The sequence below is a fragment of the Erpetoichthys calabaricus genome, chromosome 10 (genome assembly GCF_900747795.2).
Source record: "Erpetoichthys calabaricus chromosome 10, fErpCal1.3, whole genome shotgun sequence".
NCBI lineage: Eukaryota > Metazoa > Chordata > Cladistia > Polypteriformes > Polypteridae > Erpetoichthys > Erpetoichthys calabaricus.
Window position 1 is genome coordinate 168,780,284 of NC_041403.2, and position 72,089 is coordinate 168,852,372.

Consider the following 72,089-nt stretch of genomic DNA (forward strand, 5'->3'; position numbering starts at 1 on the left):
AATAAATCTGACTCTGCCGTTGCATGAATAAAAGGTAAAGTACCACTTCCAGTTGGCAGAAATAGCCTAAAAGTTGATAGAAATTCACATTTTGTACCTAATAGTTTTATACAAAATTTGGTTGACCTAAGTGAAGGCGTACCCAAGTTATTGTGTTTACACACACACAATTCCAAAAATGGCATTTTTGGACTTGGATGTCTAAAACATTGAGATTTATCAAAATCTTGAAATGGAAATTTTGGAGGATTCCAATACTTCATGTACAAGAAAGTAAAAGCAGAACACGTTTTTAAGGAATGATTCACTCTTAATAAAGTATATTTACATAAAATTCAAAAACTGTGGCTGACAGAGAAACTCTGTGGACATTTCCCAAATCAGCACTAAGCCCACCTTTTCTAAGCAGCTCTTGGGCAAAATCTTTGTTGACTCGCGTCATTTATTTTGGTTATGAGGTACCTAAAACGTACTCATTATGCCACAGCAGATCACACCCAACATTGCGAGTTTGCTGTGCCAGCTGACCGCCTGAAACATGGAAGAGAAGGATTGGGGACCTTCAGTGTGTTAACAATCCCCCCCCCCCTTCAGAACGGTTAGCAGACGACAGTTCATGTGAATTTATGGTGTGGTAGGTCAAGAGCAGGGAGAAGCTGTGGCCCCAGTCATAAGCAAGGCGTCTCTGTAATGTAATCTTAATGGGGGACATCACTTCAAAACCTGGGGGACACACCAACTACCCCACCCCAGGCCAGACATTACTTAGATGGTCTTGAAACCAAGCCGCATGTCTTTGGACAGTGGGAGGAAAATGGAACACCAAGGAGAAACCCATGCAGACATGTGGAGAACATGCAGACTCCATGCAGGTCACCATGCCACCCACAAATATTTGTGGTAATGTAGTATATTATTACAACTGTTTGTGATGCACCATCTGTTGGAATGACAAACACAATCAATAACATGCATTACAACATACAATCCAGTAGCTGGTGCACTGCTAATATTAACACTGAGGTCCACATTGATTATTTAGATTCAGGGGGCCCACCCACCTTGCAATTTCTGGCTTCACCACTTGTCAAGAGTCACTTTTTATTGCAGAAAGGAAAGAAAAGGACTGCCATAGGGTATGGGCTCATCGGATTTACACCCAAAACAGAAACACGAAAGTCAGCTGGACACTGGTGAAGTATGTACAGTACAACAACGAGGGCTGAGAAAACTTGAACAGAACATTCTGAAAGTCACTTAATTCAATTCAGGGTCTCGGAGGGCTAGAGGGTCCCAGCAATATGGAACAGAATGCAAGGAATCATCCTGCCATCTTAACATTGAAAGGTGCCAAAGTCATTCTTCAGAGCTAAGCTATGGGGGGGGAACCATCCACAGGAAAATTACCAGAAGAATGCTAATTTACTTACATCAATGATGGGTTTCCTAACTAACCGTGGATAGATGACAGCAGGTTTGTGAAATCCCAGTGTGAAGTGCTGGTTGAAGCCCATACCGTGCCCTAGGTGGCTGCCCTTTGAGTTATTAAAGTGAAGCTCCTCAGTGCCCATAGCATGGGTTCAAAAAGGTCCAGAGCATATGCCACTTGAGTGTCATTAATGGCATCCATAGTGCACATTCAGCATTATTAAAAATAGAGTATATGAAGTGGGCCCCCACCCCCCCCTCGGTGCCCAGCCAGGTGATCGTACCCTTGGTGGCTGCCTGTGTCGCCTACTGCTTTGCCAATGTATTCCTGATGTTAAAAGGACTTGCGCTGCCTACAATCACATTTCAGGCTCAGTTCAGATCTTCTTGATCTCTCAGGTCCTGCTACTGTAAGTCGCCTACTAGACATCAAAGATTTTGGATTTGACCACATTTTAGGAGCCCTTTCAAAGCCCACAGGACCAGCTGCACATGCAACGATCAAGCGAATGACACAACCCAGTAATGAGCCAGTTTAAACTTCACATTTATTTCAAAGAGTGTAAACGGGGCCCCAGTACACCACAGGAGGCACAACTGGTGTGGGTTTCAAAATAAGGATAGAGGGAAAAAAAGTTGCTTTATAATAAAATGTTAATAAAGATATTCATTTATTGTCCTTTATTTCTGCAGAATGACTTATCAATGAGTATTTATAAAACACAACAAAATGCTGACCAAAGTGCCAAAGACACAAAAACATATTTATATACGAGACTATGAAAACTGAACAAATCACGACAAAACCATTAAAGAAAATACAACAAAAACAACAAAGGAGCAATAGGTGCTTGAGTCTTTGCAGAGGAGAACCAGCAAGTGCATCTCAACGCTTGAGGACATGTCCTACTGTGAGAATGACATCGGTTTAGTCTGAGCAGAGGAGGCTGCATAGGCACCTCATCCAGGGCTTCAAAATCCTCAAAGGCTTTGATGACGCTCATCCAGCAGAATCCTTTCAGGTTAATGATGAATCAGGTCCTCGTGGATATCGGTGGAAATGAAGAACTGAAGACAAAAAGCACTTCTTTTTTATTCAAAGAGTTGTGAGAAATTGGAGCAAACTGCCAAGTCAAGGAGTTGAAGTAGACATCCTGATAACCTTCAATAAGGATCTGGATGAGATATTGGGACAGCTAAATAAATGAGCAATACATGAACTGACTGGTCTCCTCTCCTTTGTCCAGTTTTTTATGAACTTCTTCCATTAAGCATCCTCATATGTCATGGAGAAGAGAAAAGATTTCAACTGAGATTTAAAAATGTCAATAGAGATGAAGGACCTGATGTAAGAGAAAGCCAATCACCCTTAAGGCTTCAGAGACCTCTGGACAGAAAGGGAATTTTGATTAGATGGCTTCAAAAGGCCAAGTGGTGTAGTAGGCGTGAAGAAAGTCTGAGACGTAAAGTGCTGCCAAACCATCAAGTGTAGTAGCTTTAAACTGGTCTTCTATATTTCACTGGCAGCCAGTGAAGAGAGGCCAGCAATGGAGTTATGTATACCAAGTGGATAATATCAAATGCCAGGGGAAGGATTTGGATACTACAGGCAGTGTCATCAAGTTCGCCGTTCAGCTGGGTACCCACACACTGGATAAATGAAGTTCTATTATGACAACACTAAATTGTTCAAAAAGTCGTTTTGCATTATTTCTTTATTCCTGAAGATCTTTTTGATGGACAGGGTTGGGCATGTTGACTTCCCGAGGCTCAACTCCCTAATTCAAGATGTGTTCAGGAGGCTTTGGCACTTGGTAGACATTCAGTGGCAGGGTGAGGACACAAGGAACTCCTCACAGAGCAGAAACCCTGCCAAAAGTGGTTCTGCTGTGGTCGTCTATATCTTCAAGTTCAGCTCATTCCTTAATATCCTCAGTTCCTCAAACAAGCACCCACATCAAAATTTTCATTTTCTGCATGAGCCCCCAGTGGTGGACGGACCTCCCATCCCAGAATAGTTCCTGGCTTGAGTCCGATGTGGTTAGGATGATAGACATTTAATCTGGATCACCATGTCAAGTAAACAGGTAGAGGTTTTAATCAAACAAAGAATCAAAAAGAACAAAAAAAAAAATCAATTCTAGACATCGGTGTTTCATGGAAAGAAAAGAAAATGAATTTGTTGGTGGGCCATCCAAAGAAAAGCTTCTAAAAATTGTAACTAAATGAACTTTTTGTAGAACTTAAAACAGGCGCATAAGTGCATATTACTGTACAGACAGATATATAATGTATATATTATATATAATATACGTAATGGATATGTAATATACAAAGACTGAAAGTTTTTATAATAGGAAATATTATGCACATTACAAAAACAACCTGCTGCCAAATACATCTGCTTCTACCACACTGTAAAAATGCTGATTATTGGAATATTTCAATTAATTTTTTTAATTTAATTTTTTTTAATTAGTTTTAATTTTTTTTTATTATTTATAAATAAAAATTGAATATTTGAATTATTAAAAGATATTTAACAAAGAGGGCGGCACAGTGGCGCAGTGGTTAGCGCTGCTGCCTTGCAGTTAGGAGACCCGGGTTCGCTTCCCGGGTCCTCCCTGCGTGGAGTTTGCATGTTCTCCCCGTGTCTGCGTGGGTTTCCTCCCAAAGTCCAAAGACTTGCAGGTTAGGTGGACTGGCGATTCTAAATTGTCCCTAGTGTGTGCTTGGTGTGTGTGTGCACGTGTGCCCTGCGGTGGGCTGGCGCCCTGCCCTGGGTTTGTTTCCTGCCTTGCGCCCTGTGTTGGCTGGAATTGGCTCCAGCAGACCCCCATGACCCTGTGTTAGGATATAGTGGGTTGGATAATGGATAGATGGATGGATGGATGGATATTTAACAAAGACTAAGAACAAAAAATGAAAGAGTAACAGATCATTTAAATGCATTTTAATGAAATGCAGAACATAGGATTATTTTGTGCGGTTTCACCGTTTTCCCTCCATTTTCTATCCAGAGCAGGTTGTTGGGAAGAGGGGGCCAAACCAAACTGGCATCCTGTACCAGGCAGGAGTGTCAACTTCTAAATGACAGAGTAAATATTCCTCATTTGGTTACATTTCATTTCTTTTAGTGATTTTCTTTTTTGCGGTGACATCCAAGTTAATAACAGTCCCATATATCATTTTTATCAATGGAGCTTCAACAGAAGACTTGCTCCTTCTATGTTGTTCCCCCTGTGAATTGATAAAGAATTCTAACAGCGTTCTTAAGGTGACGTGACAACAAGTCCAAACAAATCGAAACCTTAACAGCTGCATCAGTTCATAGGTTCTTCTTCAATCTGGAGTGGGCGCTACACCCACCAGATCTTATTGTGTGAGAGAATCCCTGCTTAACAGGTGACGCAGTGGTGCTGCTGCTGCTGCTTTGGAGTAAGGAGACTGTGGAAGATTGTGGGTTTGCTTCCCGGTTCCTCCCTGTGTGGACAGCGCTTTGAGTATTGAGAAAAGCACTATATAAATGTAATGAATTATTATTATTAAATATCTAAAGGTGAAGCCGTTCTTGGGAATTCCAGATGAGAAGTTTTAGAAGCTCAGAGGTAGTTGCACAGACTCTGAAAACCTACCGAATCCCGGAGCTCCATCAGGCCCACTAGTTTTAGTGTTTTTTTTTTTTTTTTGCCCCCTAAGCCATCATCCACACACACACTCCACTATTCAGAAAACTCCCTTGCTGTAATCTTGACAATCGCCATGTACTTCACACCTAAACTCATGGTGTTGTACATTTAAGACTTTGTGCAGGCCAAACCCCTTGAAGGAAACGTCACTGGCCAGTCCAGCGTATGGCATATCATTTTAGAACCAGAAGGCACTTACTTGAGCTCCCAGTTTGATGAATGAGTCTCAGCACTTCATTTCAGCCAAGTCGCTATTTCAAACCTCATCATCAAAATGTTTAACTTCTTACACAAGTGGACATTTTAAACCCCTTTGACATTCACCTCCTTTTGTTGAGTTTCCACATTTTACTTTTGGACTGTCAGCCTGTCTGCTGAGGAGGCCAGCGCTCAATACTGCCAGGCTTGGTTCCAGCACCCCACTACACTCTTTAAAATGCTGGTGGCATTTGTGTGTGGCTCTTTGATGAACTATTGGTTGACAAAGCACCTGCTTTGAAGAACTTCATAATATGTTGGAAAAACTGAAATCTTTAAATGTATGGCAGGCTACCAACTGAACTTCGGCTGTGGTATTGCATGCAGAAAGAGTCCTTTTACAATCGGGCCATTAGAACTTCACAAATCTGTGGTTATTTACTATATTGAGCCTGTTATGGATCTAAATCTAAAAACACATTACTGTACTTTAACATGGCTTTCTCATAACTTCATTTTTTTTTAATCCTGATGCTCTGCAAATTCAATTAAATTACTATTCATGGTGACTCCAAAATCCGTACTAACCCCTACTCTCTCTTCTGTTCTTTTCCCAGTTTTCTGTGGTGGCAACCTGAGCCACCACCACCTAATCGAAGCACTGTGATGTTCCTACATTGATGGATTAAAGGCCAGAAGTCCATGTGACCGTCGTCATCATGTCCTTCCATGAAAACTCTGAATACAAGGAGGACTGATCATTGATGTTAGGTAGAATGCCTAGAGGGGGCTGGCCAGGTAGACTCGTGGACTGGAACCCCTGCAGATTTTATTTTTTCTCCAGCCTTCTGGAGTTTTGTTTGTTTGTTTTTTCGGTCCTCCCTGGCCATCGGACCTCACTTTTATTGTATATTAATTAGTGTTCTATTTTAATTCTTACTTTGTCTTTTTTTCCTCTTTCTTCATCATGTAAAGCACTTTGAGCTATATTATTTGTATAAAAATGTGCTATATAAATAAATGTTGTAAATAAATCAAAGTTTATTTCTGGAACCTTCATGTAGATGGGTCTTTTGGCGACCAAAAATGGTTCACTTAAGGGCATCGCTCTGGCACCTTCCCTTTTAAAGGGTGGACGGGCTGCAGACAAAATGACAGGACGGATGATTGACGTGCGACTGCGCTGCACGTAAAACTCGCCACCTGAACTCCTCACTCGGCGATTGGCTGGCGGTGTGTGAGCGAGCATTGAACAGGATTGGCGCTCCGGCCAGGGGTGGGCGTGTCGCCCGGTTTGGGAAAGACGCGACTGCGAGAAAGCGAAGGAAGAGCGGGAAAACAGAATATCTGCTTGCAACTCCCAGCGGCGAACGGAGAACATTGAGTTTATATGGAATTAAAACACGAAAGACATTCGTGTCGTTTTGAGGCGGCTTGTAACATTAAGCAGATATCGCTCTTGAAATTAAAAACGTGTCAAAGTGGTTCTACAGAGCGATGCCATACGGTTCGGTTGTTTGGTTTCCAAAAGAACGATCCACATGAGGGTTCGAGAGAACTTTTATTTACATCCATAACGGTAGTACACTAGGCTTAGTTCAGGTTTTCTTGATCCGTGGATCTGCTGTACATTCAAGAGTTCGGCTTTGTCCACGTAGTTGGACTTTTAAAACCAAAAGTCCAAGTTTAATAAGCAAAATAGCCTACCAGGAACGCGAAACCGACCTCGTTCCTCCATTGCTTGACACACAACTGGGCCATTTAAAGGTGCGTGCAGTGCGATGGAACTCGGAGCTGATTTGTCATGTTCAGCAGAACTGAAGTCTGAAGTAGAACAGCAAACACAAACGTGGCTTATCAAAGCAAAACTCTAAACCTCACCTGTACGTCCTTTAGTTTAGAATTACTGTACATTGCAGGCGACGTCGGCGCTGTTCAGCTTCACCCGACACGCGCGCTTTTCAGCGTTTAACATGTCAATACATTTTAAGGGTCTCAAGGTGAAGGCGAACAAAACATTTTACTGATTTTTTTAGACCAAATTTCAACCATAGCGGTGGTATGCATCGTCTGTTGCATGCAGGGAAAAAAAGTTCCTTAACCCTGCGACTTTGAACAGAAGCGATCGGAACTGTGAAATGTTACGGAGCTTGGGTTAGAATTTTATAAATGGCGCTATAAAAGACTAAAGATACATTGATCCCATTCTGAAATGTGCAATAAAAATGTATTAAAAATGAAAAATCTTAAAATGAGTGACAGTACGAAAGTTGCGGGTTTGCGTTTTGTTGAATGTTAAAAGTATTTGGAAGCGTTTACATCACTGTGAAGTGCGCTATTTAAATCACGTCATTTATATCAACCAGAATAGTATTACATTACTCAGCAGAGTAAGTCGCCGAGAAGGAAGTAACAAAATTAAAGGACACATTAGAAGTTTGACTTACTTGTCTGGAACTTGAGGTGGGAGGGGGGGGGGGGGAGGGGGGGGGGGGGGGGGGGGGAGCTTCTTAAAAAAATCGGAATTCATTACAGTATTATAATTTGGATGAAAACAAACCCACTATTAAAAGTAAAGGGGCTACTAAAGGGAGCGACGCCGTAGACTGGGGTACTCCGTTTCATAATTGGAAGGCAAGCCTGAGGAATGAAGACTTTGGGTTATTTCGTTGTATGGCTTGCTGATCCTTTCATTCTTCCACGACAAATCTTTAACACATTGTGGAGGTTTCGTTTTCTGAGAACATCGTCCGTATGTTTTGTGGTCCTTCCCGTCTCTGTCATTCATTTCAAAACATTGCGGACACTTCAGGATGCCAGCACGCAGGTTTCAATGGATCTTTTGTCATTTGGTTCCTTTAAAGTTTGCGCCCCATTATTAACTGATGGCTGGTTAAGAAAACAGGCAGCAATTCAAATCGCAGTGCAGTTGTTTCAGTCTAAAACTAGGCCATTAAGGGTTATACATCATGACGAACGACTGAACTAGATAGATAGATAGAGATACTTTATTAATCCCAAGGGGAAATTCACATACTAAAATATTAAAACATATTGCTTTAGCAGTTCAAAAAATGGCTCGAATTAAAAATGTAGGTAAACCTACAGCCACTGCGGACCTCCAGGACCCCGGCCAATGGCATTTGGTTTCCCAAAGAACTGTCCACAGGAATGTTCCAGGAAAACCCTTTAATTTCGTTCACTAACAGGTTCTGTAAATAACCTTAAATATAGGAGAACAGTTTTGAAATCCTAGTGTCTCCCGATTTTTAAAGATTGCTCACCACCACTCAGGCTTCAGGTTCAGGTTTTGATCGACCGCCTATAAAAATTTCTGCTTTCTCCATGTTAGGAACCTTGTCAAAGCCCAAGGAACCAACTTCGTATGCAGAGAACCCTCCCGTGAAAGAAGTGGTTCTTTGTCCAGCAATGAGGAGCCACACAACCCATAAAGAGCCACGGATTATAGAATCAAAGCAGTTTTTTTTTTTTATTAAAAATATACTCCTAAAGATCTCGTTTTCCACAAAGAACAGATCATTTGTGCAGTTTGACGCCGACTCCGGAAACGTTAGTCGTTGGTTAGTTGGTTTAGAGTGTCCTGGGGGAAGTTTGAGAGCCCGGCCCCTCATTCTTTAGACATAACAGCAATGGCATTTTGATAAATTTTGTTTGAAGCGCCACTCCATTTTTGCTTCCACTTTAATTGTTCTAATTTAACCGCAGTACGTGACGTGTACGCCGCCTAGCATCATTAAGTAAGAGGCGTGGCCTAAAGGCCTAAAATTGTGCAGGAAGTTTACAAAAGTTTCATAATGGAGGCGGGGATTGAACCCGCACCAATCATGTGCGATTTCGCTTACACTAATCCGTTTTTAGACACTAATTTTACAATCAATAATTTGGGGGTCTTTGGCATGGCGACTGAAGCAAATGTTTGAAACTACACAGAAAAAATGCTCTTATGGTTTTCTTTTTGTTTGTTTGTTTTTTTTTAACTGGTACGAAACGATAGAAGAAAATTCATACGTGATATGCCAGAACATTATGTCGCATAAAAGCAATGAGGGCGTGAAACAAACTCAAGGCGCTATATGAAATGTTTAATTAATTATTAGTCTACCACAAAACGACCGAGGAGCTTTACAGGTGAAAGATGATTTAAACTCAGGATGAAAAAAAAAAAAAATGTTGCAGTATTAGCAAAAACATTGAAAAAAAAGGAATTGAACAGCAGGTGCAAAGGTGACTGGAGGGCAGATAACTACAAATATAATTCGACTGATTCAGGAATCGTTCGATTGAAGAAAGAAAGAAAAAGAAAGAAATCTGGCTGCCGACACTCCAGCAGGACTCGTACATCTGCAGGAGGTTCATTAAAGATTTATTATGAAACGGAATATCTAAACAGACACTCGCGGAGAGGAGGATTACTCCGAGCAGCTGGCCTGATGACACGGAGGATTTGATTTCTATTTCTGTAGCGGAACTCAAACTTGGAACCAATGGCTGGCTATCGACTTACAGTTCTAAGGCTGATCATTCTCCGGAGATCGCACTGTCAATTCATTTTTATTGTATATAGTGCCTCACATTGAGCATACAATCAGAACACAATCATTTAGAATGTTTTAGTAATGTGGACTTGTTGAGTTTAAACTGCATTTCAATCCTCAATTAGGCTTAATTTTCCAGTAATGCCCACATAAACCTTAATCGTTTGTTTTAGCCAATTTCTGCGGGCGCAGTCCCTCACTTGTTAAGTACGTAAGTAAAAGTACCGATTAAGTTACGGGGTCTCCACATTTGGTTGTCCGAAAAGATTACAGAAAAGCGAAGAAAAAAAAAAACCCACCATCAGCCAAATGTATTATAGAGGGCAGCCAGTCAAGGCCCCGAGCGGCGGGGTCCGCGTCTCGTCTACAAACAGGAGCTCGCAAATCACAGCAAGTGACCGAAGCCCGAGCCGAGGCTCCTCTCAAGAACCACGCAGATTCCTACTTGAATTAGGAAAAAACAATTACGAGTCCAAGTACGGCATGGCTGAGAAAACTAATCACAACGCTCAGCGGCTGCCCTCAGTGAAAGGCGCTGAATTTATAAAGAAACGAATTATAATGACACGTTTAACCTCGATATAAATTTATACATACATACATAGACACATTTGAAAGTACATCATTGGAAACCAAGTCGCACCTCCCATATAGCGCCACTCAAATTGCAATAATAGTTCCACGAAATACAGAATAAGCGTTGGGGTTTGGGGGGGGGGGGACTGAAACTGCAAGACAATCAAATAGTGACAGAACCTGGAAATGGACGGCATCCGGAATTAAAAATGAAGAAAAGCAGTTATACATATTGGAGGAGTACATGGACAGTAAAACTGAAACCGCAAATGCCAATGCAGCCCGTGATGAAGGACAGCAAAAAGGCACAAAGTGGAGACTTTAACCCTTTTAAAACGATTACAACCTTGATAGCCGGGGAATTTGGATCGTGCGCAGACCCGTGTACGCTTCGATTTCTCTTCTATTTATTGTAGCTCTGCAGAGGATGGCTCACAAGTTCAAAGTAAACGCCATAGTTTAATATAGCGCAGACTCGGAGGAAGAGGAGCAAACAAACGGAAAAAACAAAAAAAAGTTTAACATCGGTGTTTGACGGACACCCGCGATTTCTCGCACAAAACATAACCAAACAAAAAATTTCGATCATCTGCATTTCTTGTCCAAATAGATACATAGATACAGTATATATAAAAAAAAATAATGTGAATATTATATACACACACACAGTGTGTGTGTGTGTGAGAGAGAGAGAGAGAGAGAGAGAGAGATAACTACTGAAATATACATAGACCGAAAATGCAACATATTTACATACATATATAGTAGCTTGTAGATCTAGAAGCTGCTATACAGTATATGTATGTAAATATATTGCCTTTTCTGTTAGTAATTATCTCTCTCTAAAATTAATCAGCACGTTCCGACTCTACGATGGCGCTTTCGCCCTCATCAGCGATATTATTATTATTATTAAGTCGTCAAGGCCAATTGGATGTTTAACAGGCACACGTCGGCTCTTCTGGTTCAAGGTGGTCGCCCACTGTAGTTGCATTAATATTTCAAAGTCTAACACCAATAAGTGGACAGAAACTGTAGGCCGCTATCTGACCCACCAGTTACCTATTCGTTTTTTTCTGTTAAAACGATACTTCAAAAATCACATCTTAAAAGCTTTCCCAAAGAGACCAAAGTTTCCCTTTCACGTCCGTTTAATGTGATTAACAAATTCGCTTTTTCTTTAAACAGTTTCTGTATAATTTGCTAAATTTCCCGACAATACGGCCGCGAGCAGCAGACCAGCCAGGTGGACAACACCAGTCCCAGGCGGCCCAATCCCTGGTGGGCACGTTGGACACTCAGACTGGGCTCAGTGGGCAGTTAAACACACTTCGAGGATTTAGAAGGGAAAACCCGAGTGGTCAAAAAGCACCCCCTTAAACTCCGCAATGAAAGGTCTGGACCGACATGGACGCACGTAAAGCACGCCGTTACGTTTCTGTGAGGCCGAAAACATTTTTGTAAAAACTTCTGTTTTCGAGTCCGTGTAATGAATAAAAAAAGTAAAAAGCTCCCCCATCATCTTGCAAAATGTAGCCACAGTAATTAAAAATGTGTTTTTAAAATACAGAACTGAATCTTTTCATTTGCCTTATGAATTAAATTCTCAAGAATTAGTTCTGGGCGCCCAGCCAGTAGATTGATTAAAATAATAAAAACAAGTATTCATTTAATTGGAATTTACACAGCTCTGCAAATACAGTTTCTAAAACATGTCAGTCAGAGCTGAAGTTACAAGCTGGCCGAAGCAACTCCACCAAATCAACTCCATGATGCGGAGCGGCTCGCCAAAGTCCTTGTTGGTCTGTACGGGCGAGGAGCGAAACACAAAGAGTCCGAAATGAAGAGAACACCGGCAATGGAGGGAAACACTGCGCCCCACATCGAAAGAATTTCAATCAAATACAAGTAACACGTCTGGAATCAGCGATTGAAGCTTCGAGATAATACTTGTGCACACTTGAAGGGCGAAGTCCACCTTTGCTATTCCTATTAGCAATGCTGTAAAGCGGTTTAATTGATATTCCAGTCATTTATTCTTAGATTGTATATCTAATATATACAGCATATATGCACACCCATTATATACATATTACATATACAGTGACACGCACACAGACCCCATTATGTAAATTAATATGCATACACCGATACGTACACACACCCACCATTATATACAGTGTATATGCACACACAGATATATACAGCATACATACAAATACACACACACACAGTGTTTATGCACATATATACGCACGCGCGCCTCATTATATACAGCACAATGTATGTGCTCACACAGAGACCCCATTATATACAAACAGTGTATAGGTTCACACACACACACACACACTATTATACTCAGTGTTTACGCTGCTCACACACTTATTATATAGACACATATATAGTGCATACGTACCCACACACACCCTATTATATAAAATATACCCACACAACTAGACCCCACATTATTACATATATATGTACACACACCCTAACACCATTTTTTACTGTACATAACCCCACACACCGTACATATGCAGATATACTGTACACACACAGACATATGCTCGTTCACACACCCGCGCGCATGCGCACGTACTCTTTTGCACAAACTTTCCAGAGCTTTTAGTTTTCGCCCACTCCGCTACCAGACCCCCTCGTTCGTTTGATTTCAGCCCCGCCCCTTGCTCATATTTTGCCCCCTCGCCGTCATTTCTGTGAATGAACACGCACACCCACTCATCCCCTGGTATTTTTATTTTTCCTTTACGATTCGTTCCCTGAAGTGCGAGACGCTGGCGCTCGTTTCGGTTTTGCTCGTTCCCAGTCAGCTGAATTCAGTTGTGGTCAACAATCCGCAATGTCCTAAAGGTCTTGAATTTGCCGGAAACCCCCCGAGTGCGATCAGCGGTGCGAAGCGAACTTAAATGAGGGCGGACTGCGCACACGCCGCTCCTCACTAACACGGTAATTCGACACAAAGCGGATCGTTAGGGTAGCAAGTGACGGAAAAAAACGGCGGCGGCACTTTACCGTTCCCTACCATCATTCTAAAAGATAAATAATAATAATAACGAGCAGATGGTCAGTGGAGGTCATATTTGACCTCTAACCCTTAATCACCAAAGCGCTCGCTGCTTCTCTTCTGCTCTAAAAACGGACACGAATGGGTAACACCTCCGTTAAAGTGAAGAGGAGCGCGTTAAACGGAGAGTTCAGACTGCCACCGGTGACTGATGAGAAATAAATTCACTGAACGAATTACCTGGCAGGGGTGGACTGAACAGCACAGTGGGGATGCATTTCGTTGAAAATCACACGTGTAGAAGAAGATGGGCCATAATGGTGGAGCAGGCCGCCCTCTGCAGAATCTTCCTGAATACCAGCAACGTCCGTGGAGTGAAGTTCTTGGGAATCTCAGCTGCTAATGGCCGCCATTCACTTCAAATTGATTTGGTTAATGAAAGGCACGGGTAGGAATTAAAGAAATGGAGTCACCTTAATCATTAGAAGTTAGACTTTATTGGAGATGCTAGCAGACTGCCATATTATTGTGAATTCAATATTGTGAATTTCCCCTTGGGATTAATAAAGTATCTACAGTATCTATCTATTACTCACAGCGCAGGAGTGCAGACCACACTTTATTAATATTAATAATAATGTTCAAATTGGGGTGGGAAGAGTCAAAAGGGAGCCATTGCTGATTTCGGCTTTCGTGTCTTTTTATTAGTATAAGCGTAGCATGGCCTCACGTCGCCAGGCTGGAACTTACTTAACGTTTGTTTCGCTGCTTTCAGAAGAACAATCCCCCGAAGACCCCACATACGTCACCATATTGCTGTTTGTCTCTCATGATGTGCCCTCAACGGGACGCGTCTCCAGAGTTTCTCAAGCCCAGGAGTGCGAAGCGAGTAAATATGAACGAGGGAGCCGCGCGAGCCCTCAGCGCGCCACCAGATCTCAAGAGCAACGGAGCCAGCGCCCCCTGCCGACGCTTATCGGGATGAAGCCGGATTGACCCACACTTAAAACAATTCTCAAGTTCTGTTCTGAGAGCTGCGGTGGGCTGGCGCCCCGCCCAGGGTTCGTTTCCTGCCTTGCGCCCTGTGCTGGCTGGGATTGGCTGCAGCAGACCACCGTGACCCTGTAGCTAGGATATAGCGGGTTGGATAATGGATGGATGGATGTTCTGAGAGTCCACCCTGACTACAACACAGGTTGACCAATTTTTAAGATCGTTGTGTTTCTTTTACGTTCGATATATCAAATGTAGTGGGACTTGCAAAACTTATGAGAATGTAGCAAGCGTTTATGTTAACTTTCATTATCATCATCATCATCGTCGTCGTTATTTTCATTTTGCTGTTCTGAATGTTGTTTGTCCACTCATCTTGCAAACCTGCTGATGGAATAATGAATACACGGGTGGGCCTGACACTACAGGCCATTTGATGGCACTTTCCACGTGTCTGCTCCACTTCTCACTATTGGGGTACACTCAAGGGGGTCCTCAATCACAGTCCTGGTGAGCTAAAGCAGCTGCTGGTTTTCTCCACAGCCAGTCCTTGCTATTAAGGAAACTTGGTGTTTAATTATATGGCTTTCTTCTTCCAAGAGGAATCTTCATCACATTGTAAGAAGGATACAAATGTATAGTTTGGGAAATGCAACTCGTAATATTTCATTTGTGTGTTTTACTTTATTCTTTTAATTTAGCTTTTACTGTAAGTGACTAAAGTGTGTGACTAAAGCTAAAATTACTTCTAACAGGAACCTAGCAGCAGGTCCCCAGAATTTGATGAAAACCCATAGAACGTTTTTTCAGAAGATAGCATAAGAGTTTGAAATGTATGTGAACACATTAAAGAATTCTGGAAAGACATTCCCATGTACTTTTTAGAACATTGGAACAACGTGGACGAGAACAAGCTTAACAGTCCTATTCACTTAATTCTTCTAAAATAACATCTAGTCGAGGTTTGAAGGTCCCTAAAGTCCTACTGTCCACCATACTACTTGGTCACTTGTTCCAATGTGTCTGTGGTTCTCTTCCTAATGTTTGTGTGAAATTTACTCTTAACAAGTTTCCAACTGCGTCCCCATGTTCTTGATGAACTCATTTTGAAGTCACCGTCTTGGTCCACTGGACTAATTCCCTTCATCATTTTAAACACTTCAGTCAGGCCTCCTCTTCATCTCTGTAATGGCTCAGCTTTTTAAATCTTTTCTCATAACTCATCCCCTGAAGCCCTGGACTCAGCCTTGTCGCTCTTCTCTGGACTTTCTCTAGTGCTGCTATGTTCTTTTTGTCACCTGGAGACCAAAACTGCACACAGGACTCCAGATGAGGCATCACCAGTGGGTTATAAAGCCTGAGCAGAACCTCCTGTGACTTGAACTCCACACGTCAAGGCGCTATATAACCTGACATTCTGTTAACCTTCTTAATGGATTCTGTCTGCTACTTGATAATGAGAAGTCTTCTACGACTCAGTACTAAGTCCTTCTCATCAAGTGGACTTTCGACATTCAGACTTCCCATTGGTTTTCAAATACTTATATGGTGACGTCGTTTTCCAAGGTGACTTACAAGATTTGAGCTACAATTTGTTACATTTATTAATTTTTCCAATTGCTGGACAGGCAGGTGAAGTGTCTTGCTCAGGGTCCCACAATGTCATTTGCAGAATTTGAACCCACAGCCTTGGGGTTGTATCTCCAAAGTTGTAGCCATAAATGTAAGAGTAAATATTAAGAGTGTTATTATGTTATCTACTGTATGTACTGTATACAGTGAAGCTCAGCAAAAAACTAACCAGTGTGTACTGTACATGCTTGTAAGAAGATGTGAAATGGGGCTTCGGACTTTGTAACTCGACATGGTTCTCGTGGTCAGCTAAAAGTAACCTAACTGACAACTAACCACATTAGGGGAATTTATTACTTGTCTGATTATGGCTGATGGAAGATCTTCCATAAAGAAGCCATCAAAGGATTCCTAGAAATGAAAGGAGACATCAGTGCTGCCAGAGAGAGAAGACAACTCTGTTTGCCATCTGCCGTCCCTCCGCTCCCAAGCATCACATCTGTCTTAAGAAGACAAACACTGGAGCAACTAAAGCTGTGGCCACCCGATATAAGGCTTGCTGTGCGACCCTCATTTGAATTATTCAGTTGTATATTATTCACATATAACTTTTACGCCAGTTTTGTCTGCAAAATGAACATAAGTAATGACTGAAGTAAAGGTTGGCTATCCCCTCACTGAAGCTGTCTTATTGCTTTCTAATCTTTAGCATGAGTGTTAATTAAACAAATGGAATATTTGTTCAGCCTTTTTAAAGATCTGCACAATTTGCCTTCCAGGGTGGAAGGATGGCCGGGCAAAGGAAGAAAGGACAGAATGCTACAGTTAGGGGCCAATCACCCTGCTCTCAGTCTCTAGAAAGGTATCCAGTCATGTCCTTGGAGTACGAAAGACAAGGTGTGTGTGCGAAAGTACCTGCCAATGAGGCGCCTGAGGGGCCCTGAGGTTTAGAATTTAATTCATAGTGAAACAGCACCACCCAGTGGCAGAGACATAAAACTGTACGATAAACAGTGTGAATTTGAACAGCTAGATAGAGATGTGAAAGGCGACATAGATAGATAGATAGATAGATAGATAGATAGATAGATAGATAGATAGATAGATAGATAGATAGATAGATAGATAGATATGAAAGGCACTATATAATAGATAGATAGATATGAAAGGCGATAGATAGATAGATAGATAGATAGATAGATAGATAGATAGATAGATATGAAAGGCACTATATAATAGATAGATAGATATGAAAGGCGATAGATAGATAGATAGATAGATAGATAGATAGATAGATAGATAGATAGATAGATAGATAGATAGATAGATCCATTTCATAAAGCATCATCAAAAGAATGAAAACTTTGGACGACGTTTTCCCTTGCCCGGATGTGGGTCACCGGGCACCCATGGGGCTCGGCCGGGCACAGCCTGAAGAGGCAATGTGGGTCCCAAGGAGGTCGGGTGCAGTGTGATTTGGGTGGTGGTCGAAGGCGGTGACCTTGGCGGTCCGATCCTCAGCTACAGAAGCTGGCTCTTGGGACGTGGAATGTCACCTCTCTGAAGGGGAAGTAGCCTGAGCTTGTGCGGGAGGTTGAGAGGTTCCGGCTAGATATAGTTGGGCTCACCGCGACACAAAGCTTGGAGTCTGGAACCAATCTCCTTGAGAGGGGCTGGACTCTCTACCACTCTGGAGTTGCCCCCGGTGAGAGGCGCCGAGCGGGTGTGGGTATACTTATTGCCCCCCGACTTGGAGCCTGTACATTGGGGTTTACCCCGGTGAACGAGAGGGTAGTCTCCCTCCGCCTTCAGGTGGGGGGACGGGTCCTGACTGTTGTTTGCGCATATGTGCCAAACAGGAGTTTGGAGTACCCACCCTTTTTGGAGTCCCTGGATGGGGTGCTGGAGGGCATACCTTCTGTGGACTCCCTCGTTCTGCTGGGAGACTTCAATGCTCACGTGGGCAATGACAGTGAGACCTGGAAGGGCGTGATTGGGAGGAATGGGCCTGATCTGAACCCGAGTGGTGTTTTGTTATTGGACTTCTGTGCTCGTCACGGATTGTCCATAACAAACACCATGTTCAAGCATAGGGGTGTTCATATGTGCACTTGGCACCAGGACACCCTAGGCCTCAGTTTGATGATCGACTTTGTGGTCGTGTCGTCGGACCTTCAGTCACATGTCTTGGACACTCGGGTGAAGAGAGGGGTGGAGCTGTTAACTGATCACCACCTGGTGGTGAGTGGGCTTCGATGGTGGGGGAGGATGCCGGTCAGGCCTGGTAGGCCCAAATGTGTTGTGAGGGTCTGCTGGGAATGTCTGGCAGAGCCCCCTGTCAGAAGTATCTTCAACTCCCACCTCTGGCAGAACTTCAACCACATCCCAAGGGAGGTGGGGGACATTGAGTTCGAATCTATCTGTTAGTCCCCTTGGGATTAATAAAGTATCTATCTATCTATCTATCTATCTATCTATCTATCTATCTATCTATCTATCTATCTATCTATCTATCTATCTATCTATCTATCTATCTATCTATCTATCTTGTTGAGGCGGCTGACCAGAGCTGTGGCCGTAAGGTGGTCGGTGCCTGTCGTGGTGGCAATCCTCGAACCCGTTGGTGGACACCGGCGGTGAAGGATCCGTCAAGCTGAAGAAGGAGTCCTACCGGCCCCTTTTATCCTGTGGGACCCTGGAGGCAGCTGATAGGTACCGGCAGGCCAAGCAGAATGCGGCTTTGGTGGTTGCTGGGGCAAAACCTCGGGCGTGGGAGGAGTTTGGGGAAGCCATGGAGAACGACTTCTGGACGGCTTCGAGGAGATTCTGGTCCACCATCCGGCATCTCAGGAGGGGGAAGCAGTGCAGTGTCAACACTGTATATGGTGGGGATGGTGCACTGCTGACCTCGACTCGGGACGTTGTGGGTCGGTGGGGGGAGTACTTCGAAGACCTCCTCAATCCCATTAACATGCCTTCCAATGAGGAAGCAGAGCCTGGGGACTCGGAGGTGGACTCCCCCATCTCTGGGACTGAGGTCACCGAGGTGGTCAAAAAACTCCTTGGTGGCAGGGCCCCGGGGGTGGATGAGATACGCCCGGAGTTCCTCAAGGCTCTGGATGTTGTAGGGCTGTCTTGGTTGACACATCTCTGCAGCATCTCATGGACATCAGGGACAGTGCCTCTGGATTGGCAGACCGGGGTGGTGGTCCCCCTCTTTAAGAAGGGGGACCGGAGGGTGTGTTCCAACTACAGAGGGATCATACTCCTCAGCCTCCCTGGAAAAGTCTATTCGGGGGTTCTGGAGAGGAGGGTCCGTCGGATAGTCGAACCTCGGATTCAGGAGGAACAGTGTGGTTTTCATCCTACTCGTGGAACAGTGGACCAGCTCTACACCCTTAGCAGAGTCCTGGAGGGTGCATGGGAGTTCGCCCAACCAGTCTACATGTGTTTTGTGGACTTGGAAAAGGCGTTCGACCGTGTCCCTCGGGGAATCCTGTGGGGGGTACTCCGAGAGTATGGGGTACCGGACCCCCTGATAAGGGCTGTTCAGTCCCTGTACGATCGGTGCCAGAGCTTGGTCCGCATTGCCGGCAGTAAGTCGAATCCGTTTCAAGTGAGAGTTGGACTCCGCCAGGGCTGCCCTTTGTCATCGATTCTGTTCATAACTTTTATGGACAGAATTTCTAGGCGCAGCCAGGGTGTTGAGGGGGTCCGGTTTGATGGACTCAGGATTGAGTCACTGCTTTTTGCAGATGATGTTGTCCTGTTTGCTTCATCAGGCCGTGATCTTCAGCTCTCTCTGGATCGGTTCGCGGCTGAGTGTGAAGCGGCTGGGATGGGAATCAGCACCTCCAAATCCGAGACCATGGTCCTCAGCCGGAAAAGGGTGGAGTGCCCTCTCAGGGTTGGGAGCGAAATCCTGCCCCAAGTGGAGGAGTTCAAGTATCTCGGGGTCTTGTTCACGAGTGAGGGAAGAATGGAGTGTGAGATCGACAGGCGGATCGGTGCGGCGTCCACAGTAATGCGGGCGCTGCATCGGTCTGTCATGGTGAAAAAGGAGTTGAGCCGCAAGGCGAAGCTCTCAATTTACCAGTCGATCTATGTTCCTACCCTCACCTATGGTCATGAGCTATGGGTAGTGACCGAAAGAACGAGATCACGAATACAAGCGGCTGAAATGAGTTTCCTCCGCAGGGTGTCTGGGCTCTCCCTTAAAGATAGGGTGAAAAGCTCAGTCATCCGGGAGGGGCTCAGAGTAGAGCCGCTGCTCCTCCGCATCGAGAGGAGTCAGATGAGGTGGCTCGGGCATCTGATCAGGATGCCTCCTGGACGCCTCCCTGGTGAGGTGTTCCGGGCACGTCTAACTGGGAGGAGGCCCCGGGGAAGACCCAGGACCATGCTGGAGGGACTATGTCTCCCAGCTGGCCTGGGAACGCTTCGGGATTCTCCCGGAAGAGCTAGAAGAAGTGGCCAGGGAGAGGGAAGTCTGGGCATCTCTGCTGAAGCTGCTGCCCCCGCGACCCAACCTCGGATAAGCGGAAGAGGATGGATGGATGGATGGCATTTCATAAAGCACCATTCATAGCTCAGCCTCCTCATTATGATAACCACATAACTGGTGTCACTGGAAGTCAGCCATCTTGGTAAGGTCAGCATTAATACACACACATGCATACCTACATTAAGGCATGTGATGACCTCACCAAGCCGCCTGAGCAGCAGTGACGCTCTGCTGCTTTATATCTTTCATGTTTTTCAGACTGGTAGTCCAGACCGCTGTGTACATCCACTCCCATAGACAGACAGTTGGTTGTTAAAGGCACTATATGATAGACAGACAGTGTGGCCTAGTGGTTAATGGTTTGGACTGCGAACCCTGGGGTTGAGAGTTCAAATCCTGCTACTGACACTGTGTGACCCTGAGCAAGTTACTTCACCTGTCTGTGCTCCCACTAATAAAAGAAATGTAACCAAGTGTATCTCTGACTTGTGTTAAATCACCTTGGAAAAAGGCTTCAGACAGAAAACACCATAAGCAGTAACAGTTTTACATTGACATGAAGGACACCATGCTATATGAAAGCTAGAAATTACTTTATTTGTCCCAAGCTGGAAATTTTGCTTTTTACAGAAGTTCAAAAAATACCGTAACAAATAATAAAAATATTCCCATGAAATACACACAATAATTATGAAACATATATTATCTATATTTATATACATATCATTGAAGGTGTAAATTCAGAAACATGAGACATCCGACAATATTGGACCCATGACGGGACACCACACACACTCATCCATATGTGCAGTGGTAGGTCTTGAAATGACTGGAGCCTTTCCCAACAGCACTGGATGCAAGGCAGGAAACAAATGTGGAAGGGATGGCAGTCCATCTCACGGCCACACTCACTCATCATCCATTTTCAAACCTCTTTCATTCATTGAACGTCCATTGGTGCCGTACCTTATTCTGGCAGCATTGGGCATAAGGCAGGAGCCGTCTCTAGAAGTGGCTCCACTCCTTCGTATGACACACTAAGTGACTCTAAGTAACCTGACCTGCATATCCTCCCCTTCTGATTAATATTGTGTTAGAGAGGGAGGCCAGAGGAACATTCCAGAAGAGCGTTTCTCAAATGTTTTGTTGTCATGACCCACTTTTTCTTTTCCAAGTAAGTGTCTTTGCGACCCACCTGGGGTGGCGTCCCACTTGGGCATTTGTGTGCAATCGTCAAAGTTAGGGGGAACTGAGTGTGACCGTCAGAGTGGTAACACACCACACAACCCACCGACGACCCATTATGAACAACAGAAACTTGCAACCCACCAGTGGCAGCTGGCAGCCCAAGAATGGTTGATAAAGATGGCTCTAGACAACACACGTGGGAATGGATTGCAGTACATTTGGCAGCATGGACTGTCGATGGCATGTGGTCTCACAGAGCTCTGCCTTCCCACTTGCACACATTTGGAAGTCTTCTTCTTCTGGGTTATATTTTATGATCCTCTGATATGTCGATCCCACTTACTACGCTTCTTGACCTGGACGCTGGTCAGCACACCCGATAGCACGCAGGAGTCTCTCTTCTAGCTGCCCCAGTGTCCTGTACATGGGCAGATTCAGCATTTTGTGACAGTTCAGGGCCTCGGGAAGCTGGTCCTCAGTGAGCATGTATACCGGCACAATTTTCATCTTGATACTTTCCATGCCAAGGGAAGGCACACGTTCACTGCCAGTCACAAACACTAAAGGAACAAAAGGGAAAAGAGAACAAACACATTTGACCTGTTGGATAAAGAAATGAAACATACCTTCATGTTGTCAACTCTCCTTACAGGTCCTTCAACTTGAGGCTGTTTGGGGGAGGAGAAAAGCAGGCGGGGCTTTATGCTAATTAGCAGCGCCCATGTGAGAGTTTTGTCAAAAAATGTGGGCGTGTCCTGATCATGGGTAAAATATGCCCATGCAAATATGATGACATGACACCCAGTCATATCTCAGTCTTTGGTGAAATTGTAGCACTGTATTGTGCCAGCAGGGTCTCAGTGGCCTTAGAACCCATCACAAGTGCCACCTGGAGTTTTGGTTGTCCTCTCCTCAATGGCCACTGACTTGTCACCGTGACAGTTACAGACACTGTTCTTTCTTTCTGTCACAATTGGTATTTGTTCATTTGTAAAGAAATGTTGGTGTGCAGCCTCTCCACGGGTGTCAGGCCGAGGTCTGAGGTGCAGAAGGAGGGCCACTCTTGGACATGGACGTGATTTGACATTTTTGTTACCTAACACCTAATTTTCACATTTTCCGTTTCTTTTCACTCCACTTACAGGAAGTTTTCAGACCCCTTCAATTGCTTCTCAGTTTGTTCAGTTGAGGTCTTGTGCTAAAATCATTTCAGTTTGTTTTTTTTTTTTTTCAGGCAACACTCAAAAACCTCAGAATGGCAAAGCGAAACCAGAACAGAAATGTCACTGTCATGAGGATGGTGTGATATTCTAATGTCATGTACTTAGTGTGATGGATGCCAGGTGTTGGGCGAGCCAGCCCATCACATGAACAAGAAGAATGGTGAAGAACATCCTACTTTGGCCAGGAGGCTGGCCTGAGATGCCCACCTAAGGCCGTCACCTGGCCCTGGAGGCCAGTATAATGGACAGACTGTATTTAACTGCCTCCATTCTTCCCCCAGTTATGACGAGTCCCCCTCATAGTGTCATAGAATGGAGCTGCCACCACTATGCTTCACCGTATTGATTGTATTAGGCAGGTGATGAGCAATGCCTGGTCTTTGCCAGACAGACTGCAAGGAGGTCTGCCCAATGAGTTTAATTTTTGTTGAATCAGACCGGAGAATCCTACACCTCATGCTCACCTATAAGCTCCATTTGGGAAACCCCAAAGTGCTGCTGAGATGGCTCTCCTGCCGAAAGGTTCTCCCATCTCAGCAGAGGACTTCTAAAGCTCAGTGTGAGTGACCATGGGGATCTTGGCCACCACCCTTACCAAGAACCTTCTTGCCTGGTTACTCAGTTTGACTAGGAAGAGTCTTGGTGCTTCCAAACTCCTTTCACTTCACAATTCTTGAGGCCACTGTGATCCTGGGGACGCTCAGAGCTTTACAAATGGTTTTATCCCCTTACCCTAGTCAGTGCCTCACCACAGTTTGATCGTGGAGGCCTACAGAGAGTTCCTTGGATTTCATGCAGGGCTGTCTTAAGGTATAGGCACAATGGGCAGTGGCTGGGGGCCCACAATGTTTTTAATGCCTTTGTATGTTTCTATCTATTTTGCTATCACAACTTAGCGCACTGCTTTGCCCGGGGGCGTATGATGCTGTTAGGACGGCCCTGACTCCATGGCTTGTTTTATGTCCTGACACGCAGTGTGACTTGTAGAACCTTCTAAGCACAGGTACAGGTGTGCCTTTCTAATTGATGTCCAGTAATTCCATGTGCCACTCCAGTCAAGTTCTAGAAACATCTCAAGGAGGATGAAAGCAAACTGGAGGCACCCAGAGCAGAATGTGGAGAGCCACAGCGAAGGGTCCGACTTCTGCTGTGAAGGAGAGATTTCAGCTTTTGACTTTTAATACATTTGCATAACCTTTCTGAAAACATGTTGTCACTTTGTCACCAGGGGTTATTGAGTGTAGATTGGTGCTCAGAAATGGCAAATTTCTCATTTGAAAATGAAATCTGGGACACAATAAAGCATGCAGAGCATGAGGGGGTCTGAAGACTTTCCAAGTGCAATGTATAGGTGGTACATTGACGTTTGCACTGCAGTCATATGGAGATTTTATTCTCTTCCATTTGTAATTTGTCCTTTTGTCATTTTTAAAGCTCTTTGGGTTTCCCTTCTGTATGTACAGTAAGTGTCTTATAAAAACAGATGTTGCTGTTGATGATGCATCGTTTGTTCTTTGCAATCAGCTTCTTCAGTTGACCAATAATCATATTATCGTCCAACTCCCACCTAGTGAGCCAGAGGGAAAAAGAGGATGGCATGCCAGGCCAAAATCTGATTTGGTAGCCATCCATAGATCCAAGCCTTTAATGACCTCTTGGGCACAGCGGTCAGCAGTGTGTACGTCTGAGGAGGTCGAGAGGTTTACTTACCTCTGCAGTGACATTCATGTCTCTGGTGACTATTCCTATGAAGTCAGTAGACGGATTGGGAGAGATCATGGGGGGTCATGAGGTCGCTGGAAAGGGGTGTGTGGCGCTCCTGATATCTCTGTAAAAGGACGAAGGCCCAAGTCTTTAGAGTCCTGGTGCTTCCTGTCTGTGAGATATGGACGCTATCCAGTGACTTGAGATGAAGACCTTGGGTGTTGCTCACGGAGTCCTGAATGAGGCACATGACCTGCGCCGTGAGGGAGCGTCAGTTACGGCACTACGGCCATGTGGCGCAATTACTCGAGGGTGATCTGGCTTACTGTTGAGGACCCGAGTGGCTGGACCAGGCTATGGCAGACAGAGGGTGGGACTGGACCTGGGGGCTACCTGGGGGGCTACCAACCAGGATCCTGAGCTGTTTTGTTGTGTGCTGGGTGCGGCAACGTGCTATACCAGTGCATGCTCCCCAACCTGACCTGACACTAAACCTGCCACCCCTGACACACATAAACCCGTGTTGTACGGCCCACCCTATAAGCCCACGCGGCCCATTCCTACACTTACATAAGAATCGTTTCCGTTGGCTGGAGGACATTTTATCAAACAGGTTCCAGAACATGATGATCACCTTGTGCTTTGCGTGGTATACACCTTCATAAACTGCATTCTGCACAAAAAAAAAAAAAAAAAAATGTACAAAATAAAACCAGAATAGTGAAAGCTTTTGTGCGATTGAAATCTTATTTGCACCCATGGATGTGAGATACAACTTCATGTCTTCTCCTAACTGAACACAGCCAGGCAGGCTTTTGTGGCTCTCAGAGGTTACGACTTTACTGGTGGATTCTGACCCACTCTAGGGGGCGACACCTCAGTAATGCTGCTCTTTTGGGGTCCTCCTCGCAATTAGTGACCTCAGAAGTGGGAGTCTGGTGAAGGACCAAACTGCCTATGGGCTCACACAGCAAGTGGGCCAGATTACCTCAGAGAGCAGCGCAGGTCGAGACATGAAATGGATAAAGTTGGCTGTGTGACCCCATTGACGAGTTCTGAAAGATGATGAACTCCACTATCCCATACCCGAGTCACATGCCAGTGTGTTTGGGCATCCAGATGTCTTTTTTAGGAGAGAACTGCGCCTTCATGCTCAGTCAGTTTGAATAAGTACCAAAAATGTAAGACATGGGCCTAGTGGTATTGAGAACAAAGTCTCCTCTGATGTGTTCCCTTAACTCCATTCCCGTTTCTGTGCTCTCGTATTCCATTGCTGGGCTGTTGTTTTCCAACCCTTCCCTGCAGTACCTGAGTGTCCGTCGCCATGTGCTTACCTTCTTCAGCTTGTCCCACTCGTATGCTGCATTGCCTGCCATGAACTCCATTAGTTCTTTGGGCTCAAATATATCAATCACATCTGGGTCACAGACCATGTAGATACCCCTCTCAAACTCCTCGAAGTGGTCCTTCACTGACACGTTGAACACGTAGTCTACATAGGCGTCAACAAATTCTTGACTTCCGAGAAAGAGGAGGAGAGAGTGGAGATGTTAGCACCAGTTTTTAATGGAGAGCAGGAATCTTCAAAGACTCAGATGCCACAGTTTGGCATCACTACCTCCGTCCATTTTCTAAACCAGCTTAAGCAGATATTGGGGTCATGGGGAGCCAGAACCTGGGCACGCTTGTTATAATATGAAAGATGTCACCAAATGTCACCAAACCAAAGCCATTTTTTTTGTTTTCATTTAGTGCTGCGTGGCTGTGTTTCTGTTACTATTAAACGGGGTAAACCGGCTGGTACCCCAACCAAATACTATTATGGCCACACAAGATGATGGCACCAACACGCAACTAAATAATGGGAAGAATACAAAAGCAAAAGGACAAAATAGGAATGTGACCACCATGAGGCAAATTAGGACAAATTAGGGCAGCAGGAAATGAAGCACTGGCTTACCAGTTGTCGTTTGTGACCATTTGGTTTTCTCCATCTTCTACTAGGGGCACACTGATGCCATCCCAATTTATCTGTTTGAAAAAATAAATAAATAAATAAAAATTGCCTGAAGTTCAAAAATATAGAAATGAATTCTTAAGGCAAACTTCCTGGACCTTCATTGGGAAGAGGAGCAAATCAAATTAACACTTGAGAGAGACCCCAAAGTCCTGCTCCAGCTTGAGGGACGCGACAACCTGAAGTACATTCCAATTGGACTTACATGCATTTCAAGCCTCCACTAAACCATACAAGAAGTCCCATTTGGAGGAGTAGGCAGTTCACAGGTAAGGATATTGTGGCGACCCACAGGTATGAAAGATGGATGAACGGATTTAGAGGTCTGTGAAGAGATGGTGGTAGATAGCTCTGGAAAGGACCATTGGCTTCCTGAGCATTTGGACCCACTACCACCTCCTCAGCGTTACTGTGGTCTTCATCATCTTACAGACGATTAGTCCCAATGTCTGCCCATATAGGCCACAAGCCTCACCTCACTAAACTTGCCTGGGGTCATAGGCAACCCATCTGCTATAGTATCCCCCAAGTCCAAGAGCCAATCCAAGGCCAGGGTCCAGCCTGAGACACACCGAGAGACACATTCAAAGTCCACTGTCTCTGGGCCCCCCAACACCCCCACCCCACTACCATGCTCTCAGTAGCTGCTATAATGGTGGGCTTCTCCAAGTCTCTGTCTGACTGTCAGTCCCTGACTACCTGAGAACGTCTCCATCTCACATCTGGACCCCGAGCACTGCAATAGCTTTATAAGCATCTGAGACAACCACATATCCACTGAGCCTGCCCTGACTGAGATGGGCCCCATGGCAGGTACCAGCCTTGACCAGGATGGTGGTCCAGCACCACTTCATTGTTATAAGGGGTGTGGTGGTACAGTTCTGTCTCGGTATTCTAATGGCTCGTGTTCAGCTCGTGGCCTGTTGACTGTTCACCATTTGTGCTCCTCTTCTTTCCCTGTCTAAATATTTTACATTTTGCTGGATGGAGTCTGTGGGCTGAGGTTGGATCTGTTAAAATAAAAAGTCGCATACATGTCTCATTTAGCATACAGTTAATTCATTAAACATTCAGACCCCTTCACTTTCTGCACACATGAATTGTCTTGTTGAATTGCAGTAATTTTATACGGATACATTTGCTAGATTTTTAAGTATCAATCTACCCATAATGACAAAGTGACGACATGTCTCCAGAAAGGTTTGCAAATTTATTCCAAATCAAAAACCTGAAATCTCTCATTCCTAGAAGTGTTTAGACCCTTAACTGAGGACTTGATAGGAGCCGCTTTGGTAGCAATCACAGCTTTGAGTCTTCTCGGTGAGTCTCCACAAGCTTTGCATTCCTCCTGGCAGACCCTCTCAAGGTCCATTAGATTGGATGCAAGTGTCTGTGAACTGCCATCTTCAGGTCTCTCCACAAACGTTCATTAAGGTTTGGCTTGTTCATTCAGGGACACTCACAGATGTGTCTAGCATTGTCTCGGCTGTATGTTTGAAGTGTGATGTGGTGGGCACTGTGGAGCAGGTTTTCTTCAAGGACCTCTCTGTATTTGGTTGCATTCACCCTTCCCTCAATTCCGACCAGTCTACCTGTCACTACACCACCATAGGATGAAGCTGCCATCACTGTGCTTCAATGCTGGGTTGGCATTAGGCAGGTGAGGAGCAGTGGTGCCAGGTCTTTGCCAGATATAGTTTTTGAAGTTCTGCCCAAAGTGTTCAATATTTGTCTCATCAGGCCAGGGAACGTTCTTCCTCATGCTGCCAGAGTCCAAGCAAGCTGTCATATGCCTTTGATTCAAGAGTGTCACTTGTCTAGCCACTGTAGCATCAACACCTGATTGCTATTGAGATGGCCGTCTCTCCAACAGGTTCTACCATCTCAGCAGATGACTTCTAAAGCTCTGTTAGTGACCATTAGGTTCAAAGTCATCTCCCTGACCAAGGCCCAGTTTGGCTGTATAGCCAAATCTAGGAAGAGTCCTGGAGGTCCCAAACTTCTTCCATCCCACAAAACTGGAAAGCTTTAAAAATGGTTTTATCCCCTTGGCATGATCCATGCCTCACCACGGTTTGATCGTGGAGGTCTAACAGAGCTTTGTCTTGACATGCAGTGTGAATTGTGGACCTTCTATACAAAGGGGCAGGTGTGCCTTTCTAAATGATGTCTAATCAATTCAGGTGGGCAAAGGTGGACTCCAATCATCTTCTAGAAACTTCTCAAGGAGAATTAAAGCAAGCAGGATGCTCCTGAGCACAATGTGGAGGGACACAGCAAAGGCTCTGAATTAATTATTTTAGGAAGGACAGAGTTCAGTTTTATGATTTGCAATAAATTTGTAGACTTTTCTGGAAAGACGTTGTCACTTTGTCATGACGGGCTACTGAGTGCAGATTAATGGGCAACAATGGCAGATGTGTCGATTTCAAATGAAATCTACAACACCAGAAAAGGGCAGACTGTGAAGGGGTCCAAAGACCTTCTGAATCCACTGTATGCCTTGAACTGGATTTTCTTGAATTTTCTAGCTGCAGAATAAAATGGCTAAACTTAGGTGTTCATAACTGTAGCCACACTCTCGTCCTCGACGGTTATGTGAGATGAAATGGCCACCTCTCCGACTCTTTTACGACATTTCCATTTTCTTTTAATAAAAGTACAATAATTTTAAGTAATGAAATTCTAGTTAAGTCTGTCACAGTGATGAGATTTCACACATTTAACCTGCGATGCGCTATTTGTATGCTCTTACCCCTAATTGTTCTTACATTACCCTCAGAAGGACTCTGGGAAACACATTTTTCCTTTATACTGCCGCCCCACCACCATTAACACTTACGACAAAGTTCAAGCCAAAGTCATTTTCGACATCACCGCCGTAGTCCAGGATGTCCTGCAGAGAACTGTGGACAAAAAGGAACCAAAGAGGAGAGTTACTACGACCTCCTCCTTCCCTTTGGGGGTTCTATGGAAGCGTTTTAAAGTCCCACTTACTTCACCAAGGTAGAGTCCAGTTCCTTCAAGTCGGACAGCGTGGGTCTCAAGTCGAGCAGCTTCTTGTACAGAGCCAGAGGGAAGGGAAGGTTAATGATGTGATCGTTGTGCATCGCAATTCCACACAACAGACCCAGCTGAAAATATTTAATCTTGTCCACCTGTGAATGAAGAGATGATGGGAGACATTAAAACCAGTTGCTGGTTTCCGTGAAGCCCACCAGCCCCAGTATCCTCCTAAATGCATGACACAGGCTTACACAATGCTGTTGTCCAGCCTTGACCCCTCAGAGATTCAAGCCAACATCTCATGCTGACCAGCTGTGAGTGACTCGAGACATTCAATAAGCCATCGAAGTTCACTCCACTGCCACTTGAAAGACAAGGAACTCCTAAACAAAGCATTCTGGGGTTTTTGACTGCGCCAGTTTCATTTCAGGTCCATGTTTTGTATTTGTGCAATAATCTTTTTTGTCTTTTCAGGTGTTGCAAAATGTTATCGTTATCTCTATTTAATTTTATTCCGCCTTCCAATGAGGTCAGTATTTGTTTGGTTGGCCATCTTGGCTGAGGCTTGATTGGCCATTTTGGATCACAAGACCCCGATCGTGTGACTTGTGGATGTCATTGCTCAAAGGGGACTTAAAATGGTGACACCGTTTTTCCTGTTCTTCTTCTCGAGTCCTTACATCCAAAAGTTTCATATGCCGTTCCAATGGTGAGCACAGGCTATAGCCATGGTGAGGTCCTCCATGGTGCACGGTTCGTCCAGGAAGGTGTTCCATGGTCTGTCTTTCCCCGCAGTCGCACAGGTCATTGTCATCAAAGTATCCCCACCTGGTCATGCTGACTCTGGATCTGCCAGTCCTGGTGTGCAGGTGGTTAAGGCTTTCCCATGTTGGCCAGTCTAGGTCATTGCCAGCAAGTAGATGTTCTCTCATTTCTGTGCTAACGCCGTCGATTGTGTTGATGTTTCTGATGCATTCGCGCCATAAGTCCAACCATGTTGCTATTGCTGTTGAGTCTAGAGCTCTCCCGAGCATGAAGCTTTTACAAGGTTTGAGGCGTTTGGCAACATTGATATGGTCGTACAGTGGGTGTCTGGGGTCCTGTAGTTGCTTTTGTTTTTCCGGTTTACTCGCTACATTTTTCTTATGTCTGGGGGAACAATGCCAGCCTAGATGTGGAGGGTGTTGATCGAGTTTTTAGGCATGGGATGACCACTCCCAAACTGGGCTCCTGGTCTTTGAGAAAGTGAGGAGCTCGACAATCCCAAAGGAAGTCGAAGTTTCTGAATTAAGAAAAGGTGGCCATGAAGCTCAGAGAGTATAATAACTGCGATTCATAGATTATTGGAAATTCATTTGTTCCATTTTTGGAATTGTGCATTTATTTCCCCAGTCCTTTAGTAATTCTATCATTGTGGCAGTGATTCCACTGTTGTGTCATCCTGGAAATTTTTCTTCCCTGATCATCACCATTTTGTGATGCCAGCAGCCATGTTGTTTGTAGCGAAGTGCATCCATTACTAGCCATATGAGCTCAACTTATGACATCTAGTAATCGCAGTGAATTTGCTGGGTTCGCCGATGATCTTGTTTGTTGAATTATTCCCACAAAATTTGCCGGGCAGCTGGCTTAGGCCAACTTTTTTCCCAGAGCCCCATGATGCTTTATGAGGCCAGTGGGACATTACAGAGCTGTAGCAGCAATGCTAGATGGGGATGTCACTACCTGATCTGTGCTACCTTCCCAATTAGCACTGCACATGCACAGAACTTTCACACATGCATACTAGAAGTGCACTCCACCTCACATGTTACAATGCTTCCTGATATCCTGACCTTCCAGAAACTCCACACGGATTAGCATGGGTTTAAGAAAGAAAAAACAAATAAAATCAATTGTCAGTGTTTCATTTGAGGGGTACATTAGCTTATCATAATGAGGATATCATGAAAATACTTTGTTGTTTTGCATACTTTCATTTTACATTGTGTCTCTGCTGCTGGATTGACCCTGTTCTGCTCCTCACTATGTAGCACAGATCAGGCAGTGACAGGGACAGCCCCCCAAATATATAATGCTGATCCCTCATAGCACCCTATTCTGGGGGAGATAGTTAGTTGTAATCATAAGGTCTGGGGAGATGCAGACAGACATAAATCACTCAGAGTAGAATTTTATCTCAGCATGATGGCACAGCGATTAGACCTGCTACCACACAGCTCAGGTCACATTTTTGGCCACAATATCTGCCCAGGATTGTTGGCAGATGCTTTCCTAGCCCTCAGGGACCCTTAAAAGACCCTGCACCATTATAGTCCACAAGTGGAGTTTCTCCTCCTCCATTGACTTCAATGCATTTCACGGAGTTCTCTGAAATTCCAGAACATTTCCATGTTTTTGCCAAACTCGAGGCCAAGCAAGTTCAGTGGAAGTTTGCTCATAAATAGTGACGGCACAACTGAACGACTAGTCAGGAATTATTTGTGATCAAAGAGTCAGATTACTTCAAGAGCAAAAATCCTGCATTGGTGTTAGTCGGAGATAATCAATCCAGCTTAGCCGTATGTTTTCCTGGATTTTTGTTCTGTTCCATTTTGTGATTCCGATTCTGTCCCTGGCTGTGATTGCTGGTTTTCTGGCTTGCAAACTTGAATCCGTCCCCAGCCACCTACTTGCCAATCCTTGTTTATCCTACGACCAGTAAAAACCCACATTTCACCATTCTCTGTACGTGTGACAATAATGACTTGACAAACCTATAAACACTGAACATAACATTAACCTCCTCTTTATATTCCCACCAGCAAAGCTATGTATACAGCAGGCAGAGAAAGAACGTATCCAATTCAGCCATTTGTTACCTTAGCAGTAAACCAGATCATCGTTTTTAAGTCGTTGTGCCAGAACATGCCAGACTCGGACTTCGTCAACTCTTTACTGATAAGATGGAAGAGATGCCATTTCTCTGCTTTCAGATCCTTTTCTCCAATGAATTCCACCTTGAAACACAATTTCAAGAGCACATCAGTAAGCCTTCAAATGAGAGGAGACCAATCAGTCCATCCATAAAGAAGACAAAAAGGTGTTGGATGGATCAGGCACTTTTTGTTTTAATGATGTGTATGGGGTTCAAAATAGGGATGCCTGGGTAAAAATCCTGGGATCATAAACAGACAAACCCTGTTTAGTGTCCAACAAATGCCACAGGGCTGGAACTGCAGACCTGGCACATCCACAGGAGGTACAGAAGGTTGAGCTCCTTGAGAAGGTGCCTCCTTAACCCTAACCCTAACCTTAACTAAACGGGTGTTATGGAACAGCTGGGGTTTTATCCCTAGCTTAAGTGAATTTTTTGTTATGTGTGTATTTTGTTGTTAATCAATTGTAATTATATTTTTTGCTGCCTAATAATGATTCAGTATTTATATATAACATGTATATACCCTATAGCCATGCTATTTGTGGGTGGAACCTCAGGAGGTGGTGATGTCACTGCTTTAGGACCGCCCTCTCTCTCTATATTCTGGCCGAGAGTCAGGCTTCTTCACAGGAGCATTGAGAGTTGAGAAATTCAAGATTATTACTGTGATATTTTTGTTTTGTTTTTAGTGGGTTTGGGAATTGGATTACAGACTGGCTTTGATGTCTTTGACTTGCCATTTTTGCCTAATTTTGCTTTTTTCTGCTTTGTATATTTTTTCTTTGTTTTTCATTATTTAATAAATTCTTTAAATATAATGGAAGGTTTTTTAGTTTGTTCTTAGACCAAATGTTTATGGTTGCTCCTGCCTCTTAAAGGGGAATTTGTTTAAATTAAAAAGGGTTAAATCAGTTTTTAGGCCCATGCAGGCCTGAAGCCTGAGGTTAGGATGCCTGGAGTGAGGCCTGCTCAGTGGGCACAAACCAGTAGAAAGAGGGCAGGTCTGGCTTTTGATGTTTGTTTTTGAGGCCTGAGTCCATTTCACTAAGTGAGTGTGTGTGTGTGTGCGTGTGTGTGTGTGTGTGTGTGTGTGTGTGTGTGAGTGTGTGTGTGTGTGTGTGTGTGTGTGTGTGAGGAGAAATCACAACAGAAGAAGGCTAAAATCACCAGAACAGTTGGTCCAACACACAACTTTATTATTTATTGATTTTTGTAAGAAAACAAACTACAAAAATCCCAATTTTAAAAATGTTAAAATTCACAAAAGTTACAAATTCAAAAAATTCTAAATATTCAAAGAATCTCAAAAAAGCTTCTCTTGTTCAGCTCTACTTTGGAATTAAATTTCACTCTGCGAGTTCTTTTCTTATTTACTGATTTTTATTAATAAACTTTACCTTTTTTAAGTTGAAGTTTACAGTTGGATTTTGCCCTGGCTTTGTTCACATTTGTTTTTTCGGTTTCTTTTCTGCCCTATTTCTATTCTTGAGTTGGAATATGTTATAATAAATGCTTACCTTTTACAGAATACTGTTTTTGTTGCTGAGGGCCACAGGTTTAACCCAATTCCCCTTTTCCATTTTTTCTCTTTTTTTTGGCCTGTACAGGCCACAGGCCTGCTTGTAGAGTTTGGGTTAAGGCTCTGCTAGATAGTAGGCCTCATTCTGAGCGTTGTAATGTAAAAAATAAAAGGGGGACTGAAGCCCTCCAAACCAAATGGAGCAGAATTTCTATTTGGGCTCATAAGCACATTTTTGCTGAAGTGCACACTGCACATAACTGAAACCAGCCCTGGCCAGGGCACCGGCCCATCTTAGGGTACAGTGAAGAGACGATTTAGAGTCACCAGTTACCTTCTACATGCCCAACATGTGGAAATGGCTCTCCCATACACTGTAAAATGGGAATTGAACCCAGGTCCGTGGAGCATGAGGCAGGAGCACTAACCACTAGGTACTAACTGACTACAATTGTGTTTCACTGCTTTCCTTTTTCAGTTATGCCAGATGAAGCAGTTCATTTACCTGCAGTAACTTTTTGACATCCTCCGCTTTTGCCCCTTCCAGATTTTTGAAGGTGTCTTCCATTAGATGGCTCCGTCTGACATAGACTTTGAACCTAGGAAAAAGTGGTGGCTCCTATATATTAAAATTGAAAGAGAAATGAAGAGAGTGAGGGTTAGAGCAGCTGGTACCCCTTACCCATTAAACCCTTCGTGACTGGTACATTCTTGCAATGCCTCACTCTCAAGTGAGAGTTTCACATTTGGTGCTGGGAAGGTCTTTGCTTATATTTTTAATTTTTCATAAAATTGTATCTGCTGTTGTGCTTTTTTATTCAACTGTGTGGCCGTGGGTGAGCCACTTGACCCTTGCCACTCTCTGTTGTGCCATATTTAAGTAAATCTTTGGCAGGACACTTCCATGGGAGGAGCAGCACAATAAAGTTTAACCAACTGATCCAGTGGACGTGGGCATGAGAAGCTCACATATTTAAAGGAGCACTCTGTGGATCACATCAGTATAGAAGCCCCTTTACAACTCAAAGGTGGGCCTTCAGGTTATTTTTAGGAAAGGACAGCCTTCCAGTCAGTGCCACTGCACCCCTGAGATCCACAATGACAGGGTCGGCTGCCATGACAGCTTGATCTCTAACTGGGTTTCCTTTCTATCGCACCAGAGGAGTAATTCACATACAGCACATTCAGAAAGTATTCAGGACCCTTCATTTTCTGCATTTTATTGTTTTGTAGGTTTAACTTTAAACGGAAGGCCGTGTGGCATAGCGGTGAAGGCTTTGGACTTCAGACCCTGAGCTTGTGGATTCACTTTCTGCTATCGACACTGTGACCCTGAGCGAGTCACTTCACCTGCCTGTAGTCCAATTAGAAAAACAAAAGAAATGGAACCCAGTCAAATGTTTTAAGTCACCTTGGATAAAGATGGCAATCAAATAAGTAATCGCTGGATAGTTTGCTCAACAATCTACACTCAATAGCCCATCATGACAAAGTGACAACGTGTTTCCAGAAAAGTCTGCAAAAGTATTAAAAATCAAAGACTGAAATCTCTCCTTCCTAGAAGAATTCATTCAGAACCTTTGCTGTGACCCTCCACATTGTGCTCAGGGGCATCCTGTTTGTTTTAATTCTCCTTGAGACGTTTCTAGAAGTTGATTGGAGTCCACCATGTGGCCATCTGAATTGATAGCACATCATTTAGAAAAGCACACCTGACCCTTCAGATAGAAGGTCCACAATTCACCCTGCATGTCAGGACAAAGCTAAGAAGTCCAAAGAATTCTCTGCTAGGCCACCACAATCAAACCACATGTACCTCTGGATGGAAGCTCCCATAATTCAGTCTGCATGTCAAAGACAACAACCAAGCCATGAAGTTCAATCAACTCTTTGCAGACCTCTGCGATCAGATTGAGGTAAGACACAAATCAGGCCAAGGTGATAAAATATTTCTAAAGTTTTGAGTGTTCCCAGGAGCATTGTGACCTCAACAATTTCAAAATGGAAGAATTTTGGAATGACTGGGACTGTCCCTAGAGTTGGCCATCTGGCCAAACTGACTAACTAGTAGAGAAGGACCAAGAACGTAATGAAGTGCTCTGATGAAATGGGAGAACCTGTCAGAAGAACGACCATCTCAGCTGCACTCCATCAGTCAGGCGTTTATGGTAGAGTGGCTAGATGGGGTTAAAGGTGTATGACAGCATTTAAAGGACTCTGGGGGGCATGAGGAGAAAGATTCTTTGGTCTGATGAGACATACATTGAACTCTTTGGGTGGACCTCCAAGCACTATGACTGATACAGACCAGACACGGCTCATCACCTTCCTGATACCAGTCCTAGGGTGAAACATAATGATGGCAGCCTCATGCTATGGGAGTGCAGGGGCAGGTAGACTGGTCAGAACTGAGCAGATAAAGAATGCAGTCAAACAGAGAGAGGTCCTTGAAGAAAACCTTCTCCAGAGCGCACACCACCTCAGACTGGGGTGACAGTACAATGACCCGAAGCATACAGCCCATGACAAGAATGGTGTGGCTTCAGAACGAGTCTCTGAGTGGTCCAGCCAAAGCCCAGAGTTAAACCCATAGAACATGTGAGGACAGAACTAAAGATGGCACTTACAGATACCTTAAACCATCCAATCTAATGGAGCTTGAGAGGATCTGACAGGGAGAATGGGATGAACTGCCCAGATCCAGGTGTGCAAAGCTTATACAGACTTACCCAAGAAGACTTGAACCTGGAATTGCTGCCCAAGGGGGTTCTATAATGTACTGAATGGATGCCCAGAATACTTCCACTTTGTTCTTATGGGCTATTGAGTGTAAATTGATTGGCAAAAATGTCAAAGTTATCCCTTTAAACATAACATTTACAACACAAATAAAGTGAAGGGGTCCGAATACTTTTTGAGTCCACTATATCTTCCCAGTCTAACTCTACTGGTGCACCTGCTGAATTCTCATTTGAACAAGCAGTGCCTGCTGCCCCCTAGTGGTCCCAGCCTACCAGTTCTAGATTACAGAGGACTCTCCATTTGCCTCGGAGTTATTCTCCACTTTTGTTTAGACTTCATCTTATCTTCCCAGCCCAGCAGCCCCCTGATACTGGGACCTGAATTACACTCAGGAATCAAATGAACTGAGCTGATGACTGCACGACGTGTATTTTCTTTGCTGTAACTACTTACTGAAAATAGTGGGCTTTGCTGCTGTGAACCACCATTCGTTTAACTGTGACATGTGACATTTGTGATGATTGCCGGATCAGTGAAGCTGGTTGCTAAGAAGGAGAGGCAGCCTGCTGAAAGTCAACACCTGAACTGAAGTCACACAAACACAAAGCCGTCCCCAAACCGCTCACCTCGGACGTCAGAAATGCGAATGAAAAGCAGCTGGTGGGGGGCCTGGTGCTGCCTGGAATTGGTAATGGCCATTTGGACTCACTTCACTGATTCAGTTCTTTCAAGCTAATGATCCATCTGAATCATTTTACTCAACAATAAGAACTGAGGCCGGCTACAGTACAAAAAAAACAAACACTCTGAATCGCATTGCAAATTTATAGTAAAATAATTCATACATAATTATACAGGGAGTTTCCCTCGAAAGGAGACCCTGAATATTCTGTAATAACTCTCTAGGACGAAGCAATCTGAAAGAAACAACGTGCAATGTGCTCCTCAGTATATGGAGCTGAGAACAAGCCGGGATGCCCCTGCGTTTACCCTCCGTCTGCAACTTCTGGGTGCCCACCGCCCACACGTACCCCTTCACTCAGTCACTCGACTTCTCATCAAGATGGTGGTGTACGTATTGAGCAGCACATCTTCATGGTGCGAACCTACTGGGTCACCAATTTGTTTAAGTGATGTCAGAATCAACTGGATGATCGTGAGTTAACGGAAGGTGACTTCCAGCAAGATGGAGCAACGTGTCACACATCGGCAAGGAGCACATGGCAGAAATAAAGGCCTTCTTCGTCAACAGGGTCACTTCAAAGGGGCTTTGGCCACCACGGTTACCGGATCTGACACCACCAGACTTCTTCCTTTCGGGTATTGGAACAAGCCTCACACTGTGGAAGATTTGAAGGAAAACATCCAGCGTGAAATTGCTGCCATTCCCTGCCGACACACTTGCTGACACATTCAGGAGCACCGCATCGAAATATGTCTGGCAGAAAACAGAAACCACTTCCAGCATCACATGTCAAGCAATCGATTACACGTACGTCAAGGTAGAGAGCGGGTTGATTTGGTTCAGATTGCTTCAACCTAACAGGAATTACAACAGAATATCGGGGGCCTCTTTCGAGTGAATCTCCCTGTATATGATAAATTATATATTTAACATGTTGACATTTCATATCATATGATACTGCCCTGCTTGAAATGCATAATTAAAAGATGACGAAAAGTTAGGGAGTCGAAAGTAAATGAGAATCGTCGGACTCGTCTGCAGACAATAATGAAGTTCGAGAATCGTGAAGCTCATTTTCAGGTAGTGATTCAGTTCAGGAATCAAATAAACGTGTTCACGGGTGACGATTCACTTCAAACTCGACAGAATCTGAGAATAACGGAGCAGTCAATGAGCAAGAAAAGAAGTGTGTGTTAAAGTAAAGCTGAGAGCAAATAATTGTTAGAAATTAGAATAGCATAAGGTTACATCTTGAGTGACTAAAGGGTTGAATGTATATATTATGTTTATATGCTCTGTTTAAAACAATTCCAATAACAAATTGTACGAAACAAGCAGTTATTAAATTCCAGTATAACAGTCTTATTACTAAATTGTACTTGTAGGATGAACGAGAGAATCATCAGTGAAGGAGTTCTTCTTCAGACTGAATGCGAAAGAACCACAAGTGAAGTGAACGAGAATCGTGAATCTGATGGCTGGTACTTGAACAAGCACTTAAAACCTCTACCTGCAGCCCTCCCGTTTCGCTCTGCTGAAGCGATTCATGTGTACGCGTGAATTAATTTGTGTGACTCACTGAAAAGAATCATTCAAAAAGAACAAGTTGTTCGAACATTGCCCATCACCACCAGGGATGAGGAAGCAGACACTTCCCTTAAGCTTTTTAAAGGTTAGACGATGAGCTGATTGTGGTCTTCCACTTCCATCGGGATACACGTGTAGCATAGCAGAGGCTGAGACACTGAACAGCAGCCCAAGAACACAGCTGTCTGGAGGACTGAACATCTCGCACTCCCAGGTTGTATGGTGTGGATGGCCACATCTCGATTTGCTTTTGCTTTGGCATGTCAGATTCTGGAGTATAAATAGTCTGACCTTCATGATGGGAAACTAAGTTAACCACCTGCTTCTCTACCTTGCATTTCCTTCACTCTAAGGACATTAGTGAGGTCAGCGGGTGAGGTGGACGGTCCAATGGAATTCAGTTGAATGCTAAGTGCTACAGTGTCATTAGAAGTGAGAAACAATAAAGCATGGGCTGTATGAAATGCATATGGCAGTACATGTAGGGTAAAGCTCAGGCTGTACGCATACAGTATCTCACAAAAGTGAGTACATTTATGTAAATATTTTATGATATCTTTTCATGGGACAACACTGAAGATACGACACTTTGTTACAATGTTAAGTAGTCCGTGTACAGCTTGTACAATGGTGTAAATCTGCTGTCCCCTCAAAATAACTCAACACACGGCCATTAATGTCTAAACCACTGGCAACAAAAGTGAGTACACCCTAAGTGAAAAATGTCCAAATTGTGACCAATTAGCCATTTTCCCTCCCCGGTGTCATGTGACTTGTTAGTGTTACAAGGTCTCAGGTGTGTTAAATTTGGTGTTATCGCTCTCACACCCTCTCATACTGGTCACTGGAAGTTCAACATGACACCTCATGGCAAAGAACTCTCTGACGATCTGAAAACAAGAATTGTTGCTCTATATAAAATGGAGTAGGCTATTAGAAGATTGCCAACACCCTGAAACTGAGCTGCAGCACAGTGGCCAAGACCATACAGTGGTTTAACAGGACAGGTTCCACTCAGAACAGGCCTCACTGTGGTCGACCAAGGAAGTTGAGTGCACGTGCTCAGCGTCACATCCAGAGGTGGTCTTTTTAAAATCGACGTATGAGTGCTGCCAGCATTGCTACAGAGGTTGAAGGGGTGGGGAGTCAGTCTGTCAGTGCTCAGACCATACGCCAAATCAAATTGGTCTGCATGGCCGTCATCCCAGAAGGAAGCCTCTTCTAAAGATGATGCACAAGAAAGCCCGCAAACAGTTTGCTGAAGACAAGCAGACTAAAGACATGGATTACTGGAGACCATGTCCTGTGGTCTGATGAGACCAAGATAAACTTATTTGGTTCAGATGGTGTCAAGTGTGTGTGGCGGCAACCAGGTGAGGAGTACAAAGACCAGAGTGTCTTGCCTACAGTCAAGCATGGTGGTGGGAGTCTCATGGTTTGGGGCTGCATGAGTGCTGCCAGCACTGGGGAGCTACAGTTCATTGAGGGAACCATGAATGCCAACATGTACTGTGACATACTGAAGCAGAGCATGATCCCCTCCCTGGAGAGTATTCCAACATGATAACAACTTCAAGAACACCTCCAAGACGACCCACTGCCTTGCTAAAGAAACTGAGGGTAAAGGTGCTGGACTGGCCAACCATGTCTCCAGACCTACACCCTATTGAGCATCTGTGGGGAAGGTGGAGGAGCACAAGGTCTCTAACATCCACCAGCTCCGTGATGTCGTCATGGAGGAGTGGAAGAGGATTCCAGTGCTAGCCTGTGAAGCTCGTGTGAACTCCATGACCAAGAGAGTTAATGGTGGCCACACAAAATATTGATACTTTGGGCACAATTTGGACATTTTTCACTTAGGGGTTTACTCAGTTTTGTTGCCAGTGGTTTAGACATTAATGGCTGTGTGTTGATTTATTTTGAGGGGACAGCAAATTTACACTGTGGTACAAGCTGTACACGGACTACTTTACATTGGATCAAAGTGTTATGTCTTCAGTGTTGTCCCATGAAAAGATATCAAAAATATTCACAAAAATGTGAGGGGTGTACTCACTTTTGTTAGATGCTGTATGTCGCTCCACATTATTATGGACCTGCACAGGTAAGAGAAGCTGTCACTTTTCAGGAGTCGTTTCCCAAGCACTTTTCCATGATAAGGCACCCCTCCAGCATGTTTAGATATTTGTGGGGATGTTCACTATTAAAGGCACACTATACAAGTAATGCTTTTCAAAGATTAACAAATATTTATGACAAACATAAATTGAGTTTCAGATCTTACCATTTTAATTGATGCAGCCGTTTTAAACACTTTAATTTTGCCGTCTACATTGAGCAAAAAGCGATTTCTGGAATAAATAGAAAATCAATGAAATGGTATCAAAAACCCACCCATCATTAAACACAATAAGGGTCACGGAAGCCGGCGGTCTACTCTGGGCTCAAGGCAGGACCCAAACCTACACATGGAGGCCATCCATTACAGGCCACAGTCACACACACTCATCTGAACGTCTCATTCATGCTGGGCATATTCTTGGCCACTAGTCAACGTAACCTGCACATTATAGGTGTGTGGAAGGAAACCAGAGTAACCCCTGGATGCCACACAGCCAACTACCAGGCAGGCATTTGAACCCAGGTCTCCAGTGCCGTGAGGCAGCCATGTTCTTCTACTTCTGATTTTCGCTTATTTGTCATTTAAGAGCAGAGCAGGTGCCCTCGTCCCCCCTCACTTTTTGGCCCAGACACATTTGTGTTTATTTGTCACTTAACTGTTGCCATGTCCTCCAGTTATAGACATTTTGGATCGTATCAACTGAGCCGATTTCAGCGATGTGGAACATCTGGGCAGGAACACAGGATGCTGCCATCTTATTTACCTGTGAAAACACAAACAGAAGCAGATAACTGAGTAATGTGCCGTAAAATATGGAGACCAATTCTTACAAAAGGGATCCCTCAACACAGTCTGTTACATAGGGACTATTATTATTATTATTAATTTATAAAGCATGTCATAATACATACAAGAATAATTAAGTGGTGCAAACATTAAAAGCAACAGAGATCCAAAAAAGCAAGCAAGAGGGAGTCGCACTTCTGCTGCCTGCAGCGGGACTAAGACACAAATCAGCATCCAAAACTCTGTCAGATCAACAGCAGCCGCCATCCTGTAGAAGAAACGCTAATATTTCATGAAAGGTGAATTTTCAAAAGACGCTTAAACAGGAGTGACCTGAGCGCAGTGTGAATTAGATGCTATATAGCGCCCGACCCGGCACAGACTGACACATAGGCACGTGTAAAAAAACACAGAGACTATTATTTTCTTCACCTGTGGGGCACATCTTCCCCATGAACCCCACAGGTAATACGCAGTCCCAACAAGCACTTTCAAAGTACCACAACACTCCTGTTTTGCACCACTACTCCTCCTCCTTGGCAACCTTGTCCTCTTCCTCCCGATTCTAGCCCCTGAGTGGTGGTGGCTGGCCCCTTTTATAGGCCACCTGGAAGTGTTCCAGGTGCTTGACCACCTGGTTACAATTGCACTTCCGGGTGGGGCTGAAGATTTGTCCAGCTGTGCTGTTGAATCCACGCAGCACCCCCTGGCGGCCACCCCAGCTCTGTGGAGGACTCCATCTCCCATGAAGCCCTGATGAAAACTGAGGCACCATTGTCAGCCAGGGAGGCTGCCACCAAGCATCCCGGGAGAGGTACTGAGGAGCCCATGGCTGCCCCCAGGAACATAAGTAGTGGGTCGTCCCGGCCAGGCCGCCCACCACAGCAGTTCAAAGCTTTGCACCAAAAATGGAGAAGCACTGTCCAGTCTTGGCATGTCTGGCAAGAGGTGGGACGTTCAGCAGTCTAGGAGAGGCAGAATGGAGACTTCTTGAGAGGACACAGTGCTTGAAGTGGGCCTGTACTCACTGGTAAGTGGTACCAGCACCTCTTTGAGAACCGGAAACATTCTGAGAATCTTCAACGGGGGATCTCTTCCACCTACTTCAGTTGGGTGTTGGCATATCCTGGCATTTCAAATGTCACTTTACCACAATAAAAAGAGAACCACTGGTAATTTGCTTTTACTTTAAATCTTGAAGGGACACATGAAGGGGCCAAAGACAGGAGATGTCATTCAGAGGAATGCATTGGAAAATAAAATCCATTTTTATATGTAAAGTTGACAAATTTTATAAATTGTCAGTAAAATTGAAAGAAACACTGTTGGGCAGGTAGAGATTGGCACAACTGAAATTTCAGTCCATCTGGTTGTCAATTTTTTTAAAAGTGGGCACTATAGTCTGTGAACCAGACACCTTTTCCTGTGTCAGGAAGATAGCCTGGGGGATTATAGGTGGCTGAGATGAAAGGCCCGAAATGAACCAGGGGAGCCCCTGCACGACGACATCCCATTGGTCCAAGAGGTACATCATGGAGGTCAGAATAGCATACTGTAGCATACTGTGGCACTGGGATGCTTCCACGCTGGAGCGACTGGGGGAGCAAGCGTGTCCAGAAGGTTACCTCCCCTGGAGTGCTAGGTGGCAGCCCCCCCGGGTTTCAGCGGTGCCTCAGACTCCCACAGGACTCCATGGGAGTTGAAGTTTGGTGAAGCCCTGTTGGGATCTGTGTGCGAGCCTGAGGGTGCTGTAGCGGGATCTGCTGAACCCTTATGGGCAGTTCTTCCACCACACCCTGAAGTGCTGCCGGATACAATTCGTCAAGCACATGGAGCACTTCCGGGTGCGTTATAAAAGGAGCCAGCAGCCACTACTCGGAGAGCCAGAGTCGGGAGGAGGAAGATGGGGGTGTGGAGGAGAAAAAGAAAAAGAAAAGAAAAGAAGAGTATTGTGTTTGTGCTTGGGCTGTGAGAATGTGCTGGGCTTGTGGGAAACTGGGAAAGCGTTTCCAATGAGGAAAAATAAAAAATAAATAAAACGTATGTTCCTTGCACTTGTGTCCTGCGTCTGTCTGTGTCGGGGCTGGGTGGCGGTGCGCCCCCTACAGACCACAATTCATTTAAGCTAACAAAGAAGCCCAGCATCTCTGTTGCTCCACAGTCACTCATGTCAAATGTCAAATTTAGCTCACACTTGGGGGAACGGGCTGGGGGTCGGGGGTCCATCTACTCCTCTCTCTACCCATTGCACCTTTTATTAGGCAGTCTGCTGTCAGTGCACTCTTTACCAGTAGACGGATACCATTTCTGGTCGTGATGGTAATGTCAGGTAACATCCAGCTGCACAGGTAGAGTCTGCACCTCCGTGTGGAGAGCTCTACAGTCACTGATGAAGCTCACACCATGGCTTTGGAGGTCTCTGGTCAGGTTACAGATACTCAGGTGCCACCAAGATGTCTGCCCACAGTCATCTCCTGAAGCTAGGTGCCAACATTGTCACTGGATGTTATTAGTGACAGCCAGTGTCCCTCTTCACAGACAGGGGACCGCTCATAGGCTCTTGGATTAGAGTGTTGGACATTGTTTTATAAATTTAAAACCATAATTGTACAGTCTGGTTTAAAGACCATCAAGCATAAAACAAAAGGAAAGGTGCCTCTGTAAATAAAGAAACAAGAACACAGCAAAAGTACATCTTACTTGATAGAGGTGTCTCAGGACGCAAATCACGTGTCCCATCCAGCAGGTAAGTTCTGGCCTTGAAGTCAAGATAAAGGCCACAGCATCTGTGAACATCTTGATGGGCATTTGCAAGAATGGCTTCTTTAAATCTGACCACCAGCTTCCTGCAAAAAAAAAATTGCATTGTTATGATAACAATAGATCCCAGAGAACAAGCCGAGCAGATCCTACCGACTACACTAGAGAGGCAATAGAGTAATTGGGAAAAACTGGCCAGGAGGCTACGGGGTTGGTCTCTAAGTGCACAAGGCCACCCGCTTAACGTCTCACACATTCCTGCTTCCTGTGTAATTTTCAGAGGATTACTGTTGAATATAACAATTATTATCACGCACATGCCTGCGTACGGATTCTTTTTTTTTCAGAAAAAATGGCTTGTTCTGTGTATTTACGTGAAAAGGGCAGACAGTAAACGTGAGAAAGGAGCAGGAGATGTACTGTAAGTCTAAACCTGGATGTCCAGAGATATTTCAGTCCAATCAATGTTATCAAGTATAGGGCTCTGAGAACGTAACCAATACCACCCCACCTGTTCCCCTCCTTTTGGTCCGTTACTTTGTCATGATAAGGGAAGGACTCCACTGTACATCCTCTGGTGTGTCTTCCTTACTTCTTACTGGTTCTTCACTACAGGTGCTGACTTTTAGGATTTTTGACTTGCCTCTGGTGGTGCTGAGTCTTTAAGCAGGGCTGATGAGTTTCCTTGAATCTGTTGGTGTCTGTGTGACAGGAGGGCGATGTCACCTGTCAAATCAAGGCCTTCAAGTTGGCTCCATAGGCTCCACTGGATTCCATTTCTTTTTTCGCTGGTGACAGACATCATAATCCAGTCGATGGTCAGAAGGGATAAAAAAGGAGACAGCAGGCATCGTTGTACTCCTGTCATTTCCTGGAAACATTCTGTTGGTTGCTCTCATGTTTCACTCGACTCTGTGGTGTCATAACAATTTCCACAGCATTTCTTTGTTCAGACTGTTGAATTCTCTTTTGTAGTCCATGAAAGTGATGTACAAGGGTGAGATCCCTTCCATGGGTTGTTTTACTATGATGCGGAGCTTTGCAGTACTGTCAGAACATGAGTGGGCTTCTCCAAAATCTGCTTGCTGGTCTCAGAGGCTTCAGCCTCTCCAAAATGACCCTGTTAACTTGCTTGGTACACACAATACTGGCATGCCTCGACGACTGGAACATTGGCTGTGGTCTCCTTTCTTCACTAATTTGACCAAGTGGCCTTCTTTCCAGTCTTTAAGGGTCTTTTTCTGTTCCCAGATATCTCCAAATGGTCTCCCCTTGTATGTCTGGGTCTACCTATAGTGACTCCGGTGGCATCTGGGCTGGTCTGGTCCTGGCACCTGTCCTTTTTTAGCTTTCCACTTGCCCTTTTCATTTTCTGCTTTGGTTGGTTTATCACAATTGATTGGTAAATCTCTTTCTGCCTCAGGAATCCTGGGAGTAGGGGGGATGTTTCTGAGGTGGTCTATTTAGAAGCTCTTCAGAGTGTTCTGCCCATCTATATACTGTAGCTGCTTGTTCATTCCTGTAAGTACCTTCCCATCTTTACTCGGATTTAAGTAGGGGTGACGTAGGCAGCTGCCCAGGGTGGCACAGTGTGACCGCACCCAAAAATTCAGAATGGTGATTGCAGCTTGGACCGGTCAGCATATTAGGGACACCATTTCTGAAAGTTAAGAGGCACGCGCTGTGGACACCAAGTTCTCGTTGTGTACACAGATGGGTGCCAATTTTGTAACTGAAGGAGCGTACACTCCGGACACCAAGGGGGTCATGGTCATTGAAGTCTAGTAATATGGTTTGCGTTCCATCACCTGAGGGGCACCACGTATGAAAGGTAAGGGGCATACACCCCATAAGTTACACGGTATGAACACAATGAGCACAGAGGGGTGACCCTTAAGTAAATGAAGGACCCCCTCCACCCCCAGCTGTCGGCTATGGACACTGAGGTCTGCCATCCCCCCTCTCCACCTAGAGCTTCAATGGCCTTCAACCAGTACTGCTAAAAATGAACAGGATTAAAATGACACAGAAATCAAAAACGATTTTCGGCTTCTCCATGAAAAAAGAATATAAAATATGAATACAAATGCCAAACAAGTCATACAATAACATAAAAGTACCTCAATCCTAACAACTGCCAGTACATTCCTTTGTTACCCACCGTCAAAACTAAAAGGTAGGCCCTTGGTGTCCATGAGGCTCCCCTAACTTGAACACTGCAGCCACATCTCTGTGTAGGCCCACCCTCTCTGGGCCAAACTCAGCAAAGCCCACCCTGACCCGACATCATGAAATTATTTCAGGCCTTACTCAGGAGATTCATCGATGGACCACTTAGACTACTGATGGCCCCAGCCAACGGGAAGATCATTTTGAGCACATTGTCTTCTTGGTGGAGCACATGGCACTCAGGCAGGATCAGAAGGATCTCCAGGGCCTCCTCTGGGACAGCTGGTGACAGTAGAGTGGTGATCAGTTTCTGGAGGCTTTCGTCAACCTGCAAAGGAATAAGCACAACGAGACGGAGGGAGTGAAATAGGAGCCTGAAGAAGATGTCCCCTCTCAAGATGTCTAAGACAGGAATTGGAAGGTGGGGTATGAAATCTTAACCAAGGCATTTCATCCATAGTGTGGTCTGATCAAATGTGATTAGGTGATCCCTCAGGGGTCCTTACATGGCACCAAGGGCCTGCCATCTGGCTCCTAAATTAACATGACTCTAGCAGGCACCCACAAAGTCAGCCCCACTGTGATGCCCCCTTCACCACCCAGATATTTTATCATAGCCCCCCTCTACTTCGGAATGCCAGGCTTACCAGGCGTGTGATCCACTCCTTTTTGTGGATTTTTTCAAAAGTTTCTCTGACCGCCTTCATATCCACCCTCATAGGCCTCCCAGCTGCAGGCTCGTCACTGAAAAGAGTCAGAAAATTGACAACGCTAGTGAGCAATGGGGCACTCCTAGGATGCAGAGGCTGACACACTTCTTTACTTTGGGCACCAGAAGACCCCCCTATTGTTGGGCTTGTAGACTCGCATTCTATTTATATGTCTCTGGGGGTGACATGCCCTGAAAGGGGAACTCCTGTGTGCTTAATATGGAGGCCCTTACTCCCTTTGAGTGTATTTCTGACTGTAACTCTGCCCCCATTACTGGGCATGTGCAGGCCATATGCCTGCATCATAAGTTTGGGGCCAGGTGACTTTGGAGATGGCCCACTTTTCATCAGACCTGTGTGGCAGTGGAGGTCTGACTTTCCATTTTTGAGGATTTTCACCATTTTGAGATGTGTTACCAGACAGAGCCATAACACCTTACGCTATTGGGTGTGACTGGGGAAGGCCAAACTGGCAGGTGCCCTTAAATTTATTACATCTCCTTCTCTGTCCTCCATGCACCGGGCAGAGCTCTAACATGTTGGCTGTTGATTCCGGTTACTTGTACTTTTCCCATCTTTGTTGTCTCTCATAGTAAAACGACATAGCCTAACCAATTTTTACCATGGACTTTGATTCATTATTGATTTAAAAACCCTGAGGATCACACATATGACAATATCAGCCCACTCACCCATCCACCCTTCATTCTGCTCACCTGTTTCTTCTGAAGCTGTCGATAAGGCAGAAGCAGCATGAGAAGGCTTGTGAAATCTCACTGTGGGGACAACGAAAAAAGGAGATTAAAACCGGGCCTCCATGGTACATGATCATAGTCTTCAGGGTCTCGCCCATGGTTTGAGTTTTCTCTTTTATTTTTCATTTGATTTTCTCTATTTTTTTCTAGTAAGTTCTGTTTTAGCCTTTGCAATAGGAGCTGCCATTAGACTGGGATGAATGCTTGTGTTCTCAGAGGTGACATTAAATAGACAGCCATCCAGAACTGCACACTCCCCCAACATGCTAGGTGGCAGCACTCTGGGACCAGTGCACCCACTCATACATCTGCAGGGTATATTGGGAATTGTAGCTCCACTGGGTGGCCCTGCCGGGTGCCATGGGTGCTGCCAGGGGCTGCCAGTGGAGAAGGCTATCCCTGCTTTGAGGGTCTTCCACCTGACTCAGAAGTGATTCCTTTGTTGTGACGTCCAGGTCCCGGATAAAAGGGGCCTCCTCATCTCACTCACAAAGTCAGAGTTTGGGAGAAATGGAAGATAGGGAAGACAAAAAGAAAAGGGAATTGTGTTTTGCTGAAGGCTGTTGAAGGAATTGTTATAAATAAAAGGCTTCTTGAACCCGTAACTACAGTTTGTGCAGTTGTGTCAAGGGTGTGGGTTCCCAAGACACCCCCTAGTGGACATATCTTTTCCATTGCTTTGTAGTTGCTAATTCTCTCTCTCTTTCTCTCATTTCTTTTGTTGCTTTTGTTAATTATGTTGTACTGTATTTCCTGGCTGGGCTCAAGTCCATTTTTCACGTCCTTTTGCACATTTCTGAGGTATTTATTTATGTGAATGTCACTTTTGTTAATTCTTTGTGTTATTCCTGATGCATGTGTTATGTTCTACTGCAGCGTTTCTCAACCTTTAAGTATTTGCGACCCGAGTTTTCATAACAGTTTTAATCGCGTCCCCCCTAACGTTTTTTTGAAAGGAGCCCACTAATACCAATTTGTTCTTTTTTAATTAATGATATATCATAGATGCATATTTTATTATACCTACTTTTATCGACATTTATCTAACTCTATATTTATTTTTCTAGTATCAGAATGTAGTTTAAGTTAATTTGTTTTGGTTTCAATAGATGGATTTTTCATATTTCCGATTCTTGTTTTCTTTTTTTCACATCTTCGCGCCCCCCCTAGGGGGGCCTGCCCCACAGTTTGAGAACCACTGTTCTACTGTATGTGCTTTGTGGGTGGTTCCCCCAGAGGCGGGGCCACCTGCCCATCACTGCTAGGGACCGCCCCTCAGCCCTTTAGAGTTGGGGTCAGCCCACAGCACCATGGGGTTCATCCTGAATGCTCTCGTGGTGTGGTGACTTCTCTTGTGCTTTTGTGATTGTTCTGGAGTTTTGGGTTCACCTCTTGGATTCTCTTCTAGGACTGTGCTCGCTATTAGATTGCCTTTTTGCTTAGGCAACTCCTTCTTTTGTGCCCCAGGGCATTTTTGGAGAAATAAATCTTTTCTTGTTATGAAGATCCTTAGGTTGCCCTTGTTACTAGCCTGGCCGTTTGATTTCATAATAATGAGGTGACTTTTACTTACATCCATCCATCCATTTTCCAACCCGCTGAATCCGAACACAGGGTCACGGGGGTCTGCTGGAGCCAATCCCAGCCAACACAGGGCACAAGGCAGGAACCAATCCCGGGCAGGGTGCCAACCCACCGCAGGACACACACAAACACACACCAAGCACACACCAAGCACACACTAGCACCAATGTAGAATCTCCAATCCACCTAACCAGCAGGTCTTTGGACTGTGGGAGGAAACCCACGCAGACACGGGGAGAACATGCAAACTCCACGCAGGGAGGACCCGGGAAGCGAACCCAGGTCACCAGGTATCCCAACTGCGAGGCAGCAGCGCTACCCACTGCACCACCATGTTTTACTTACATTTGTGTTTCTTTTTCACAGTTTAGTCACTCGTTTATATTTATTGCTGTATGTCTGCATGCGATTATTCACTTCATCAATGCCATTTTATTTCTTTCTTTTTCACACAAGTGGCATTCCATAAATAAGTGGGTATAGTGCCACTTTTTGGGTTTTTGGGTTCGCCTAAAACTTGGAACACAGCATTTTTAACCCAAACTTGAAAAACGCTTCTCCAACTCGGACTTGCTACTCAGGCCTGGTCTCTCAAGTCCGAGTTTGTCTGACTTCAGATTACGACGTCAATCCAAGATGGCGGCCTACATCGCAGACGGTAAGTACAGTTACACTTTTCAGGTCACCTTTATTGTCACATTACTTACCACAAATGTAGAAGGTCCAACTGGCTGGAGTGTTTGTGGATGAATCACCTCAATCCATGATATGGAATATCGAGAAGGTAAGCGTTAGCATTTCCAGCATGAACAGTGATGGACTAACCGATGTTAGCGTGATCTGCGCTGCTGTTCACACACTGCACTAAATGGTCTACTGCCGTGCAGAAACAGACCTGTTTGGCGCAGCCAAAAATCTTTTTTACGTACTTATTGCACCCTTCTTGCTCATTGGTTTCATCTTCGATCCGAACTATGGAACTATTGATTAGCGTTTGTGTTTGGCGGTATCTGTGTCTGCTTTCCCCACTTCAGTAGCACAAACGCACGTCGGTCACAAATGACACAATTTCAGCTTTCAACTCTCCAGCTCCACCGTTTGACAAATGCGGGGAAAAAAAGCAGACTGGTGTGTGCCACGGCCGTAAGGAAATGGGAGACTTTTAGCTCAATGGCAACATCGGCTTCAGTGGTATAACCCACCGATTTGGAGATCAAATGGACGTCTCCCTGCCTTGTTACGTATCGATGGAAGGGGGCAGCTGACCCAGCGGTTCAGGCCCGTGTCAATCCAGTGTGGAGTTGTGAACGTGGCGGACGATTCAGGCAAAGCATTCTCATTAGGCAATACAGGAGCGAATTCGGCAACACCAGTGAAATGTAATTATACACGTGAATCATCCGCTAACCTCCAGACACCCAAATGTGCACCAAACCCTTTCTTGTTTACAGGCACCCAGCCATCCTGAACTGTTCTAGAACCATCCGGCCATCCTGCTTGTATCAGACGCCTTGGGTAAATGTGATGGCACCACAATGACAGCCACTAAAAAAAAAATGAACACCAGCTGGTACCTTCGAGTTAGCTTTTGTTTTTTCGTCCCACTTTTTATCTTCAGCCATTTCTGAAGTCTGCTCTGATCGATTTTAACGTGGCCTGGAGCTTCACAGATCTGCAAAAAGTAAAATAATAATAATAATAATAATAATAATAATAATAATAAAAAGAAATCAAAGAGACAGCAAACAATCGACTTCAAGCTGACCTGCCGAGTTCATCAGACCTCTTGAATGCTCTACAGTGTAAGACCACATCGCCCCCTACAGGCCAACATTATAGGTGCCGTTTGAGCCCCCTACCGTACCGTACAGTATGTAGAGCGTGCCATCCACCATAAGATGTTTTAATACACTCGCTTCTATGTTTTTTTCCAATTGCACCACCGTTGCTTTAATCGACTTTTTCCAGCATGCACAGGAAGTCAGAGGTGAAGACTAAACTGGCCACCTCACTACATTCACCCCGCATGGGGTCTGCCATCACCATGCACAAATTGTGTGGCACAGTCGCATCGGAACAGTCTGGCATCCCTGAGACACACTGCCAACACCTCCTGGTGAGGGCACTGATGGGGGCGCTACTCACGTGTCCTGGGAAACAAGTCACTTTGGACAGAGGATTAAAATATAATAAGGGCTTCAACTGGAATGGCAACTAGAATGATCCACACTTAGTGATCCACACCGCAAAAGGTTTAAATCTTAAATCTAAAGCATTAAAATGCCATCATAAAAAGAAGGCAGAAGCTCATTTTTAAAAAGCGTGAATATTCCAAGACCACAGAACTTCCATAATTCAACCATCCAATATTAAAGAGAAAGACACCCGGGCAGCTGCACTGACTCCCTGCTCGAGAAATGGTGCCCACATCAAGACTGGCATCAGAGGTGGGCATTCCACAGTGTGCGTCCCTTGGACGTTGCCCTGCTCCTGTAAGCTCCATTTACTGACAAAAAGGATGTGGAGAATCTCAGATGTGACTCACCTGTGTCTGATGAGTGATGTCCGGACCCCCTGAAGGGCCACTGGCGTCTGCATTCTGGAAATCCATGGAATGTAAAAGAGGCTGCAGAATAAAACAAAGGCGTTAGGTCGGTAAGGAGGACATCGGTTCACATCTGTTTGCCATTGCTCAGTGGTGTATTCTCAGGACTCCATTTGTTAAATGCACAGATTTATTTATTTTTTTAAATGTTTGAATTTTTAGGATCTTTTAAAAGAGGACGGTAGTCTGTGGCAGAAATGGATGGGTTAAAGTGTGCCATACCTGAACAACGAAGTGAGGCAAAGTCAACATGGACAGGGGTATAGCGATAGGAGCAAAAGCAAATTTAGGTGTTCATCATCTGCCTGCACAAATTATGTTGGTGACAGGCCTTAAAAATCAAAACAACTCAAGATGCCACCGTGGTCCTTCCTTCAAGCACTGCCATAGGGTAGTTCCCAAAAGAACCATGAAAGTTCCAGAAAGATTCCTAAGAGATTCCATAAATAGGTGACAACAGGTTTTTGAAACGAGTTCCTGATTTTAAATGGACTCTCACAGTCACACATCAGGCTCAGTTCAGATCCTCTTGATCAGTTAAGTAGCCAACTAGACATTGAAGGTTTCTGTTTGCCCACATAGTAGGAACCCCAGCTCAAAGAGCCACGTTCATGTGCAACGAAGCCTTCACAGAATGAAACAGCTCTTTGTCAAGCACCGAAGCCACTGAGGTACCAGGATGTCTGTACACAGTGCCAGTCTGTGCCTGCACAGAAGAGTCAGAATAAGGAATATCAATGGTACAAAGTTCAAAATGACGCCAAACAACTGACCTTGGCAAGTGGCATGCGTCCACTGTGACCGGGCACATCCATTGGCATGCAATAACGAATAGAGCAACAAAGAAATTAAAATATGACAAGAGAGAGGACTGACGTAACAAAACTTGTGTAATCCAATTCAGAGTCTTTGAGTTTAAATGAATAAAAAAGAAATAAGCGGTTCTCATATGGCACAAAAATACCTGAGCACATGTCTAATGTCTACCTTGATAAAAGGATTTGTGTCGGTGTCACTCTCCAGCTGCTTAAATAATAAAAAACAATACCCGCTAAAGTCGCTTCCGTTTCACCCTCAAACGGTAACATCACGTAGCAATACTGTCAGTGCCCTCTCGTATGCCCACTGGTACTGTGGCGCCCATGTGTGCCCTTGTGTGAAATGTATACCTCTTATCCTATCTTTAACAGTTGATTTATCTGTCCGTTCTTCTACAGTCCGCCAGACCAGGCGCGCCCTGTCCCGTCAGTATCGGGCGCATTGCGCAGGTGCCAACAGTCAGTATGGTGCCCAGACAGTGCCCAGCCAACGCAGAGTAAACTCATTCAGTCCGGTCACAGACCTCAAAGTGTCCGACGCAGCTCAGCTCAGCTCACAAAAGATCGTCTTGACCCGTCAGCCCCGTTCAGGTGTCCACTTACCTGCTGCACTCGCTCTGGAGGTGGCGGCGCGTCTCTCGTGTCGTAAACTCGCATGTTGACGCGCTTTTGTATGGCGGCGCCCCGCCCTCGAGTGTCGCAAATGGAAATCGAAAGTGAACGCCTTGAGCGGGGAGTTTTCCAGTAACGAAAGCGAAACTGAACTTCCTCAAAAAAACAAAAAAGATAAATTTGATCCTCCGTCACCTTCAGCCTCTGCCTACTCAGTACGGCACGAAAGGTGAATAGCGAAACTGGACGGGCCGCCCCGCCCATCGCAGTGCACAGTGCGTGACATTGGGAAGCAGGCAGAAAAAGCGGAGACCCACACGGAGAAAAGCCCACTCGGTGCAAACCCAGGCAGGATAAGGAGTCTATGCAAGCTCCAGCACAACCAAATGAGCCACCATGTTGAACTGTCATATATTATATTATATTATATTATATTATATTATATTATATTATATTATATTATATTATATTATATTATATTATCCATCCATCCATTATCCAACCCGCTATATCCTAAGTACAAGGTATTGTATTGTATTGTATTGTACAGTATTGTATTGTGGCGGCCTGATGGCGCAGTGGTAGCGCTGCTGCCTCGCAGTTAAGAGACCCGGGTGCGCTTCCCGGTCCTCCCTGCGTGCAGTTTGCATGTTCTCCCCGTGTCTGCGTGGGTTTCCTCCCACAGTCCAAAGACATGCAGGTTAGCTGCATTGGCGATCCTAAATTGTCCCTAGTGTATGCTTGGTGTGTGTGCCCTGTGGTGGGCTTGGCGCCCTGCTCGGGGTTTGTTTCCTGCCTTGCGCCCTAGTTTTGGCTGGGATTAGCTCCAGCAGACCCCCATGACCCTGTGTTAGGATATAGCGGGTTGGATAATGGATTATGTTATATTATATAAACCTGTGTATCCTGAACAGGGCAGGAACAATCCCTTGACAGAACACCAACCTACCTCTGGGTGACACACACTCAGACACATACAAATATCAGGGACAACTTAGCATCACAAATTCACCTTACCTGCATGTCTTTAGACAGTAAGAGAAAACTGGGGCACCCAGGGGAATCACACAGGAACACAGGGAGAACATGCATACTCCTCCTTGTTGCAAGGCAGCAGTGCCACTATGTCACCCTTAATATAATATAATATAATATAATATAATATAATATAATATAATATAATATAATATAATATAATATATGTCTGGTGGTCTATCCAAGGATTGTTCTGCCTTACCCCCAGTAATTCCTGGGATAGGCTTTAGTCCCCTGTGACCAGCATGATCAGGGTTAAGCTGGCTTAAACAACGGCATAATATAATATAATATAATATAATATAATATAATATAATATAATATAATATAATATAATATAATATAATATAATATAATAAGTAGCTTGGGTACATGTCTAAGACAGGAGAAATCTAAATAATCAATGTAGACCTCAGCATTAATGCTTGCAGTACACCATCTATTGGAATGTGTTTTGTATTGCATGTAGGAATAAACTGAACTGCATTTGTCAATCCAACAAATCCATTGCTACAAATGTTTGTGATGCGCCATCTGTTGAAATGATAAATGCAATGCATTTTATTACTACAAATCTTTGTGATGCACCATCTGTTGGAATGACAGAGACATAGAAAACCAGACAAACACAGAGATACACAGACACTTGCCCTTTTATTAAAGTGGATTTTTGTGGTGTACCATCTGTTGGAATGACAAATGCACCCCATATGTCTCTGGTCTATTCCATTTGGTGTGCTTCTTGTAAAAGCAGTGTCAATATTTGTGATGCACCATCTGTTGAAATGACAAATGCAATGCATTTTATTACTGTAAATCTTTGTGATGCACCATCTGTTGGAATGACAGAGACATAGACAGCCGGACAAATGCACAGATATGCAGACACACAGACACTTAACCTTTTATTAAGGTGGCTTTTCTCTACATACAATATAACAGTAATGCTTACATAATTCCTGCCCACTTACATTTATTTCTAGATAACTGAGCTTTATTTTTTTCTTTCTTTGTCAACGTCGACATATTAATAGAAAACTGGAAGAACAAGCAATTTTTGGACACCCAGCAGGATCCTCTGGACAGCACATGAACCAGGACTGAGCACTCATTTGATTTAAAGGTTTTTGTGATGAAAATGATTGGTGAGAAGAAGTCACAGAGAATTCACAGTGAACTTGGCCCCCCTGAAATGTCTGTATTGCACACCGAGGCCCCAGACTGTCCTGTTTTATTTAAACAAACATAATTGCCATGTAAATAAAAAATGAACTGATAAGATTCTTAGTAGAGGCCCTTAAAGCTCAAAGATCAATCAGTGACAATGTCAAATTACACTTGGAATGTTTCAACATTCACTCTAACTTTCCATCCACCCACCCATCCATCAATCCATCCATTTTATAATCTCACTTTATCCATTCCAGGGGCCTAACCGGGCAGAACATAACAGAAGGCAGGACACACTCACTCATACTTAACCAATTTAGGGATGTCAGTTTACCTACCTTATTTATCTTTGAGTTTATGAAAGGAAATCTAAATATCCACAGAAAAACTCTAACAAACATGAGGAGAACACGCAGACTCCACTTAATACTGGGACCCTCTGGGTATTTAAGTTTCCTGCCACATTCCAAAGGTTTTGCTTGTTTGGCTGAGTACTGATTCTGGACTGGCCTCATATGACAGCGTATACATGTCCCTGAATGTCCTTACATTGCTCTGGCACCCAATCCAGAACTGGTGTCTCCCTTACACCTGATGCTGCCAGTTGACTTTGGTTCTCTGCCCACAGCAGTACACAGAGTTGATTCAAGAATGAAGTTGGGGAAAAGATGATTTACAGAAGTCAATTGGCTCCCTCTGCTGGCAAGTCTAAGCATTGTACGGAGAACTGAATTGCTGGTTACTCGGTTCAGTTACAAACGTACAATGTCTCCCTCTACTGGCTACATAATATATCGCAGTAAAAACGGAAAATAACCGTCTATTTTCAAAGATTGCTTGCAGAACGTCAAATTTATTTTGTAAAATTCGGATTTACACGAGGAAACAAAGAAAAGAGCAGAGTGTGCACAACTGCAAGCACCATAACTATGAGGAGCTCAGGGTGCGGCTACTAAAATTCACTATTGGCAAGAGCAGTCAAGGTAAAATCTGGAAACGCAGTGCCCTGTTGTGATATTTTCCTATTGTCATTCCACCTGTTAATTGAAATTATCTAGGAGCACTTTAAAATCATTTGCAACTGCTATACTTAGACAAAGTGTAGTAATGCATCTTCAACCATCAGTGATGGCATTTCTGTGTGGAACAATGGCAAAACTGCAGAACTAATATTTGATATGCCCTAGTTGAAAATAACAATAATAATAATAATAATAATAATAATAATAATAATAATAATAATAATAAATAACTTAGGCTTCCTGATGTGAAATTAAATTATATCCAAATAAAAAATGGCGACCATCAATGAGATTCTTCAAGCATATACAGGTAAGCTACATAACAGTCATAACTAAGCTTTACACAGCTGTAGTAATTATGACACCATTAACCTTTTCAATCCGATGTCAAAGGGGCAAGCACGTTAATAACAAAGCCTTGCAAAACAACCACCTTGTAGTCACTGTGGACTCCCCAGGCTTTAAGTCCCTGAGCAACCGCTCTGCCCACATTGCCCATAGTTAGCCACCCATTGTCCAATTTCTTTGTCCTCCCTGTGTCCATATGGGCTTCCTCTCACAGGCTAAAAACATGTTATTAACTTAACTGGCCTTTCTAAACTGGCAAAACAAGTATTTGGAACTGGGATCCTGTCCAGGGTTGGTTCCTACCATGTGCTCAGTGCTACAAAGATATGCTCTTTGGCAAAATCCACCTTAATAAAAGGACAAGTGTCTGCATATCTGTGTGTCCGTCTGCTTGCTATGTCTCTGTCATTCCAGCAGATGGTGCATCAGGCATTTGTAGTAATGCATTTTATTACAACATGCATTGCAAAATAAATTCCAATAAATGTCACATCACAAACATTAACACCTTTTTACTATTCTCTTACTAAATGGCATACAAGAGAGGCACATGCATTAGACATTCCAACAGAGGGTGCATTACAAACAACACTACTTTTATGAATCCCATAACAAATGGCATATAACAGAGACATGCGCATTACATTTGACTTTCTAACAGATGGCGCATCACAAACATTAACACTACTTTACCCAGGATACATGGGGAATGTTGGAGTTGGGAAAGGCATGTCAGCCATGAGAATCATTTTACACTGAGTCACAATGATAAAGCAGTCAGTAGTGGAGTAGATCAGGTGAGTCCCTCAGATAAGTAATCATATAAAGAGTAATAACCAATAATAAACTGATAAAACAGAATTAAACACATAAAATTGTTTTAATTGCAAATAGTTACTTTTATTTGCATTCATGAACACAAAAAAGCATAATTAAAAAAGTTTCCATCACATCACATTTAAGGACATTTGAAAAGAAATGTAATTAAAATTGAACAAATCACATAATTTATTCATCCACCTTAATAAAAGGGAAGGTGTCTGTGTGTTGTTCAGTTGCTATGTCTCTGTCATTCCAACTGATGGCACATCACATACTTTTGCAGTAATGTATTTTATTGCTACAAATGTTTGTAATGCACCATCTGTTGGAATGTGAGGCATTTTATTACTTTAAAAGTTTGGAATGACAGAGACTTAGCAACCACAGATGCACAGATATATAAACATTTTGGAATCTACATTGTTTCATAGAGCTAGGGAGTGGGTCCACCCTTCATTTCGGAAATTGGTGAAAAGACTCCTTGCTGTTGCAGGCCCTGATCTCTGCCCCTGAGAACTGGCAACTGTTCTTAGCAGGGAACATACCCACCCCCACCCCCCCCCCCACCCATTAAATACTATTGTATTGTGGCCCTCGAAGGTTCAAAGAGGACCCTGGGTCTTTGAGCGAGTGTGTCATCATTTGGTGACACTTTAAACAAATATAAATAGAGAGAGTTTGTTACCATTATAATTTATCATCGATGTTAGCGTCAACAGGTGGCTTCATGTACAATGCTCCTTTATTAGTCAAGCCAATCAAACATTTTGACCATTTTAAATGTTGATACTGTGACGTACAGGCAGTCACTTTCTAACCAGAATTGGGAGTGGGAGGGCTGGCAGGACAGGTTTCTAATTGCAAGGGGCAGACATACCTCTGAGGGGGTGAGTGACAGGGCTAGGTAGGGGCTTAAGGTGGGGCCGAAGTGGAAGGTGAAATTATTAGGAGTGAGGAGACTAAAGGTGACAAGTGAAGGTGATAGATACTTAAAGTAGCTGAGACAGGAAAGCTATGGTGCGTTGATAAGCGCTTGAAGCTTTGGGAATGTCCCCCTATAACCCAAAATAGCAGAGCCAATGGTATAGCGCCCCGTCCTTACGGAACGAATTGAACAACAAACGTGAGGAGGCAACGAGTTTAAGAACTTGCAGGGTGGCCATTTCTCTTCAATATCAACAAAAAACAAAACATGCGATTTTAAAACAAGAGAAATCCGTATTGGTTTATGAGACGTTGACTGCATTTTTCTGGAAATTTTTAAAACATAAGAAAGGAAATCACCAAGTAATCTGTCACTTCTGCTGATGAGTGGCCTTTTTATTAAAAGCACAGAAGCTGAATACTTGGGTGGGCGACCAGCGGGTTGGTGGGAGTGGGGGGGGGGGTTTGGGGGGATACTTTAATGAAGGAACGGGTTACTAAAATCTCTAATCATTTTTTTTTGGTGTCAAAAGTTACTTTTTCAGGACCACAGCTAATGTAAACATGCTAATAATCTGCAAATACAACAAATTAATTTATCATTGTCTCTACGCATCTCTTAATTTCATGTCACCTACCCTTAAAGCCAGTGCTGGATTAACCATATAAGCAAAGTAAGCACATGCTTAGGGCATCGAGGGTAAAGGGGCACCACAAAAATTTTTCATGGCCGAATTTATCACATAAATTATTAAATTAATTAAATTTATAGCCATTTTCAAAATGTAATGAAAAATACCTCCCTGTACCTCCCTATGCCATCACTGTTGGTAGATGGCACCTTACACAGTGCGTTCTGCATACTGGTGCCATCTACGATGGGGAATTCCCATTTCATGGTGCTTCCCTTAAACACCATGTTATGTCAAAATATTGTGAAAATAATTTGATTCAAAACAATATGTTTTTATATTTTTGAATAATAGTTAATAGTTGATTAAAAATTATTATCACATAATTGTTGTGTTTTGTGAATTATCTGTTATTTAACTTAAAATAAATTTCTAGTGCGTAGAAAGCGTTATTTTCTGTTTTAAGAAAAAACAAAAAATCGTCCCAGTTTGAGGAAAAAATATTCTGGTAAGTCTATTTAATTCTATTCTTGGATATTTTTAAATTCATTTACATTACGCAAAAGTGAAAATCATACAGCTGATTACTATTGGATAAAATTGTTTATAACTTTTTTTTACTAATAAAGATTTATTAACAAAATTTTCACAAAATATTCTTCAAATCTTGTACTAAGAATATGTGTAAATAGATTTGCTAAATTGACACAAAAGCCATAAATAAATTAATCAAAATGGTAAATCTATGGTTTTCATGTCAAAATGAAAACCGTACATTTCAAATAAACCTTTAAAATCGACCCCAAATGTTAAAATTTGTAAAATTTCGGATGCCATTTTCTCTTCAAGTAATGATAAAAACGCGATCAGATCTTTATCGAAAAGCAGTACCACACAAAATACATTTTTAAATCAATTTTGGGGTTCAAGTCCATTTCTACAGGTTTTGGTTTGTTTAATTTCGAATTTTCGATAATAAAATAAAATTTTATTTTCTAGTTTGTTATTGTTTTAATATTTTGAATTACTAGTGTAAGGGAGCACCAAAATGACTTAGTGCTTAGGGCATCTAAGGGCCCTGCTTAAAGCAGAGAAACATTCTGTACTATATAAATTACGGTTCATACTTTACTGTTTCAGATTTAGCTTGAATGTATGTCACTTTAGCTTGTATATTTTATTTTCAGTAGTTTTTTTCGTCCTTTATCCTCTAATAAAATCCCTATGTGCGTCCAGGTGTCCGTGTGTGTCTTCTGGTAAAGTGCGCATGCGCAGGGCACGGTGCGATGCGTGATATTACTGTCAGAGAAAGTTAGAGGCGTTTTACGGAAATCCAAACCAGTATTACTGCGAGAGGAAATTAAAGGTACACAATACAGTGACGCATATTACAGCCACATACAAGCCAGTATTACTGTCAGAGGAGATTAAAGGCATATTACCGACGCGCACGCCTGTATTACCGCCAGAGAAAATTAAAGGTATATTACGGACGTACTGGCCAGCGGACGTACAAGACAGTATTACTGTAACAGAAAATTAAAGACACACAATACACGGCGGCAGCCCACGAAGAACGGTCAGCTCAGCAAGTAAACATCAACAAAAGAAAGAAAAATACAACCAACAAAAAGAATGAGGGCAAAGTCCCTTGCCATTTAATATAGACTGTTCCTACTAATGTTTATGCACTACTGTTCTAGCGCCCGTTATTGTAACGGGCTAAATGACTAGTGTATATAAAACAGAAGCTTTTAAATGGCCGCATAGTAGCGCACGCGCGCGCGACTCACGTGCACCGCCGGTATACGCGGCGGTCTGAGCAAACGTCAATCACACGTCACACACACCACGTGACAAACAAGCGTATCCTTTTGATGAATTAAATTAATGCAAATTAAAATTCTCCAGCTTTCCATCCATGCGTCGAGTTGTAAAACCGTGCATTTATCCAAATTAGGGACGCAGGAGAGCTGGAGCCGAGCCCAGCCAGCGTCGGCCGTAAAGCACAGACAATCCCTGGACAGGAGATCCACCCACTCTGCCTGTCACTTACTATCTTAGGACACCTGAATAAAATTAATTATCTCATTTAAAAATAAGAAAGATTGCCACAAGTACAATAAGCCGACAAAAAGTGTTGTGTCATTTCAGTATTGTTAACGGAACTTGTGCACCTTTGCATAATTTCATAGTCTGTTAATGTAAATGCGTTTGCTTATATTGCACGTTTATACTACGAACTTAGTGTATGATGTCCATATTGTAATAACCAACGGGACGGCGGTAACGACGCATACACATCAACTTAACACAACTCGAATCGGGAGTTTTATTTCGAACCAATTAAAGTGCAATTCCAGATACCAATAGTATTGGAGTGGGTGCGGCAACACGCAGTAATCAGCGCATGCTCCGACCCTCCTCCTCCAGATACGAACCAAACCTTGCTGTTGGTTTGGCCACCCGAATCGCCTGATAAGTTGCTTAACATCTTAATCGATAGGTCGCGCCCTCCTGCTCACTTCACGCCTTCAGAAAAAGACCTTGGATCCCTGCGCCAGCTCCCATTCAACTCCCGCCGCACTCAGACACCACCCACCTTCCTTCGTCTTCTCGAAGGTCCTCGAAGAGCACGGAGCACCCTTTAGTTTGCACGTGTCACCGGCTACCCGCCTCAACAGGCAACCGGCCTCTACGATATGTAGCAGTACTGACCTAGCGACTCTAAAACATTTTTTTACGTAACCGTCTGTCCCCGAACCCGCATAAATGTCGATTCCGCTCATGTTTTAAAATCAGTTTCGTACTCGGCACAGCATAAATAAACCTTAAGAACGTAGCTGAGCTACTTAGTATGGACTACAATTCCCAGAAGCCCCAGAAGCGCGGCACTTTCGGTTAGCGTCAGCTGCGCCGCGGGGGTTGCTGGAAGAAAAAAAAAAGCGGCACAAGATTTAAAAAGAGACTCGTGAGTTTTTGCTTCATTATTTACCCGCCAAAGTAGGACTACGAACACGGCCGCCTGAGGATGACAGTTTTGTGTTCGTCCCGTCTGGGTTGGTAAACGCCTGAGTTTGTGGAGCGCGCCCAACGTCTGTTCTCTGCGTCATGGTAGGACAAAACTTTACTTTTATAAAAAAAGACAGCTGGCATACTTCGGAGTTTCGTTAGTTTGTTTGTTTGTCACCTCCATCTGCGCCAGGACGTGAACTGTGTTTGGACTTTGTGTCGTTGTGTTTATCGTTCATGTATTTGTGCTTAATCGGGTTTGTGTTAGTTTCTGTGTTAGTTAAATAATTTGGGTGGGATTTTGCAGGCCCGTTAGCCGTTTATCATTTGCATTTCCGAGCTGCTGTTTTACAGTGGCGCTGTGTGTGAGAGGAGACTGCGTGCAGACGCACATGGTTGTTATTATTTCACATGTCTGTAAATATGTACATTTGTTTTTAAGCACCTCTGGTCCTTAAAAGTTGGTGTTGATTAGTGGACATCTGTCACCTCATCCGAGCCAAACTGCCGTTTGTGCTTTTGTTTAAACAAACTTACACCGGTTGTGAGTTCCACTGTGATGTTTTCAAAGCTTATGCATACAGGTCGTATGCGAATCAGAAGAGACTAAAGCCCTTACATGACAAACTACAATTCACAGAGATGGCAGTGCCAGAATTTACCTCAAGAATTAATGGAGAACCTGCCTTGAGACCTGCACTTGTGATTTTTAATGTTGGTGCTTCTTTGTGGTAGATTTGAAAGAGGGACCTCTAGTGGTAATTGCAAACGGGGCATCCAGGATTCCACTTTGATGTCCAGTACAATATTTTGTTATACTGAACTACCTGTGCTACCCTTTTAAGACAGAGTGAAATCAAAGTATGTCTCTGTTATGTTTTTGGTATAAGATATTTGTAAAAGCAGTGTTAATATTTGATGTGCCATATGTTGGAATGACAAATGCAATTCAAATGTCTCTGCTAATTGCTGTTTGATAAGTGATTTTGTAAAAACTGTGTTAATATTTGTGAGGCATCATCTGTTGGAATATCAAATGCGATGCAAATGTGTCTGCTATATGCTGTTGGTAAGGGATCTGTAAAAGCTGTTAATTTTTGTGAAGCACCATCTGTTGGAATGACAAACACAATGCAAATGTCTGTTAAATTCTATTTGGTATGGGATTTGTAAAAGCCATGTTAATATTTGTGAGGTGCCATCTGTTGGAATATCAAATGCAATGCAAATGTGTCTGCTATATGCTGTTGGTAAGGGATTTGTAAAAGCTGTGTTAATAACAGTGAAGCACCATCTGTTGGAATGACAAATGCAATACAAATGTGTCTGCTATATGCTGTTGGTAAGGGATTTGTACAAGCTGTAATAACTGTGAAGCACCATCTGTTGGAATATCAAATGCAATGCAAATGTGTCTGCTATATGCTGTTGGTAAGGAATTTGTAAAAGCTGTGTTAATAACTGTGAAGCACCATCTGTTGGAATGACAAATGCAATGCAAATGTCTCTACTATATGCCATTTGGTAAGGGATTGTAAAAGATGTATTAATGTTTGATGTGCCATCTGTTGGAATGACAATGCAATGCAAATGTCTCTGCTATATGCCATTTGGTAGGGAATTGTAAAAGCCAAATTATTTGTGAATCACCATCTGTTGGAATGACAAACGCAATACAAATCTCTGTGAAATGCTATTTGGTATGGGATTTGTAAAAGCAGTGTTAATATTTGCGGTGAGCCATCTATTGGAATGTATTTTGTAATACATGTAGTAATAAAATGCATTACTACAAATGTCTCTGATATGCCATATGTTGGAATGACCAAGCGTTTTATTACTTAAATTGTGATGCGCCATCTTATACATTTCTTGTCACTAACCATGATCAAAAGGATTACCATGGACTCTTCTCACCCAGCTCACCATTTGTTCTAAAAACTCCCCTCCAGTAAACGCTTCAGGTCAATTCAAATGAAAACTAACGGACAGCTCAATAGCTTATCAAACCCCCTGCCCCATAACCCCCTTGCCCCCCCCATGGCCATAGTACTCTGAAATCGGTAACCCTGCCTTACTTCTTTGTATATTCATGCGTCTTGTTATATGCTAGAAGGGGGGGGGGGGGTGTCCGTGTGTGTGCGCACGCACATGCTCACACATGTACATATACTGTATTAAACACACACACTTGTACATCTCCTTTATGATTATACTATTCTGTAACTTTGTTTGAAGTTTTTCTTTTTAACTTAAGCTATTTGTATTTGTACTGTATGTGATGCTGTGTTCTGTTATAAGCAGCTCCAAATCTACCAACAACAACATTTATTTATATAGCACATTTTCATACAAATAATGTAGCTCAAAGTGTTTTACATGATGAAGAGAAAAAAGACAAAGTAAGAATTAAAATAAGAGAACACTAATTAACATAGAATAAAAGTAAGGTCGATGGCCAGGGAGGACAGAAAAAACAAAAAAAAAAAACTCCAGACGGCTGGAGAAAAAAAAAAAAAAATCTCCAGTGGTTCCAGGCCACAAGACCACCCAGCCCCCCCTCTAGTTTTTCACCTGCATTATTATCATTCTTTAATATTATTTATTGTATCAGTATGCTGCTGCTGGAGAATGTGAATTTCCCATTGGGATTAATAAAGTATCTATCTATCTCTAGGCATTCTACCTAACATAAATGACATCAATCAGTCCTCATGGTATTCAGGGTTTTCATGGAAGGACTTGATGACGACGGTCACATGGACTTCTGGCCTTTAATCCATCAATGTGGGGACATCACGGTGTGTTTGATTAGGTTGTGGTGGCCCAGGTTGCCACCACAGAAAACCGGAAAAAGAACAGAAGAGAAAGTAGGGGTTAGTACGGATTTTGGGGCCACCATGAATAGTAATGATAGTTAATTGAATATGCAGAGCATCAGGATTAAATTAAAATGAAGTTATGAGAAAGCCATGTTAAAGTAATGAGTTTTTAGCAAATTTTTAAAGTGCTCCACCGTATCAGCCTGGCAAATTCCTATCGGCAGGCTATTCCAGATTTTAGGTGCATAACCGCAGAAGGCGGCCTCACCACTTCTTTTAAGTTTAGCTCTTGGAATTCTAAGCAGACACTCATTTGAAGATCTAAGGTTGCGATTTGGAATATAAGATGTCAGACATTCTGATATATAAGATGGAGCGAGATTATTTCAGGCTTTATAAACCATAAGCAGTATTTTAAAGTCAATCCTGAATGACACAGGTAACCAGTGTAGTGACATCAAAACTGGAGAAATGTGCTTGGATTTTCTTTTCCAAGTTAGGATTCTAGCAGCTCCATTCTGCACTCGTTGCAATCGATTTAGGTGTTTTTTGGGTAGTCCTGAGAGGAATGCGTTACAGTAATGTAGTCGACTGAAAACAAAAGCCTGAACTAATTTTTCAGCATCTTTCAGTTATATAAGAGGTCTAACTTTTGCTATATTTCTTAAGTGAAACAATGCTGTCCTAGTGATCTGATTAAGATGCAATTTAAAATTCAGGTCACAGTCAACAGTTACCCTAAATTCTTTACCTCCATCTTGACTTTTAATCCTAATGCATTCAGTTTATTTCTAATAGACAATAATGGATATAATGAGGTTATCACTAAAATTTCAGTTTTCTCTTTGTTTAGCTTGAGAAAATTACTACTCATCCACTCAAACACAGGTAAAACATTGTGTTAGTGAAACAACAGAGTCGGGGTCATCAGGTGCTATTGATAAATACAGCTGTGTGTCATCAGCATAGCTGCAGTAGCTCATGTTATGCCCCGAGATAATCTGACCTAACGGAAGCATGTAAATTGAAAAGGGCAGCGGACCCAGGATAGACCCTTGTGGAACACCATGTAAAATATCATGTCTTTGAGTTATAATTACCAAAACTAACAAAGAATTTTCTACCTGTCCAGTAGGATTCAAACCAATTTAAGACCCTGCCAGAGAGGCCCACCCACTGACTAAGGCGATTTCTAAGAATATTGTGATCAATGGTATCAAATGCAGTACTCAGATCTAAGAGGATGAGAACAGATAAATGGCCTATGTCTGCATTTACCCGCAAGTCATTTACTACATTAACGAGTACAGTTTCTGTACTGTGATTTGTTCTAAAACCCGACAAACTTTTTAAGAATAGCATGTTTATTGAGGTGGTCATTTAGCTGCATAATGTCTGCCTTCTCTAGAATTTTACTTAAGAAAGGCAGGTTAGAAATGGGTCTAATTCCACGTCCAATTCCTGTACATTAAGAACTGGCAAAAAAAAAAAAAAAAAAAGATGATTCTGATATCAAGCGGGGGACGCACAGCCACTTACTCTTTTATTAAGGTGGACAGGCCAGTTTGCCCCAGAAATGGGATGTCCCAGATAATACAGAACAGTTTTCAATGACCCCCAAATAAAGCCGCAGCAGCACTGGTGTGATCGGGTCTGCTACCACTGACTGCTGCTGACATTGTAATTTAATGGGGCCTTATGACACACTGCTCTAATGTTAACAGAACATCACACTTATAATATTTGGGCAAATGTGCCAATTATATAGAAAACAAAATTAAAGGCGAAAAACAAACTAGTTATCTGTTTCAAAATATTAATTTTGACTGTAATGGAGATGCATCATGTATTACTGTTATTATTGATGTCTAACAAATAACACATTTTAAAACATTTAACCTGGTATGGAAGTTGGATAAGGCTGTTCTTGTCCAGGGAATAGTTAAATTTCAAATGGATAAATAGGACTCTGAGTGAAATGAAAGACAAGCAGTTGTATTATGTGGCCCACTAGCCTGGGGGAGTACAGGTAGCCGAGATGAAAATGCTCCACCGCACTGCACCAGAGACCAATTAACACACTAAGACAGGGGGCCACCTGGTAGCTCAAGCAAGATGAACAGCTTATTATCCAGGTTGTACTGGTATCATTGTCACACTTATTTTGTTTCCACTTCTGGTGCCAGAACAGTGCACCCAGGAAGCACTTCTAGCTCAGGCTGAACCACCATGAAATATCTTCTCTCGGCAGTGCCCTCTAGTAGAACCTATGGAACTCTATTTAAACTACACTTCCCATGCCACCCGGCAGCTGTCCAAACCAGAGGCATGCCAGAGGAGCACTGGCACCCATCACATTGAGGGAACAACTGATCTTGGCAAGCAGTCTCTTATATCCTTGATATATTTTTTCACCAAGTGCAAAATAAAAACGGAAGGCATCCTGGCTGGGGTGCTTGCCCATCCTTTCTGCCTTTCTGTAATGGCTGCCGAGTTGAGTAAGGGACCAGCTTCTATTCCAGTTTTAATGGATGGACTGGCATCCCATCTATTGCAATAGCCAGGGGAGGTCTCCGCAGCAGAGACGTCAAGGTGGTCCTGCTTCTTGGGTGATACTTTCAAAGCACAAGAGACAAAAGAGAATGATAATGTACCTATGGATACAAATTTGAACATTGGGTCACCGAACAAGGCCTGAGGTCATCAGGCATTGGGTTAAAGAGACCTCCATCACCACATCTAATATCGCTGAATGGCTCAGTGTTGGTCAGAAGGTAACTTTCATGGGGAACATGTCCAGAAAGAGGAGGGTTTGGGGATGCCTACTAATGGATCCATGGCACACTGAAGCCTCCTTTTCTGAAGCCGACAGTGTCTTGATTGGCCTTCGTCCTTTTCTTCTTTTTGTAGGTTTATAGATCTTTTTCTCTCTTAGAGCTTCTAGTAGAACATAATAACCTGAATTGATAAAGCTAAGCCGCGAAGCAGACGTTTGGCAGGGTGCGCTCTGCCTGCTAGCTTTTTGTCGCTTTCTCCTGGCCTTTGTTTGTGTTGTCTCCTTCTCAAGAGTTTCTTCAGTTTTTTTCTGCCTCCTGACACTCTGAGCGGAGACACCATGGCTTTAAAGTCATAAAACAGTGCCATTATCCCACCACACTGTGCAGTTTATTTTAAGTGTTAGCTTGTTAGTTGACGTAGTGCCCTGCTATGAGTCAAGCAGCCTGACTTCTCTACATTGGCTTGCCAATCCATTGAATCCCAGCATGCCATTGTGAATCTACTCCTTGTAATCAAGGTGGGGTGATTGATTAAACCTCGAGGTGTTTTATACCAAGGAGCACTTGGTCAAAGTTGGAAATCTTGAGCACCACCTTTGGCCAACAGCCACTCAAGTCCCATAACTTCTGTGGGGACAAATGTGAAAAATAATGTAACAATCTGAGGTGCCAAGAAGAAACAATTGGCACCCCTACTTAAATCGTGAGTTAGTAGACCTGAAAAGCACCTCCATAATTTAAGAGCCTAAGATCAACCACTGTTACGGTCTTTTGAAGGTACCCCCCAGAAAGGTAACAAATGGAACTCGGTCAAACTTGGATTGCTCCTCAGACTCTGTCCGTGTTGCAAGCCAACATTTTTTGGTTAACTTGTAAAGTATCTCAAGATGGTGGTGGTGGTGGCGGCGTACATTGTCTCTGTCTGAATCTCTTGTTTATGAGGTGCTCAATCCTGCCCACCTGGATGCAAAGTATGCAAAATAAGGCTAACATTCAGGCTTTGCTGGACTTGCCTTTCAGAGTCCCAGAGTTTCACCAGTGATCCATGATAAAGCCTCAAAGGTGGGGCTCCAGCACACAGAGTGCATCCACATCCATTAAGGGTTGCTGTGTCAGCTCTTGAGGTTGACGTCAAAGGGGATTTAGGAAAAAAAAAATAGTCCCAAGTAGTGAAGGAGTTAGTTTAGACAAGAGAAAGAGTGTGAGTCTGAAGATGTGTTGAAAGAGGGGAAGCGGTTTCAACAACCACACAAGATTGGAGTGGGAAAGAGTAGTGCGGAAATAAAAGATGTCGTCCCTGTCTGCAGGACAAGGTAATGGGGTTCTGTGGTGCTGTTTCTCATTGCCTCATCAACAAGAAATGTCTAGGAAACATGATTAGGTGGATCACCTGGCACATGCTCCAAGACCACCAGTGGTCCACGATCCACAGTTTGGGAACCACTGGACACGTGGGGCTGGATGGCATGCTGGGGATGCATCGGGAAGGGGTGTTAGAGTTCCAATTCTGACATTTCCTCTCATCTCTCGCCTTGTGATTCTGGCCTTGGGACAGCCACTGCACCTGTTGAGCGGGTCTTTGTCAAACTGCGAGGCTGCAGGGAGCCGGGGCAGTGAAGCGTAGGCAGCTCCTCTGGGTAACAGGACAGTGCAGGTGCGCATACAGCATATGTGACACTAGAGGGCAGTACGCGCACACTGTATGTGCACACCTCCCAGTGCGGGCCACAGGCAGCTGTTTATTCTTTTAATTTTTTTTCTTCTTCTCTCCTGTATCGCTATATTAAGCCCTGCTAATTGGACCTTGTGTTTCTGAAAGGTGCAAAAAATCAAACAAGTCCATGGAAAAATTAAACAGCTGCTAGAGCGACTGAATAACAGCCAGACATTCGTGCAGCATGTCGAAAAATGGCAATGTAAAGAAAATTACAATGTCAGGGTGTGGGGGTCAATTAATGACACGATTGAGAACTGCAGCTGAGTACACCCACCTCCTGATAAGTCCAGGATTAAGTCACAGGGGTCTGCAGCCCCTCTAAGGAGCAGCGAGTGCCAGTTCATCTTACGCAGATGAAAACTTCACCTTTCTGGGAGGGCAGTGGAATAGGTGGGGTGAGAGGAGAGGACCGCACAAGAACATGCCAGAAGGGGCAAACTCCCCTGGGTTAGGAGTAGAGCCCATGGCTGGTACTGTGAGGCAGAAGAATGAACTGTGGCTCTGCCAGTCCAGCCTAACAAGCGGTGTGCTTCTAGATCCCTCCAGGAGAGACTGAGTCTGGATCTGCTCTGGTGTGCTTAGTTGTATGTTCTAGATCAATTCTGAAGTCATATTTATATAAGGTTCTATATGGTGCCATATATGTGCTATATCTTTGGTTCTAGACCATTTAACAAAGTTATACTGAATGTGTTGTATGTGTGCTTTTATACCAGTTTTGAGGTGACATTGTGGATTTGATTCTAGATCAGATCACAAACCGATCCTAAGGTTCCTATATCAAAACTGATTTAAGGTTTTGATATATATCCTGTAACCTTTTTTTTTTTTGGTGTAAATATGTATTATCTAACTGCCTTACCTTAACCTTTCTTATTTCTATTTGTCTGTTTTATTTCATTCTGTCTGTTGTTAGATGCAACTGAGAAGGCAAATTTCATGTTTTCTTGTGTAAACATGACTAAATAAAGAAACCTAAACCTAAATATGTCTCATTCCAGGTCTTCTTTGAAAGTGTACTGTATAGTTTGTTCCAAAGTGTATGTTTGATTCTTGGTTCTGTCTGGAGTACAACTGGATGTCTGAGTCGAAATCAATTCACAAACCACTGCTGTGTTTGTTTCTAAATGTTTCAGATGTGATGTTGAATGCTTGGTTCTAGATTTGCATGGAAGTGACATTTTGGTTAGGTTGAAGATAATGCTGTTTGCTTAGTTTCCAGATCCCTTCTCAAGTGATGGATGTACTGTACAGTATGGTTCTAGACCCATTCTGAAGTGATATGTATGTTGGGTTGTAGATTATTCCGTAAATGTGATGTTTGTTTCTAGACCATGTCCCAAAGTTTACTGTATGTGTTGTATATTTGGTTTTTGCTCACTTTTGAACTAATACTGTGGGTTTGACTCCAGATTGTGTCACAAAGTGATCCTGTATATTAAATTCTTGGCGCCTTCTGAAAGAACTTTGCATGTTTGGTTTGAGATCATTTCTGAAGTGTTACAGCATGTTTTAGTTCTAGATCATTTTCAAAGTGGTGGGATAGCTTTGATTCTAGGTCCCTTTCTGACACAGTACTGTATGCCTGAGTCAAAATCATTTCACAAAGTGATGTTGTATTTTTGGTTCTAACTATTTCCAAGCTTACAATGTGTGTTTTAGTTCTAGATCCCTTCAGAGGTGGGCCTGTATTCTTGGCTGTAGAGCTTTCAGAATTATGTTTTGTTCTAGAGCCCTTCAGGCAGGATTCTGTGT

General features: G+C 43.5%; 1 protein-coding gene across 2 annotated transcripts; it reads right to left on the reverse strand.

Annotated features, from left to right (window-relative positions):
- Positions 1 to 21,254: 21,254 nt before the first annotated feature.
- On the reverse strand, positions 21,255 to 54,130 carry LOC114659800 (probable E3 ubiquitin-protein ligase HERC6). 2 transcript variants are annotated; one of them, XM_051933160.1, is made up of 17 exons: positions 54,045 to 54,130; positions 52,564 to 52,644; positions 51,593 to 51,690; positions 48,396 to 48,455; positions 47,617 to 47,713; positions 47,111 to 47,297; positions 44,741 to 44,886; positions 41,911 to 42,017; positions 41,417 to 41,483; positions 34,624 to 34,734; positions 32,541 to 32,678; positions 29,671 to 29,831; positions 29,516 to 29,579; positions 26,617 to 26,687; positions 25,991 to 26,174; positions 25,227 to 25,329; positions 21,255 to 22,289 (listed from the first exon to the last, which is right to left on the reverse strand). In XM_051933160.1, the coding sequence occupies exons 1-17, from the start codon at positions 54,096 to 54,098 to the stop codon at positions 22,072 to 22,074; spliced, it is 1,947 nt and encodes a 648-aa protein (XP_051789120.1). In that variant the 5' UTR covers positions 54,099 to 54,130; the 3' UTR covers positions 21,255 to 22,071. The 2 variants fall into 2 exon arrangements, with proteins under 2 accessions (XP_051789120.1, XP_028668295.1); XM_028812462.2 differs by having other exon boundaries at positions 34,624 to 34,737.
- Between the last annotated feature and the right edge of the window lie 17,959 nt (positions 54,131 to 72,089).

Coding starts and splice junctions, on each gene's coding strand:
- LOC114659800 (XM_028812462.2), bottom strand. CDS start 54,098: ATGCGAGTTTACGACACGAGAGACGCGCCGCCACCTCCAGAGCGAGTG. Junction 48,456..51,592: donor AAACAAAAGCTAACTCGAAG/GTACCAGCTGGT, acceptor TTGTCCCCACAG/TGAGATTTCACAAGCCTTCT. Junction 29,580..29,670: donor CTGGACTCTACCTTGGTGAA/GTAAGTGGGACT, acceptor TTTTGTCCACAG/TTCTCTGCAGGACATCCTGG.